Here is a 72,089-nt window from a genome sequence, read left to right as displayed (position 1 = left end):
GGTAACATCACACAGTCTATTTGCTAGCTACCATCACCTACATGGTATCATCACACTGTCTATCAGGTAGCTACCATGGTAACATCACACTGTCTATCAGCTAGCTACCATGGTAACATCACACTGTCTATCAACTAGCTACCATGGTAACATCACACAGTCTATCAACTATCTACCATGGTATCATCACATTGTCTATCAGCTAGCTACCATGGTAACATCACACTGTCTATCAGGTATCTATCATGGTAACATCACACTGTCTATCAGCTAACTACCATGGTAACATCACACTGTCTATTAGCTATCTACCATGGAAACATCACACTGTCTATCAGCTAGCTACCATGGTAACATCACACTGTCTATCAGCTAGCTACCATGGTAACATCACACTGTCTATCAACTATCTACCATGGAAACATCACACTGTCTATCAGCTAGCTACCATGGTAACATCACACTGTCTATCAACTAGCTACCATGGTAACATCACACAGTCTATCAACTATCTACCATGGTATCATCACATTGTCTATCAGCTAGCTACCATGGTAACATCACACTGTCTATCAGGTATCTATCATGGTAACATCACACTGTCTATCAGCTAACTACCATGGTAACATCACACTGTCTATTAGCTATCTACCATGGAAACATCACACTGTCTATCAGCTAGCTACCATGGTAACATCACACTGTCTATCAGCTAGCTACCATGGTAACATCACACTGTCTATCAACTATCTACCATGGTAACATCACACTGTCTATCAGCTAGCTACCATGGTAACATCACACTGTCTATCAACTAGCTACCATGGTAACATCACACGGTCTATTAGCTAGCTACCATGGTAACATCACAATGTCTATCAGCTAGCTACCATGGTAACATCACATTGTCTATCAACTATCTACCATGGTAACATCACAATGTCTATCAGCTAGCTACCATGGTAACATCACACTGTCTATCAGCTATCTACCATGGTAACATCACACTGTTTTTCATCTAGCTACCATGGTAACATCAGCTACCATGGTAACATCACACTGTCTATCAGCTAGCTACCATGGTAACATCACACTGTCTATCAACTAGCTACCATGGTAACATCACACTGTCTATCAGCTAGCTACCATGGTAACATCACATTGTCTATCAGCTATGGTAACATCACACTGTCTATCAGCTAGCTACCATGGTAACATCACACTGTCTATCAGCTAGCTACCATGGTAACATCACACTGTCTATCAGCTAGCTACCATGGTAACATCACACTGTCTATCAGCTATCTACCATGGTAACATCACACTGTCTATTAGCTAGCTACCATGGAAACATCAGCTAGCTACCATGGTAACATCACACTGTCTATCAACTAGCTACCATGGTAACATCACACAGTCTATTTGTCTATCAGCTAGCTACCATGGTAACATCACACTGTCTACCATGGTAACATCACACTGTCTATCAGCTAGCTACCATGGTAACATCACACTGTCTATCAGCTAGCTACCATGGTATCATCACACTGTCTATCAGCTAGCTACCATGGTAACATCACACTGTCTATCAGCTAGCTACCATGGTAACATCACACTGTCTATCAGCTATCTACCATGGTAACATCACACTGTCTATCAGCTATCTACCATGGAAACATCACACTGTCTATCAGCTAACTACCATGGTAACATCACACTGTCTATCAGCTATCTACCATGGTAACATCACACTGTCTATCAGCTAGCTACCATGGTAACATCACACTGTCTATCAGCTAGCTACCATGGTAACATCACACTGTCTATCAGCTAGCTACCATGGTAACATCACACTGTCTATCAACTAGCTACCATGGTAACATCACACAGTCTATCAACTATCTACCATGGTATCATCACACTGTCTATCAGCTAGCTACCATGGTAACATCACACTGTCTATATCTACATGGTAACATCACACTGTCTATCAGCTATCTACCATGGTAACATCACACTGTCTATCAGCTAGCTACCATGGAAACATCACACTGCTAGCTACCATGGTAACATCACACTGTCTATCAGCTAGCTACCATGGTAACATCACACTGTCTATCAACTATCTACCATGGTAACATCACACTGTATCAGCTAGCTACCATGGTAACATCACACTGTCTATCAACTAGCTACCATGGTAACATCACACTGTCTATCAACTAGCTACCATGGTAACATCACACTGTCTATCAGCTAGCTACCATGGTAACTCACCATCAACTATCTAATGGTAACATCACACTGTCTATCAGCTAGCTACCATGGTAACATCACACTGTCTATCAGCTATCTACCATGGTAACATCACATTGTCTATCACTATCTACCATGGTATCATCATGTCTAGCTAGCTACCATGGTAACATCACACTGTCTATCAGCTACTACCATGGTAACATCACACTGTCTATCAGGTATCTATCATGGTAACATCACACTGTCTATCAGCTAACTACCATGGTAACATCACACTGTCTATTAGCTATCTACCATGGAAACATCACACTGTCTATCAGCTAGCTACCATGGTAACATCACACTGTCTATCAGCTAGCTACCATGGTAACATCACACTGTCTATCAACTATCTACCATGGTAACATCACACTGTCTATCAGCTAGCTACCATGGTAACATCACACTGTCTATCAACTAGCTACCATGGTAACATCACACGGTCTATTAGCTAGCTACCATGGTAACATCACAATGTCTATCAGCTAGCTACCATGGTAACATCACATTGTCTATCAACTATCTACCATGGTAACATCACAATGTCTATCAGCTAGCTACCATGGTAACATCACACTGTCTCTCAGCTATCTACCATGGTAACATCACACTGTTTTTCATCTAGCTACCATGGTAACATCACGCTGTCTTTCAGCTAGCTACCATGGTAACATCACACTGTCTATCAGCTAGCTACCATGGTAACATCACACTGTCTATCAACTATCTACCATGGTAACATCACACTGTCTATCAGCTAGCTACCATGGTAACATCACACTGTCTATCAACTATCTACCATGGTAACATCACACTGTCTATCAGCTAGCTACCATGGTAACATCACACTGTCTATCAACTAGCTACCATGGTAACATCACACGGTCTATTAGCTAGCTACCATGGTAACATCACATTGTCTATCAACTATCTACCATGGTAACATCACAATGTCTATCAGCTAGCTACCATGGTAACATCACACTGTCTATCAACTATCTACCATGGTAACATCACACTGTCTATCAGCTAGCTACCATGGTAACATCACACTGTCTCTCAGCTATCTACCATGGTAACATCACACTGTTTTTCATCTAGCTACCATGGTAACATCACACTGTCTTTCAGCTAGCTACCATGGTAACATCACACTGTCTATCAGCTAGCTACCATGGTAACATCACACTGTCTATCAACTATCTACCATGGTAACATCACACTGTCTATCAGCTAGCTACCATGGTAACATCACACTGTCTATCAACTATCTACCATGGTAACATCACACTGTCTATCAGCCAGCTACCATGGTAACATCACACTGTCTATCAACTAGCTACCATGGTAACATCACACGGTCTATTAGCTAGCTACCATGGTAACATCACATTGTCTATCAACTATCTACCATGGTAACATCACAATGTCTATCAGCTAGCTACCATGGTAACATCACACTGTCTATCAACTATCTACCATGGTAACATCACACTGTCTATCAGCTAGCTACCATGGTAACATCACACTGTCTATCAACTAGCTACCATGGTAACATCACACAGTCTATTTGCTAGCTACCTTCACCTACATGGTATCATCACACTGTCTATCAGCTAGCTACCATGGTAACATCACACTGTCTATCAACTATCTACCATGGTATCATCACATTGTCTATCAGCTAGCTACCATGGTAACATCACACTGTCTATCAGGTATCTATCATGGTAACGTCACACTGTATATCAGCTAACTACCATGGTAACATCACACTGTCTATTAGCTATCTACCATGGAAACATCACACTGTCTATCAGCTAACTACCATGGTAACATCACACTGTCTATTAGCTATCTACCATGGAAACATCACACTGTTTATCAGCTAGCTACCATGGTAACATCACACTGTCTATCAGATAGCTACCATGGTAACATCACACTGTCTATCAGCTAGCTACCATGGTAACATCACACTGTCTATCAACTAGCTACCATGGTAACATCACACAGTCTATCAACTATCTACCATGGTATCATCACATTGTCTATCAGCTAGCTACCATGGTAACATCACACTGTCTATCAGGTATCTATCATGGTAACATCACACTGTCTATCAGCTAACTACCATGGTAACATCACACTGTCTATTAGCTATCTACCATGGAAACATCACACTGTCTATCAGCTAGCTACCATGGTAACATCACACTGTCTATCAGCTAGCTGCCATGGTAACATCACACTGTCTATCAACTATCTACCATGGTAACATCACACTGTCTATCAGCTAGCTACCATGGTAACATCACACTGTCTATCAACTAGCTACCATGGTAACATCACACGGTCTATTAGCTAGCTACCATGGTAACATCACAATGTCTATCAGCTAGCTACCATGGTAACATCACATTGTCTATCAACTATCTACCATGGTAACATCACAATGTCTATCAGCTAGCTACCATGGTAACATCACACTGTCTCTCAGCTATCTACCATGGTAACATCACACTGTTTTTCATCTAGCTACCATGGTAACATCACACTGTCTATCAACTAGCTACCATGGTAACATCACACTGTCTATCAGCTATCTACCATGGTAACATCACACTGTCTATCAGCTATCTACCATGGTAACATCACACTGTCTATCAGCTAGCTACCATGTTAACATCACACTGTCTATCAGCTATCTACCATGGTAACATCACACTGTCTATCAGCTAGCTACCATGTTAACATCACACTGTCTCTCAGCTAGCTACCATGGTAACATCACACTGTCTATCAGCTATCTACCATGGTAACATCACATTGTCTCTCAGCTAGCTACCATGGTAACATCACACTGTCTATCAACTAGCTACCATGGTAACATCACACTGTCTATCAGCTATCTACCATGGTAACATCACACTGTCTATCAGCTATCTACCATGGTAACATCACACTGTCTATCAGCTAGCTACCATGTTAACATCACGCTGTCTATCAGCTATCTACCATGGTAACATCACACTGTCTATCAGCTAGCTACCATGTTAACATCACACTGTCTCTCAGCTAGCTACCATGGTAACATCACATTGTCTCTCAGCTAGCTACCATGGTAACATCACACTGTCTATCAGCTAGCTACCATGGTAACATCACACTGTCTATCAGCTATCTACCATGGTAACATCACACGGTCTATTAGCTAGCTACCATGGTAACATCACAATGTCTATCAGCTAGCTACCATGGTATCATCACATTGTCTATCAGCTAGCTACCATGGTAACATCACACTGTCTATCAGGTATCTATCATGGTAACATCACACTGTCTATCAGCTAACTACCATGGTAACATCACACTGTCTATTAGCTATCTACCATGTAAACATCACACTGTCTATCAGCTAGCTACCATGGTAACATCACACTGTCTATCAACTATCTACCATGGAAACATCACACTGTCTATCAGCTAGCTACCATGGTAACATCACACTGTCTATCAACTAGCTACCATGGTAACATCACACAGTCTATCAACTATCTACCATGGTATCATCACATTGTCTATCAGCTAGCTACCATGGTAACATCACACTGTCTATCAGGTATCTATCATGGTAACATCACACTGTCTATCAGCTAACTACCATGGTAACATCACACTGTCTATTAGCTATCTACCATGGAAACATCACACTGTCTATCAGCTAGCTACCATGGTAACATCACACTGTCTATCAGCTAGCTACCATGGTAACATCACACTGTCTATCAACTATCTACCATGGTAACATCACACTGTCTATCAGCTAGCTACCATGGTAACATCACACTGTCTATCAACTAGCTACCATGGTAACATCACACGGTCTATTAGCTAGCTACCATGGTAACATCACAATGTCTATCAGCTAGCTACCATGGTAACATCACATTGTCTATCAACTATCTACCATGGTAACATCACAATGTCTATCAGCTAGCTACCATGGTAACATCACACTGTCTCTCAGCTATCTACCATGGTAACATCACACTGTTTTTCATCTAGCTACCATGGTAACATCACGCTGTCTTTCAGCTAGCTACCATGGTAACATCACACTGTCTATCAGCTAGCTACCATGGTAACATCACACTGTCTATCAACTATCTACCATGGTAACATCACACTGTCTATCAGCTAGCTACCATGGTAACATCACACTGTCTATCAACTATCTACCATGGTAACATCACACTGTCTATCAGCTAGCTACCATGGTAACATCACACTGTCTATCAACTAGCTACCATGGTAACATCACACGGTCTATTAGCTAGCTACCATGGTAACATCACATTGTCTATCAACTATCTACCATGGTAACATCACAATGTCTATCAGCTAGCTACCATGGTAACATCACACTGTCTATCAACTATCTACCATGGTAACATCACACTGTCTATCAGCTAGCTACCATGGTAACATCACACTGTCTCTCAGCTATCTACCATGGTAACATCACACTGTTTTTCATCTAGCTACCATGGTAACATCACGCTGTCTTTCAGCTAGCTACCATGGTAACATCACACTGTCTATCAGCTAGCTACCATGGTAACATCACACTGTCTATCAACTATCTACCATGGTAACATCACACTGTCTATCAGCTAGCTACCATGGTAACATCACACTGTCTATCAACTATCTACCATGGTAACATCACACTGTCTATCAGCTAGCTACCATGGTAACATCACACTGTCTATCAACTAGCTACCATGGTAACATCACACTGTCTATCAGCTAGCTACCATGGTAACTCACATTGTCTATCAACTATCTACCATGGTAACATCACAATGTCTATCAGCTAGCTACCATGGTAACATCACACTGTCTATCAACTATCTACCATGGTAACATCACACTGTCTATCAGCATACCATGGTAACATCACACTGTCTATCAACTAGCTACCATGGTAACATCACACAGTCTATCAGTAGCTACCATGGTATCATCACTATCAGCTAGCTACCATGGTAACATCATCTATCAGCTATCTATCATGGTAACATCACACTGTCTATCAGCTAACTACCATGGTAACATCACACTGTCTATCAGCTATCTACCATGGTAACATCACACTGTCTATCAGCTATCTACCATGGTAACATCACACTGTCTATCAGCTAACTACCATGGTAACATCACACTGTCTATTAGCTATCTACCATGGAAACATCACACTGTTTATCAGCTAGCTACCATGGTAACATCACACTGTCTATCAGATAGCTACCATGGTAACATCACACTGTCTATCAGCTAGCTACCATGGTAACATCACACTGTCTATCAACTAGCTACCATGGTAACATCACACAGTCTATCAACTATCTACCATGGTATCATCACATTGTCTATCAGCTAGCTACCATGGTAACATCACACTGTCTATCAGGTATCTATCATGGTAACATCACACTGTCTATCAGCTAACTACCATGGTAACATCACACTGTCTATTAGCTATCTACCATGGAAACATCACACTGTCTATCAGCTAGCTACCATGGTAACATCACACTGTCTATCAGCTAGCTGCCATGGTAACATCACACTGTCTATCAACTATCTACCATGGTAACATCACACTGTCTATCAGCTAGCTACCATGGTAACATCACACTGTCTATCAACTAGCTACCATGGTAACATCACACGGTCTATTAGCTAGCTACCATGGTAACATCACAATGTCTATCAGCTAGCTACCATGGTAACATCACATTGTCTATCAACTATCTACCATGGTAACATCACAATGTCTATCAGCTAGCTACCATGGTAACATCACACTGTCTCTCAGCTATCTACCATGGTAACATCACACTGTTTTTCATCTAGCTACCATGGTAACATCACACTGTCTATCAACTAGCTACCATGGTAACATCACACTGTCTATCAGCTATCTACCATGGTAACATCACACTGTCTATCAGCTATCTACCATGGTAACATCACACTGTCTATCAGCTAGCTACCATGTTAACATCACGCTGTCTATCAGCTATCTACCATGGTAACATCACACTGTCTATCAGCTAGCTACCATGTTAACATCACACTGTCTCTCAGCTAGCTACCATGGTAACATCACACTGTCTATCAGCTATCTACCATGGTAACATCACATTGTCTAAGCTAGCTACCATGGTAACATCACACTGTCTATCAACTAGCTACCATGGTAACATCACACTGTCTATCAGCTATCTACCATGGTAACATCACACTGTCTATCAGCTATCTACCATGGTAACATCACACTGTCTATCAGCTAGCTACCATGTTAACATCACGCTGTCTATCAGCTATCTACCATGGTAACATCACACTGTCTATCAGCTAGCTACCATGTTAACATCACACTGTCTCTCAGCTAGCTACCATGGTAACATCACATTGTCTCTCAGCTAGCTACCATGGTAACATCACACTGTCTATCAGCTAGCTACCATGTTAACATCACACTGTCTATCAGCTATCTACCATGGTAACATCACACGGTCTATTAGCTAGCTACCATGGTAACATCACAATGTCTATCAGCTAGCTACCATGGTATCATCACATTGTCTATCAGCTAGCTACCATGGTAACATCACACTGTCTATCAGGTATCTATCATGGTAACATCACACTGTCTATCAGCTAACTACCATGGTAACATCACACTGTCTATTAGCTATCTACCATGTAAACATCACACTGTCTATCAGCTAGCTACCATGGTAACATCACACTGTCTATCAGCTAGCTACCATGGTAACATCACACTGTCTATCAACTATCTACCATGGTAACATCACACTGTCTATCAGCTAGCTACCATGGTAACATCACACTGTCTATCAACTAGCTACCATGGTAACATCACACGGTCTATTAGCTAGCTACCATGGTAACATCACAATGTCTATCAGCTAGCTACCATGGTAACATCACATTGTCTATCAACTATCTACCATGGTAACATCACAATGTCTATCAGCTAGCTACCATGGTAACATCACACTGTCTCTCAGCTATCTACCATGGTAACATCACACTGTTTTTCATCTAGCTACCATGGTAACATCACGCTGTCTTTCAGCTAGCTACCATGGTAACATCACACTGTCTATCAGCTAGCTACCATGGTAACATCACACTGTCTATCAACTATCTACCATGGTAACATCACACTGTCTATCAGCTAGCTACCATGGTAACATCACACTGTCTATCAACTATCTACCATGGTAACATCACACTGTCTATCAGCTAGCTACCATGGTAACATCACACTGTCTATCAACTAGCTACCATGGTAACATCACACGGTCTATTAGCTAGCTACCATGGTAACATCACATTGTCTATCAACTATCTACCATGGTAACATCACAATGTCTATCAGCTAGCTACCATGGTAACATCACACTGTCTATCAACTATCTACCATGGTAACATCACACTGTCTATCAGCTAGCTACCATGGTAACATCACACTGTCTCTCAGCTATCTACCATGGTAACATCACACTGTCTATCAGCTAGCTACCATGGTAACATCACACTGTCTATCAGCTAGCTACCATGGTAACATCACACTGTCTATCAACTATCTACCATGGTAACATCACACTGTCTATCAGCTAGCTACCATGGTAACATCACACTGTCTATCAACTAGCTACCATGGTAACATCACACAGTCTATTTGCTAGCTACCATCACCTACATGGTATCATCACACTGTCTATCAGCTAGCTACCATGGTAACATCACACTGTCTATCAACTATCTACCATGGTATCATCACATTGTCTATCAGCTAGCTACCATGGTAACATCACACTGTCTATCAGGTATCTATCATGGTAACATCACACTGTATATCAGCTAACTACCATGGTAACATCACACTGTCTATTAGCTATCTACCATGGAAACATCACACTGTCTATCAGCTAACTACCATGGTAACATCACACTGTCTATTAGCTATCTACCATGGTAAACATCACACTGTCTATCAGCTAGCTACCATGGTAACATCACACTGTCTATCAGATAGCTACCATGGTAACATCACACTGTCTATCAGCTAGCTACCATGGTAACATCACACTGTCTATCAACTAGCTACCATGGTAACATCACACAGTCTATCAACTATCTACCATGGTATCATCACATTGTCTATCAGCTAGCTACCATGGTAACATCACACTGTCTATCAGGTATCTATCATGGTAACATCACACTGTCTATCAGCTAACTACCATGGTAACATCACACTGTCTATTAGCTATCTACCATGGAAACATCACACTGTCTATCAGCTAGCTACCATGGTAACATCACACTGTCTATCAGCTAGCTGCCATGGTAACATCACACTGTCTATCAACTATCTACCATGGTAACATCACACTGTCTATCAGCTAGCTACCATGGTAACATCACACTGTCTATCAACAAGCTACCATGGTAACATCACACGGTCTATTAGCTAGCTACCATGGTAACATCACAATGTCTATCAGCTAGCTACCATGGTAACATCACATTGTCTATCAACTATCTACCATGGTAACATCACAATGTCTATCAGCTAGCTACCATGGTAACATCACACTGTCTCTCAGCTATCTACCATGGTAACATCACACTGTTTTTCATCTAGCTACCATGGTAACATCACACTGTCTTTCAGCTAGCTACCATGGTAACATCACACTGTCTATCAGCTATCTACCATGGTAACATCACACTGTCTATCAGCTATCTACCATGGTAACATCACACTGTCTATCAGCTAGCTACCATGTTAACATCACGCTGTCTATCAGCTATCTACCATGGTAACATCACACTGTCTATCAGCTAGCTACCATGTTAACATCACACTGTCTCTCAGCTAGCTACCATGGTAACATCACACTGTCTATCAGCTATCTACCATGGTAACATCACATTGTCTCTCAGCTAGCTACCATGGTAACATCACACTGTCTATCAACTAGCTACCATGGTAACATCACACTGTCTATCAGCTATCTACCATGGTAACATCACACTGTCTATCAGCTATCTACCATGGTAACATCACACTGTCTATCAGCTAGCTACCATGTTAACATCACGCTGTCTATCAGCTATCTACCATGGTAACATCACACTGTCTATCAACTATCTACCATGGTATCATCACATTGTCTATCAGCTAGCTACCATGGTAACATCACACTGTCTATCAGGTATCTATCATGGTATCATCACACTGTCTATCAGCTAGCTACCATGGTAACATCACACTGTCTATCAACTATCTACCATGGTATCATCACATTGTCTATCAGCTAGCTACCATGGTAACATCACACTGTCTATCAGGTATCTATCATGGTAACATCACACTGTCTATCAGCTAGCTACCATGGTAACATCACACTGTCTATCAACTATCTACCATGGTATCATCACATTGTCTATCAGCTAGCTACCATGGTAACATCACACTGTCTATCAGGTATCTATCATGGTAACATCACACTGTCTATCAGCTAACTACCATGGTAACATCACACTGTCTATTAGCTATCTACCATGGAAACATCACACTGTCTATCAGCTAACTACCATGGTAACATCACACTGTCTATTAGCTATCTACCATGGAAACATCACACTGTTTATCAGCTAGCTACCATGGTAACATCACACTGTCTATCAGATAGCTACCATGGTAACATCACACTGTCTATCAGCTAGCTACCATGGTAACATCACACTGTCTATCAGCTATCTACCATGGTAACATCACACTGTCTATCAGCTAGCTACCATGTTAACATCACGCTGTCTATCAGCTATCTACCATGGTAACATCACACTGTCTATCAGCTAGCTACCATGTTAACATCACACTGTCTCTCAGCTAGCTACCATGGTAACATCACACTGTCTATCAGCTATCTACCATGGTAACATCACATTGTCTATCAGCTAGCTACCATGGTAACATCACACTGTCTATCAACTAGCTACCATGGTAACATCACACTGTCTATCAGCTATCTATCATGTCTATCAACTAGCTACCATGGTAACATCACACTGTCTATCAGCTAGCTACCATGGTAACATCACACTGTCTATCAGCTATCTACCATGGTAACATCACACTGTCTATCAGCTAGCTACCATGGTAACATCACACTGTCTATCAACTATCTACCATGGTAACATCACACTGTCTATCAGCTAGCTACCATGGTAACATCACACTGTCTATCAACTAGCTACCATGGTAACATCACACAGTCTATTTGCAGCTACCTACCATGGTATCATCACACTGTCTATCAGCTAGCTACCATGGTAACATCACACTGTCTATCAACTATCTACCATGGTATCATCACACACGGTCTATCAGCTAGCTACCATGGTAACATCACACTGTCTATCAGGTATCTATCATGGTAACATCACACTGTATATCAGCTAACTACCATGGTAACATCACACTGTCTATTAGCTATCTACCATGGAAACATCACACTGTCTATCAGCTAACTACCATGGTAACATCACACTGTCTATTAGCTATCTACCATGGAAACATCACACTGTTTATCAGCTAGCTACCATGGTAACATCACACTGTCTATCAGATAGCTACCATGGTAACATCACACTGTCTATCAGCTAGCTACCATGGTAACATCACACTGTCTATCAACTAGCTACCATGGTAACATCACACAGTCTATCAACTATCTACCATGGTATCATCACATTGTCTATCAGCTAGCTACCATGGTAACATCACACTGTCTATCAGGTATCTATCATGGTAACATCACACTGTCTATCAGCTAACTACCATGGTAACATCACACTGTCTATTAGCTATCTACCATGGAAACATCACACTGTCTATCAGCTAGCTACCATGGTAACATCACACTGTCTATCAGCTATCTACCATGGTAACATCACACTGTCTATCAACTATCTACCATGGTAACATCACACTGTCTATCAGCTAGCTACCATGGTAACATCACACTGTCTATCAACTAGCTACCATGGTAACATCACACGGTCTATCAGCTAGCTACCATGGTAACATCACACTGTCTATCAGCTATCTACCATGGTAACATCACATTGTCTATCAACTATCTACCATGGTAACATCACACTGTCTATCAGCTAGCTACCATGGTAACATCACACTGTCTATCAGCTATCTACCATGGTAACATCACACTGTCTATCAACTACCATGGTAACATCACACTGTCTATCAGCTAGCTACCATGGTAACATCACACTGTCTATCAGCTATCTACCATGGTAACATCACACTGTCTATCAGCTATCTACCATGGTAACATCACACTGTCTATCAGCTAGCTACCATGGTAACATCACACTGTCTATCAGCTATCTACCATGGTAACATCACACTGTCTATCAGCTAGCTACCATGTTAACATCACACTGTCTCTCAGCTAGCTACCATGGTAACATCACACTGTCTATCAGCTATCTACCATGGTAACATCACATTGTCTATCAGCTAGCTACCATGGTAACATCACACTGTCTATCAGCTAGCTACCATGGTAACATCACACTGTCTATCAGCTATCTACCATGGTAACATCACACTGTCTATCAGCTATCTACCATGGTAACATCACACTGTCTATCAGCTAGCTACCATGGTAACATCACACTGTCTATCAGCTATCTACCATGGTAACATCACACTGTCTATCAGCTAGCTACCATGTTAACATCACACTGTCTATCAGCTAGCTACCATGGTAACATCACATTGTCTATCAGCTAGCTACCATGGTAACATCACACTGTCTATCAGCTAGCTACCATGTTAACATCACACTGTCTATCAGCTATCTACCATGGTAACATCACACTGTCTATCAGCTAGCTACCATGGTAACATCACACTGTCTATCAGCTAGCTACCATGGTATCATCACATTGTCTATCAGCTAGCTACCATGGTAACATCACACTGTCTATCAGGTATCTATCATGGTAACATCACACTGTCTATCAGCTACCATGGTAACATCACACTGTCTATTAGCTATCTACCATGTAAACATCACACTGTCATCATCACACTGTCTATCAGCTAGCTACCATGGTAACATCACACTGTCTATCAACTATCTACCATGGTAACATCACACTGTCTATCAGCTATCTACCATGGTAACATCACACTGTCTATCAGCTAGCTACCATGGTAACATCACACTGTCTATCAGCTAGCTACCATGGTAACATCACACTGTCTATCAGCTAGCTACCATGGTAACATCACACTGTCTATCAACTATCTACCATGGTAACATCACAATGTCTATCAGCTAGCTACCATGGTAACATCACACTGTCTATCAGCTATCTACCATGGTAACATCACACTGTCTAGCTACCATGGTAACATCACTAGCTAGCTACCATGGTAACATCACACTGTCTATCAGCTAGCTACCATGGTAACATCACACTGTCTATCAACTATCTACCATGGTAACATCACACTGTCTATCAGCTATCTACCATGGTAACATCACACTGTCTATCAACTATCTACCATGGTAACATCACACTGTCTATCAGCTAGCTACCATGGTAACATCACACTGTCTATCAACTATCTACCATGGTAACATCACACTGTCTATCAGCTAGCTACCATGGTAACATCACACTATCAACTATCTACCATGGTAACATCACGCTGTCTTTCAGCTAGCTACCATGGTAACATCACACTGTCTATCAACTATCTACCATGGTAACATCACACTGTCTATCAGCTAGCTACCATGGTAACATCACACTGTCTATCAGCTAGCTACCATGGTATCATCACACTGTCTATCAGCTAGCTACCATGGTAACATCACACTGTCTATCAGCTAGCTACCATGGTAACATCACACTGTCTATCAACTATCTACCATGGTAACATCACACTGTCTATCAGCTAGCTACCATGGTAACATCACACTGTCTATCAACTAGCTACCATGGTAACATCACACTGTCTATTTGCACCTACCTACTGGTATCATCACACTGTCTATCAGCTAGCTACCATGGTAACATCACACTGTCTATCAACTATCTACCATGGTATCATCACATTGTCTATCAGCTAGCTACCATGGTAACATCACACTGTCTATCAGGTATCTATCATGGTAACATCACACTGTCTATCAGCTAACTACCATGGTAACATCACACTGTCTATTAGCTATCTACCATGGAAACATCACACTGTCTATCAGCTAACTACCATGGTAACATCACACTGTCTATTAGCTATCTACCATGGAAACATCACACTGTTTATCAGCTAGCTACCATGGTAACATCACACTGTCTATCAGCTAGCTACCATGGTAACATCACACTGTCTATCAACTAGCTACCATGGTAACATCACACTGTCTATCAACTATCTACCATGGTATCATCACATTGTCATCAGCTAGCTACCATGGTAACATCACACTGTCTATCAGGTATCTATCATGGTAACATCACACTGTCTATCAGCTAACTACCATGGTAACATCACACTGTCTATCAGCTATCTACCATGGAAACATCACACTGTCTATCAGCTAGCTACCATGGTAACATCACACTGTCTATCAGCTAGCTACCATGGTAACATCACACTGTCTATCAGCTATCTACCATGCTACACTGTCTATCAGCTATGGTAACATCACACTGTCTATCAACTAGCTACCATGGTAACATCACACTGTCTATTAGCTAGCTACCATGGTAACATCACACTGTCTATCAGCTAGCTACCATGGTAACATCACACTGTCTATCAACTATCTACCATGGTAACATCACACTGTCTATCAGCTATCTACCATGGTAACATCACACTGTCTATCAGCTATCTACCATGGTAACATCACACTGTCTATCAGCTAGCTACCATGGTAACATCACACTGTCTATCAACTATCTACCATGGTAACATCACACTGTCTATCAGCTAGCTACCATGGTAACATCACACTGTCTATCAACTAGCTACCATGGTAACATCACACTGTCTATCAGCTATCTACCATGGTAACATCACACTGTCTATCAGCTATCTACCATGGTAACATCACACTGTCTATCAGCTAGCTACCATGGTAACATCACACTGTCTATCAGCTATCTACCATGGTAACATCACACTGTCTATCAACTATCTACCATGGTATCATCACATTGTCTATCAGCTAGCTACCATGGTAACATCACACTGTCTATCAGGTATCTATCATGGTATCATCACACTGTCTATCAGCTAGCTACCATGGTAACATCACACTGTCTATCAACTATCTACCATGGTATCATCACATTGTCTATCAGCTAGCTACCATGGTAACATCACACTGTCTATCAGGTATCTATCATGGTAACATCACACTGTCTATCAGCTAACTACCATGGTAACATCACACTGTCTATTAGCTATCTACCATGGAAACATCACACTGTCTATCAGCTAGCTACCATGGTAACATCACACTGTCTATCAGCTATCTACCATGGTAACATCACACTGTTTATCAGCTAGCTACCATGGTAACATCACACTGTCTATCAGATAGCTACCATGGTAACATCACACTGTCTATCAGCTAGCTACCATGGTAACATCACACTGTCTATCAGCTATCTACCATGGTAACATCACACTGTCTATCAGCTAGCTACCATGTTAACATCACACTGTCTATCAGCTATCTACCATGGTAACATCACACTGTCTATCAGCTAGCTACCATGTTAACATCACACTGTCTCTCAGCTAGCTACCATGGTAACATCACACTGTCTATCAGCTATCTACCATGGTAACATCACATTGTCTATCAGCTATCTACCATGGTAACATCACACTGTCTATCAGCTAGCTACCATGGTAACATCACACTGTCTATCAGCTATCTACCATGGTAACATCACACTGTCTATCAGCTAGCTACCATGGTAACATCACACTGTCTATCAGCTAGCTACCATGGTAACATCACACTGTCTATCAACTATCTACCATGGTAACATCACACTCACTAGCTAGCTACCATGGTAACATCACACTGTCTATCAGGTATCTATCATGGTATCATCACACATCAGCTAGGGTAACATCACACTGTCTATCAGCTAGCTACCATGGTATCATCACACTGTCTATCAGCTAGCTACCATGGTAACATCACACTGTCTATCAGGTATCTATCATGGTAACATCACACTGTCTATCAGCTAACTACCATGGTAACATCACACTGTCTATTAGCTATCTACCATGGAAACATCACACTGTCTATCAGCTAACTACCATGGTAACATCACACTGTCTATTAGCTATCTACCATGGAAACATCACACTGTCTATCAGCTAGCTACCATGGTAACATCACACTGTCTATCAGATAGCTACCATGGTAACATCACACTGTCTATCAGCTAGCTACCATGGTAACATCACACTGTCTATCAACTAGCTACCATGGTAACATCACACAGTCTATCAACTATCTACCATGGTATCATCACATTGTCTATCAGCTAGCTACCATGGTAACATCACACTGTCTATCAGGTATCTATCATGGTAACATCACACTGTCTATCAGCTAACTACCATGGTAACATCACACTGTCTATTAGCTATCTACCATGGAAACATCACACTGTCTATCAGCTAGCTACCATGGTAACATCACACTGTCTATCAGCTATCTACCATGGTAACATCACACTGTCTATCAACTATCTACCATGGTATCATCACATTGTCTATCAGCTAGCTACCATGGTAACATCACACTGTCTATCAGCTAGCTACCATGGTAACATCACACTGTCTATCAACTATCTACCATGGTATCATCACATTGTCTATCAGCTAGCTACCATGGTAACATCACACTGTCTATCAGGTATCTATCATGGTAACATCACACTGTATATCAGCTAACTACCATGGTAACATCACACTGTCTATTAGCTATCTACCATGGAAACATCACACTGTCTATCAGCTAACTACCATGGTAACATCACACTGTCTATTAGCTATCTACCATGGAAACATCACACTGTTTATCAGCTAGCTACCATGGTAACATCACACTGTCTATCAGATAGCTACCATGGTAACATCACACTGTCTATCAGCTAGCTACCATGGTAACATCACACTGTCTATCAGCTATCTACCATGGTAACATCACACTGTCTATCAGCTAGCTACCATGTTAACATCACGCTGTCTATCAGCTATCTACCATGGTAACATCACACTGTCTATCAGCTAGCTACCATGTTAACATCACACTGTCTCTCAGCTAGCTACCATGGTAACATCACACTGTCTATCAGCTATCTACCATGGTAACATCACATTGTCTCTCAGCTAGCTACCATGGTAACATCACACTGTCTATCAACTAGCTACCATGGTAACATCACACTGTCTATCAGCTATCTACCATGGTAACATCACACTGTCTATCAGCTACCATGGTAACATCACACTACCATGGTAACATCATGTTAACATCACACTGTCTATCAGCTATCTACCATGGTAACATCACACTGTCTATCAACTATCTACCATGGTATCATCACATTGTCTATCAGCTAGCTACCATGGTAACATCACACTGTCTATCAGGTATCTATCATGGTATCATCACACTGTCTATCAGCTATCTACCATGGTAACATCACACTGTCTATCAACTATCTACCATGGTAACATCACACTGTCTATCAGCTAGCTACCATGGTAACATCACACTGTCTATCAGGTATCTATCATGGTATCATCACACTGTCTATCAGCTAGCTACCATGGTAACATCACACTGTCTATCAACTATCTACCATGGTATCATCACATTGTCTATCAGCTAGCTACCATGGTAACATCACACTGTCTATCAGGTATCTATCATGGTAACATCACACTGTATATCAGCTAACTACCATGGTAACATCACACTGTCTATTAGCTATCTACCATGGAAACATCACACTGTCTATCAGCTAACTACCATGGTAACATCACACTGTCTATTAGCTATCTACCATGGAAACATCACACTGTTTATCAGCTAGCTACCATGGTAACATCACACTGTCTATCAGATAGCTACCATGGTAACATCACACTGTCTATCAGCTAGCTACCATGGTAACATCACACTGTCTATCAACTAGCTACCATGGTAACATCACACAGTCTATCAACTATCTACCATGGTATCATCACATTGTCTATCAGCTAGCTACCATGGTAACATCACACTGTCTATCAGGTATCTATCATGGTAACATCACACTGTCTATCAGCTAACTACCATGGTAACATCACACTGTCTATTAGCTATCTACCATGGAAACATCACACTGTCTATCAGCTAGCTACCATGGTAACATCACACTGTCTATCAGCTAGCTGCCATGGTAACATCACACTGTCTATCAACTATCTACCATGGTAACATCACACTGTCTATCAGCTAGCTACCATGGTAACATCACACTGTCTATCAACTAGCTACCATGGTAACATCACACGGTCTATTAGCTAGCTACCATGGTAACATCACAATGTCTATCAGCTAGCTACCATGGTAACATCACATTGTCTATCAACTATCTACCATGGTAACATCACAATGTCTATCAGCTAGCTACCATGGTAACATCACACTGTCTCTCAGCTATCTACCATGGTAACATCACACTGTTTTTCATCTAGCTACCATGGTAACATCACACTGTCTTTCAGCTAGCTACCATGGTAACATCACACTGTCTATCAACTAGCTACCATGGTAACATCACACTGTCTATCAGCTATCTACCATGGTAACATCACACTGTCTATCAGCTATCTACCATGGTAACATCACACTGTCTATCAGCTATCTACCATGGTAACATCACACTGTCTATCAGCTAGCTACCATGGTAACATCACACTGTCTATCAGCTAGCTACCATGGTAACATCACACTGTCTATCAGCTATCTACCATGGTAACATCACACTGTCTATCAGCTAGCTACCATGGTAACATCACACTGTCTATCAACTAGCTACCATGGTAACATCACACTGTCTATCAGCTATCTACCATGGTAACATCACACTGTCTATCAGCTATCTACCATGGTAACATCACACTGTCTATCAGCTAGCTACCATGTTAACATCACGCTGTCTATCAGCTATCTACCATGGTAACATCACACTGTCTATCAACTATCTACCATGGTATCATCACACTGTCTATCAGCTAGCTACCATGGTAACATCACACTGTCTATCAGCTATCTACCATGGTAACATCACACTGTCTATCAGCTAGCTACCATGGTAACATCACACTGTCTCACTATCTACCATGGAAACATCACACTGTCTATCAGCTAGCTACCATGGTAACATCACACTGTCTATCAGCTATCTACCATGGAACATCACACTGTTTATCAGCTAGCTACCATGGTAACATCACACTGTCTATCAGATAGCTACCATGGTAACATCACACTGTCTATCAGCTAGCTACCATGGTAACATCACACTGTCTATCAACTAGCTACCATGGTAACATCACACTGTCTATCAACTATCTACCATGGTAACATCACACTGTCTATCAGCTAGCTACCATGGTAACATCACACTGTCTATCAGGTATCTATCATGGTAACATCACACTGTCTATCAGCTAACTACCATGGTAACATCACACTGTCTATTAGCTATCTACCATGGAAACATCACACTGTCTATCAGCTAGCTACCATGGTAACATCACACTGTCTATCAGCTATCTACCATGGTAACATCACACTGTCTATCAACTATCTACCATGGTATCATCACATTGTCTATCAGCTAGCTACCATGGTAACATCACACTGTCTATCAGCTAGCTACCATGGTAACATCACACTGTCTATCAGCTATCTACCATGGTAACATCACACTGTCTATCAGCTAGCTACCATGGTAACATCACACTGTCTATCAGGTATCTATCATGGTAACTCACACTGTATATCAGCTAACTACATGGTAACATCACACTGTCTATCAGCTATCTACCATGGTAACATCACACTGTCTATCAGCTAACTACCATGGTAACATCACACTGTCTATTAGCTATCTACCATGGAAACATCACACTGTTTATCAGCTAGCTACCATGGTAACATCACACTGTCTATCAGATAGCTACCATGGTAACATCACACTGTCTATCAGCTAGCTACCATGGTAACATCACACTGTCTATCAGCTATCTACCATGGTAACATCACACTGTCTATCAGCTGCTACCATGTTAACATCAGCTGTCTATCAGCTATCTACCATGGTAACATCACACTGTCTATCAGCTAGCTACCATGTTAACATCACACTGTCTCTCAGCTAGCTACCATGGTAACATCACACTGTCTATCAGCTATCTACCATGGTAACATCACATTGTCTCTCAGCTAGCTACCATGGTAACATCACACTGTCTATCAACTAGCTACCATGGTAACATCACACTGTCTATCAGCTATCTACCATGGTAACATCACACTGTCTATCAGCTATCTACCATGGTAACATCACACTGTCTATCAGCTAGCTACCATGTTAACATCACACTGTCTATCAGCTATCTACCATGGTAACATCACACTGTCTATCAACTATCTACCATGGTAACATCACACTGTCTATCAGCTAGCTACCATGGTAACATCACACTGTCTATCAGCTAGCTACCATGTTAACATCACACTGTCTATCAGCTATCTACCATGGTAACATCACACTGTCTATCAACTATCTACCATGGTATCATCACATTGTCTATCAGCTAGCTACCATGGTAACATCACACTGTCTATCAGGTATCTACCATGGTAACATCACACTGTCTATCAGCTAGCTACCATGGTAACATCACACTGTCTATCAACTATGGTAACATCACACTGTCTATCAGCTATCTACCATGGTAACATCACACTGTCTGGTATCTATCATGGTAACATCACACTGTATATCAGCTAACTACCATGGTAACATCACACTGTCTATCAGCTATCTACCATGGTAACATCACACTGTCTATCAGCTAACTACCATGGTAACATCACACTGTCTATTAGCTATCTACCATGGAAACATCACACTGTTTATCAGCTAGCTACCATGGTAACATCACACTGTCTATCAGATAGCTACCATGGTAACATCACACTGTCTATCAGCTAGCTACCATGGTAACATCACACTGTCTATCAACTAGCTACCATGGTAACATCACACTGTCTATCAACTATCTACCATGGTAACATCACATTGTCTATCACACTGTCTATCAGCTACTATCATGGTAACATCACACTGTCTATCAGCTATCTACCATGGTAACATCACACTGTCTATCAGCTAGCTACCATGGTAACATCACACTGTCTATCAGCTAGCTACCATGGTAACATCACACTGTCTATCAGCTAGCTACCATGGTAACATCACACTGTCTATCAACTATCTACCATGGTAACATCACACTGTCTATCAGCTAGCTACCATGGTAACATCACACTGTCTATCAGCTATCTACCATGGTAACATCACACTGTCTATCAGCTAGCTACTGGTAACATCACACTGTCATGGTAACATCACACTGTCTATCAGCTAGCTACCATGGTAACATCACACTGTCTATCAACTAGCTACCATGGTAACATCACACTGTCTATCAACTATCTACCATGGTAACTCACATTGTCTATCAGCTAGCTACCATGGTAACATCACACTGTCTATCAGCTATCTACCATGGTAACATCACACTGTCTATCAGCTAGCTACCATGGTAACATCACACTGTCTATTAGCTATCTACCATGGTAACATCACACTGTCTATCAGCTAGCTACCATGGTAACATCACACTGTCTATCAGCTAGCTACCATGGTAACATCACACTGTCTATCAGCTATCTACCATGGTAACATCACACTGTCTATCAGCTAGCTACCATGGTAACATCACACTGTCTATCAACTAGCTACCATGGTAACATCACACTGTCTATCAGCTAGCTACCATGGTAACATCACACTGTCTATCAGCTAGCTACCATGGTAACATCACATTGTCTATCAACTATCTACCATGGTAACATCACACTGTCTATCAGCTAGCTACCATGGTAACATCACACTGTCTCTCAGCTATCTACCATGGTAACATCACACTGTTTTTCATCTAGCTACCATGGTAACATCACACTGTCTTTCAGCTAGCTACCATGGTAACATCACACTGTCTATCAACTAGCTACCATGGTAACATCACACTGTCTATCAGCTATCTACCATGGTAACATCACACTGTCTATCAGCTATCTACCATGGTAACATCACACTGTCTATCAGCTAGCTACCATGGTAACATCACACTGTCTATCAACTAGCTACCATGGTAACATCACACTGTCTATCAGCTATCTACCATGGTAACATCACACTGTCTATCAGCTATCTACCATGGTAACATCACACTGTCTATCAGCTAGCTACCATGTTAACATCACACTGTCTATCAGCTAGCTACCATGGTAACATCACACTGTCTATCAGCTATCTACCATGGAAACATCACACTGTCTATCAGCTATCTACCATGGTAACATCACACTGTCTATCAGCTAGCTACCATGGTAACATCACACTGTCTATCAGCTAGCTACCATGGTAACATCACACTGTCTATCAACTATCTACCATGGTATCATCACATTGTCTATCAGCTAGCTACCATGGTAACATCACACTGTCTATCAGGTATCTATCATGGTATCATCACACTGTCTATCAGCTAGCTACCATGGTAACATCACACTGTCTATTAGCTATCTACCATGGAAACATCACACTGTCTATCAGCTAACTACCATGGTAACATCACACTGTCTATTAGCTATCTACCATGGAAACATCACACTGTTTATCAGCTAGCTACCATGGTAACATCACACTGTCTATCAGATAGCTACCATGGTAACATCACACTGTCTATCAGCTAGCTACCATGGTAACATCACACTGTCTATCAACTAGCTACCATGGTAACATCACACAGTCTATCAACTATCTACCATGGTATCATCACATTGTCTATCAGCTAGCTACCATGGTAACATCACACTGTCTATCAGGTATCTATCATGGTAACATCACACTGTCTATCAGCTAACTACCATGGTAACATCACACTGTCTATTAGCTATCTACCATGGAAACATCACACTGTCTATCAGCTAGCTACCATGTTAACATCACGCTGTCTATCAGCTATCTACCATGGTAACATCACACTGTCTATCAACTATCTACCATGGTATCATCACATTGTCTATCAGCTAGCTACCATGGTAACATCACACTGTCTATCAGCTAGCTACCATGGTAACATCACACTGTCTATCAACTATCTACCATGGTATCATCACATTGTCTATCAGCTAGCTACCATGGTAACATCACACTGTCTATCAGGTATCTATCATGGTAACATCACACTGTATATCAGCTAACTACCATGGTAACATCACACTGTCTATTAGCTATCTACCATGGAAACATCACACTGTCTATCAGCTAACTACCATGGTAACATCACACTGTCTATTAGCTATCTACCATGGAAACATCACACTGTTTATCAGCTAGCTACCATGGTAACATCACACTGTCTATCAGATAGCTACCATGGTAACATCACACTGTCTATCAGCTAGCTACCATGGTAACATCACACTGTCTATCAGCTATCTACCATGGTAACATCACACTGTCTATCAGCTAGCTACCATGTTAACATCACGCTGTCTATCAGCTATCTACCATGGTAACATCACACTGTCTATCAGCTAGCTACCATGTTAACATCACACTGTCTATCAGCTAGCTACCATGGTAACATCACACTGTCTATCAGCTATCTACCATGGTAACATCACATTGTCTCTCAGCTAGCTACCATGGTAACATCACACTGTCTATCAACTAGCTACCATGGTAACATCACACTGTCTATCAGCTATCTACCATGGTAACATCACACTGTCTATCAGCTATCTACCATGGTAACATCACACTGTCTATCAGCTAGCTACCATGTTAACATCACGCTGTCTATCAGCTATCTACCATGGTAACATCACACTGTCTATCAACTATCTACCATGGTATCATCACATTGTCTATCAGCTAGCTACCATGGTAACATCACACTGTCTATCAGGTATCTATCATGGTATCATCACACTGTCTATCAGCTATCTACCATGGTAACATCACACTGTCTATCAACTATCTACCATGGTATCATCACATTGTCTATCAGCTAGCTACCATGGTAACATCACACTGTCTATCAGGTATCTATCATGGTATCATCACACTGTCTATCAGCTAGCTACCATGGTAACATCACACTGTCTATCAACTATCTACCATGGTATCATCACATTGTCTATCAGCTAGCTACCATGGTAACATCACACTGTCTATCAGGTATCTATCATGGTAACATCACACTGTATATCAGCTAACTACCATGGTAACATCACACTGTCTATTAGCTATCTACCATGGAAACATCACACTGTCTATCAGCTAACTACCATGGTAACATCACACTGTCTATTAGCTATCTACCATGGAAACATCACACTGTTTATCAGCTAGCTACCATGGTAACATCACACTGTCTATCAGATAGCTACCATGGTAACATCACACTGTCTATCAGCTAGCTACCATGGTAACATCACACTGTCTATCAACTAGCTACCATGGTAACATCACACAGTCTATCAACTATCTACCATGGTAACATCACACTGTCTATCAGGTAGCTACCATGGTAACATCACACTGTCTATCAGGTATCTATCATGGTAACATCACACTGTCTATCAGCTAACTACCATGGTAACATCACACTGTCTATTAGCTATCTACCATGGAAACATCACACTGTCTATCAGCTAGCTACCATGGTAACATCACACTGTCTATCAGCTAGCTACCATGGTAACATCACACTGTCTATCAACTATCTACCATGGTAACATCACACTGTCTATCAGCTAGCTACCATGGTAACATCACACTGTCTATCAACTAGCTACCATGGTAACATCACACGGTCTATTAGCTAGCTACCATGGTAACATCACAATGTCTATCAGCTAGCTACCATGGTAACATCACATTGTCTATCAACTATCTACCATGGTAACATCACAATGTCTATCAGCTAGCTACCATGGTAACATCACACTGTCTCTCAGCTATCTACCATGGTAACATCACACTGTTTTTCATCTAGCTACCATGGTAACATCACACTGTCTTTCAGCTAGCTACCATGGTAACATCACACTGTCTATCAACTAGCTACCATGGTAACATCACACTGTCTATCAGCTATCTACCATGGTAACATCACACTGTCTATCAGCTATCTACCATGGTAACATCACACTGTCTATCAGCTAGCTACCATGTTAACATCACACTGTCTATCAGCTATCTACCATGGTAACATCACACTGTCTATCAGCTAGCTACCATGTTAACATCACACTGTCTCTCAGCTAGCTACCATGGTAACATCACACTGTCTATCAGCTATCTACCATGGTAACATCACATTGTCTCTCAGCTAGCTACCATGGTAACATCACACTGTCTATCAACTAGCTACCATGGTAACATCACACTGTCTATCAGGTATCTATCATGGTAACATCACACTGTCTATCAGCTAACTACCATGGTAACATCACACTGTCTATTAGCTATCTACCATGGAAACATCACACTGTCTATCAGCTAGCTACCATGGTAACATCACACTGTCTATCAGCTAGCTACCATGGTAACATCACACTGTCTATCAACTATCTACCATGGTAACATCACACTGTCTATCAGCTAGCTACCATGGTAACATCACACTGTCTCTCAGCTAGCTACCATGGTAACATCACACTGTCTATCAGCTATCTACCATGGTAACATCACATTGTCTCTCAGCTAGCTACCATGGTAACATCACACTGTCTATCAGCTAGCTACCATGTTAACATCACACTGTCTATCAGCTATCTACCATGGTAACATCACACTGTCTATCAGCTAGCTACCATGTTAACATCACACTGTCTCTCAGCTATCTACCATGGTAACATCACACTGTTTTTCATCTAGCTACCATGGTAACATCACGCTGTCTTTCAGCTAGCTACCATGGTAACATCACACTGTCTATCAGCTAGCTACCATGGTAACATCACACTGTCTATCAACTATCTACCATGGTAACATCACACTGTCTATCAGCTAGCTACCATGGTAACATCACACTGTCTATCAACTAGCTACCATGGTAACATCACACGGTCTATTAGCTAGCTACCATGGTAACATCACATTGTCTATCAACTATCTACCATGGTAACATCACACTGTCTATCAACTATCTACCATGGTAACATCACACTGTCTATCAGGTAGCTACCATGGTAACATCACACTGTCTATCAACTATCTACCATGGTAACATCACAATGTCTATCAGCTAGCTACCATGGTATCATCACACTGTCTATCAGCTGGCTACCATGGTATCATCACACTGTCTATCAGCTAGCTACCATGGTAACATCACACTGTCTATCAGCTAGCTACCATGGTAACATCACACTGTCTATCAACTATCTACCATGGTAACATCACAATGTCTATCAGCTAGCTACCATGGTATCATCACACTGTCTATCAGCTAGCTACCATGGTATCATCACACTGTCTATCAGTTAGCTACAATGGTAACATCACACTGTCTATCAACTATCTACCATGGTAACATCACACTGTCTATCAGGTAGCTACCATGGTAACATCACACTGTCTATCAGGTAGCTACCATGGTAACATCACACTGTCTATCAACTAGCTACCATGGTAACATCACACAGTCTATTTGCTAGCTACCATCACCTACATGGTATCATCACACTGTCTATCAGCTAGCTACCATGGTAACATCACACTGTCTATCAACTATCTACCATGGTATCATCACATTGTCTATCAGCTAGCTACCATGGTAACATCACACTGTCTATTAGCTATCTACCATGGAAACATCACACTGTCTATCAGCTAGCTACCATGGTAACATCACACTGTCTATCAACTATCTACCATGGTAACATCACACTGTCTATCAGCTAGCTACCATGGTAACATCACACTGTCTATCAACTAGCTACCATGGTAACATCACACAGTCTATCAACTAACCATGGTATCATCACTGTCTATCAGCTAGCTACCATGGTAACATCACACTGTCTATCAGGTATCTATCATGGTAACATCACACTGTCTATCAGCTAACTACCATGGTAACATCACACTGTCTATTAGCTATCTACCATGGAAACATCACACTGTCTATCAACTAGCTACCATGGTAACATCACACTGTCTATCAGCTATCTACCATGGTAACATCACACTGTCTATCAACTAGCTACCATGGTAACATCACACTGTCTATCAGCTATCTACCATGGTAACATCACACTGTCTATCAGCTATCTACCATGGTAACATCACACTGTCTATCAGCTATCTACCATGTTAACATCACGCTGTCTATCAGCTATCTACCATGGTAACATCACACTGTCTATCAGCTAGCTACCATGTTAACATCACACTGTCTCTCAGCTATCTACCATGGTAACATCACACTGTTTTTCATCTAGCTACCATGGTAACATCACGCTGTCTTTCAGCTAGCTACCATGGTAACATCACACTGTCTATCAGCTAGCTACCATGGTAACATCACACTGTCTATCAACTATCTACCATGGTAACATCACACTGTCTATCAGCTAGCTACCATGGTAACATCACACTGTCTATCAACTAGCTACCATGGTAACATCACACGGTCTATTAGCTAGCTACCATGGTAACATCACATTGTCTATCAACTATCTACCATGGTAACATCACAATGTCTATCAGCTAGCTACCATGGTATCATCACACTGTCTATCAGCTAGCTACCATGGTATCATCACACTGTCTATCAGTTAGCTACAATGGTAACATCACACTGTCTATCAACTATCTACCATGGTAACATCACACTGTCTATCAGGTAGCTACCATGGTAACATCACACTGTCTATCAGGTAGCTACCATGGTAACATCACACTGTCTATCAACTAGCTACCATGGTAACATCACACAGTCTATTTGCTAGCTACCATCACCTACATGGTATCATCACACTGTCTATCAGCTAGCTACCATGGTAACATCAAACTGTCTATCAACTATCTACCATGGTATCATCACATTGTCTATCAGCTAGCTACCATGGTAACATCACACTGTCTATTAGCTATCTACCATGGAAACATCACACTGTCTATCAGCTAGCTACCATGGTAACATCACACTGTCTATCAGATAGCTACCATGGTAACATCACACTGTCTATCAGCTAGCTACCATGGTAACATCACACTGTCTATCAACTAGCTACCATGGTAACATCACACAGTCTATCAACTATCTACCATGGTATCATCACATTGTCTATCAGCTAGCTACCATGGTAACATCACACTGTCTATCAGGTATCTATCATGGTAACATCACACTGTCTATCAGCTAACTACCATGGTAACATCACACTGTCTATTAGCTATCTACCATGGAAACATCACACTGTCTATCAGCTAGCTACCATGGTAACATCACACTGTCTATCAGCTAGCTACCATGGTAACATCACACTGTCTATCAACTATCTACCATGGTAACATCACATTGTCTATCAGCTAGCTACCATGGTAACATCACACTGTCTATCAACTAGCTACCATGGTAACATCACACTGTCTATCAGCTATCTACCATGGTAACATCACACTGTCTATCAGCTAGCTACCATGGTAACATCACACTGTCTATCAACTATCTACCATGGTAACATCACATTGTCTATCAGCTAGCTACCATGGTAACATCACACTGTCTATCAACTAGCTACCATGGTAACATCACACTGTCTATCAGCTATCTACCATGGTAACATCACACTGTCTATCAACTATCTACCATGGTAACATCACACTGTCTATCAGCTAGCTACCATGTTAACATCACACTGTCTCTCAGCTAGCTACCATGGTAACATCACACTGTCTATCAGCTATCTACCATGGTAACATCACATTGTCTCTCAGCTAGCTACCATGGTAACATCACACTGTCTATCAGCTAGCTACCATGTTAACATCACACTGTCTATCAGCTATCTACCATGGTAACATCACACTGTCTATCAGCTATCTACCATGGTAACATCACACTGTCTATCAGCTAGCTACCATGGTAACATCACACTGTCTATCAGCTAGCTACCATCACCTACATGGTAACATCACACTGTCTATCAGCTATCTACCATGGTAACATCACACTGTCTCTCAGCTAGCTACCATGGTAACATAACACTGTCTATCAGCTATCTACCATCACCTACATGCTAACATCACACTGTCTATCAGCTATCTACCATGGTAACATCACACTGTCTCTCAGCTATCTACCATGGTAACATCACACTGTCTATCAGCTATCTACCATGGTAACATCACACTGTCTATCAGCTATCTACCATGGTAACATCACACTGTCTATCAGCCAGCTACCATGGTAACATCACACTGTCTATCAGCTAGCTACCATCAGCTACATGGTAACATCACACTGTCTATCAGCTATCTACCATGGTAACATCACACTGTCTATCAGCTATCTACCATGGTAACATCACACTGTCTATCAGCTAGCTACCATGGTAACATCGCACTGTCTATCAGCTAGCTACCATGGTAACATCACACTGTCTATCAGCTATCTACCATCACCTACATGCTAACATCACACTGTCTATCAGCTATCTACCATCACCTACATGGTAACATCACACTGTCTATCAGCTATCTACCATGGTAACATCACACTGTCTATCAGCTAGCTACCATCACCTACATGGGAACATCACACTGTCTATCAGCTAGCTACCATGGTAACATCACACTGTCTCTCAGCTATCTACCATGGTATCATCACACTGTCTATCAGCTATCTACCATCACCTACATGGTAACATCACACTGTCTATCAGCTAGCTACCATGGTAACATCACACTGTCTCTCAGCTATCTACCATGGTATCATCACACTGTCTATCAGCTATCTACCATCACCTACATGGTAACATCACACTGTCGATCAGCTATCTACCATGGTATCATCACACTGTCTATCAGCTATCTACCATCACCTACATGGTAACATCACACTGTCTATCAGCTAGCTACCATGGTAACATCACACTGTCTCTCAGCTATCTACCATGGTATCATCACACTGTCTATCAGCTATCTACCATCACCTACATGGTAACATCACACTGTCTATCAGCTAGCTACCATGGTATCATCACACTGTCTATCAGCTAGCTACCATGGTATCATCACACTGTCTATCAGCTAGCTAACATTACACTAAGATACATTACATCATGATATTTAGAACAAAAATTTTATTTTTCTAGCTCACATCTGTGTCTGTCTGTCTTTCTCTGTCTTTCTCTCTGTCTTTCTCTCTCTGTCTCTCTCTGTCTCTCCCCCCTCTCTCTCTCTCTCTCTCTCTCTCTCTCTCTCTCTATCTGCCTTTCTCTCTCTCTCTCTCTCTCTCTCTCTCTCTCTGCCTTTCTCTCTCTCTCTCTCTCTCTCTCTCTCTCTCTCTCTGCCTTTCTGTCTGTCTGTCTGTCTGTCTGTCTGTCTGTCTGTCTGTCTGTCTGTCTGTCTGTCTGTCTGTCTGTCTGTCTGTCTCTCTCTCTCTCTCTCTCTCTCTCTCTCTATCTGCCTTTCTCTCTCTCTCTCTCTCTCTCTCTCTGCCTTTCTCTCTCCCCCCTCTCTCTCTCTCTCTCTCTCTCTCTCTCTCTCTCTCTATCTGCCTTTCTCTCTCTCTCTCTCTCTCTCTCTCTCTCTCTCTCTCTCTGCCTTTCTCTCTCTCTGTCTGTCTGTCTGTCTGTCTGTCTGTCTGTCTGTCTGTCTCTCTCTGTCTCTCCCCACATCGTCCTCTTTCAGTTTCCTCTTGGATTCTCAGTAGCAGCCAGTGTGAGGGTGGGCAGCGCTCTGGGTGCAGGGAACACAGAACAGGCCAAGCTGTCTGGGAAGGTTGCCTCCATCTGTGCATGTACGTAGCAGCAACTAGCTAGTGATGTTAGCATGGCTCTAATATGGGCCAGATCTTAATGGACCAAGCATGACAGGTCCTGTTTCACTCCACTAACCTGCCATCTACGCATTCTGAGACGTTTCTATTGGTGGGGGTGATCCCTGACCTCTTACCCCTAGGCTGGTCAGCTGACTGCCTGCAGGAGTGGGGTCAGTTCAACTCTAGAGCCAGAATTTCAAAAAAAAAAAAAAAATACTTGTTTTCTTTTTGTCATTATGAGGAAAATGTTTTATTTAATCCATTTTAGAATAAGGCCGTAATGTAACAAAGTGTGGATAAGGTCAAGGGGTCTGAATACTTTCCGAATGCACTGTATATAGAGGGTGACTTTGTTTCTTGAATAATATGAATGATTGTCAGAATGGTTACTAACTCTTTGTCTTTTCTGTCCAGTCATCATCTCGTGTTTTGTCAGTACGTTTGTCTTCGTGACTAAAGACGTGATAGGGTACATCTTTACCACAGAACAGTGAGTACAGACACACACCCACCACACTCATTAACTGTAGAAACCTCGTGTGTGTGTGTGTGTGTGTGTGTGTGTGTGTGTGTGTGTGTGTGTGTGTGTGTGTGTGTGTGTGTGTGTGTGCGTGTGTGTGTGTGCGTGTGTGTGTGTGCGCGTGTGTGTGTGTGTGTGCGTGTGTGTGTGCGCGTGTGTGCGTGTGTGTGCGTGTGTGTGTGTGTGTGTGTCTGTGTCCACATAACTTCCGTAACATCCAGTAATCATGTTATAACCTACTTCACCAACAGCATGACACTGTAGAACCCGTAGATCTCTGTAGTACCTTAGCCTGGAGGCCAGTTTGTTTGGAATGTTAGCACCAACAGGTCTGGGACCACTCTAGTAGAACCCAGTGGCCCCTTAGCCTGGGGGCCAGTTTGTTTGGAATGCTAGCACCAACAGGTCTGGGACCACTCTAGTAGATCCCAGTGGCCCCTTAGCCTGGGGGCCAGTTTGTTTGGAATGCTAGCACCAACAGGTCTGGGACCACTCTAGTAGAACCCAGTGGCCCCTTAGCCTGGGGGCCAGTTTGTTTGGAATGCTAGCACCAACAGGTCTGGGACCACTCTAGTAGAACCCAGTGGCCCCTTAGCCTGGGGGCCAGTTTGTTTGGAATGTTAGCACCAACAGGTCTGGGACCACTCTAGTAGAACCCAGTGGCCCCTTAGCCCTGAAAGAACCTGTCTCTCTGTGTGTTCCAGGGACATTGTGAAGAGGGTGGCTGACATCATGATCCTGTATGGCTTCTTCCATCTGGCAGACACCTTCGTGGTGAGATTACACTGTGTGTGTGTGACAGGGCGTAATGTGTGTGTGACAGGGCGTAATGTGTGTGTGACAGGGCGTAAGGTGTGTGTCGTGACAGGGCGTAATGTGTGTGTCGTGACAGGGCGTGATGTGTGTGTCGTGACAGGGCGTAATGTGTGTGTCGTGACAGGGCGTAATGTGTGTGTCGTGATAGGGCGTAATGTGTGTGTCGTGACAGGGCGTGATGTGTGTGTCGTGACAGGGCGTAATGTGTGTGTGTGACAGGGCGTAATGTGTGTGTCGTGACAGGGCGTAATGTGTGCGTGACAGGGCGTGATGTGTGTGTCGTGACAGGGCGTAATGTGTGTGTGACAGGGCGTGATGTGTGTGTGACAGGGCGTGATGTGTGTGTCGTGACAGGGCGTAATGTGTGTGTCGTGACAGGGCGTAATGTGTGTGTCGTGACAGGGCGTAATGTGTGTGTCGTGACAGGGCGTGATGTGTGTGTCGTGACAGGGCGTAATGTGTGTGTCGTGACAGGGCGTGATGTGTGTGTCGTGACAGGGCGTAATGTGTGTGTCGTGACAGGGCGTGATGTGTGTGTCGTGACAGGGCGTGATGTGTGTGTCGTGACAGGGCGTAATGTGTGTGTCGTGACAGGGCGTAATGTGTGTGTCGTGACAGGGCGTGATGTGTGTGTGACAGGGCGTGATGTGTGTGTGACAGGGCGTGATGTGTGTGTGACAGGGCGTGATGTGTGTGTGACAGGGCGTGATGTGTGTGTGACAGGGCGTGATGTGTGTGTCGTGACAGGGCGTAATGTGTGTGTCGTGACAGGGCGTAATGTGTGTGTCGTGACAGGGCGTGATGTGTGTGTGACAGGGCGTGATGTGTGTGTGACAGGGCGTGATGTGTGTGTCGTGACAGGGCGTGATGTGTGTGTCGTGACAGGGCGTGATGGGCGGTGTCGTGACAGGGCGTAATGGGCGGTGTCGTGACAGGGCGTGATGTGTGTGTCGTGACAGGGCGTAATGGGCGGTGTCGTGACAGGGTGTGATGTGTGTGTCGTGACAGGGCGTAATGGGCGGTGTCGTGACAGGGCGTAATGTGTGTGTCGTGACAGGGCGTGATGTGTGTGTCGTGACAGGGCATAATGTGTTTGTCGTGACAGGGCATAATGTGTGTGTCGTGACAGGGCATAATGTGTGTGTCGTGACAGGGCGTGATGTGTGTGTCGTGACAGGGCATAATGTGTGTGTCGTGACAGGGCGTGATGTGTGTGTGACAGGGCGTAATGTGTGTGTGACAGGGCGTGATGTGTGTGTGACAGGGCGTGATGTGTGTGTCGTGACAGGGCGTAATGTGTGTGTGACAGGGCGTGATGTGTGTGTGACAGGGCGTGATGTGTGTGTCGTGACAGGGCGTAATGTGTGTGTCGTGACAGGGCGTAATGTGTGTGTCGTGACAGGGCGTAATGTGTGTGTCGTGACAGGGCGTGATGTGTGTGTCGTGACAGGGCGTAATGTGTGTGTCGTGACAGGGCGTGATGTGTGTGTCGTGACAGGGCGTAATGTGTGTGTCGTGACAGGGCGTGATGTGTGTGTCGTGACAGGGCGTGATGTGTGTGTCGTGACAGGGCGTAATGTGTGTGTCGTGACAGGGCGTAATGTGTGTGTCGTGACAGGGCGTGATGTGTGTGTGACAGGGCGTGATGTGTGTGTGACAGGGCGTGATGTGTGTGTGACAGGGCGTGATGTGTGTGTGACAGGGCGTGATGTGTGTGTGACAGGGCGTGATGTGTGTGTCGTGACAGGGCGTAATGTGTGTGTCGTGACAGGGCGTAATGTGTGTGTCGTGACAGGGCGTGATGTGTGTGTGACAGGGCGTGATGTGTGTGTGACAGGGCGTGATGTGTGTGTCGTGACAGGGCGTGATGTGTGTGTCGTGACAGGGCGTGATGGGCGGTGTCGTGACAGGGCGTAATGGGCGGTGTCGTGACAGGGCGTGATGTGTGTGTCGTGACAGGGCGTGATGGGTGTGTCGTGACAGGGCGTGATGTGTGTGTCGTGACAGGGCGTAATGGGCGGTGTCGTGACTGGGCGTAATGTGTGTGTCGTGACAGGGCGTGATGTGTGTGTCGTGACAGGGTGAATGTGTTTGTCGTGACAGGGCATAATGTGTGTGTCGTGACAGGGCATAATGTGTGTGTCGTGACAGGGCGTGATGTGTGTGTCGTGACAGGGCATAATGTGTGTGTCGTGACAGGGCGTGATGTGTGTGTGACAGGGCGTAATGTGTGTGTGACAGGGCGTGATGTGTGTGTGACAGGGCGTGATGTGTGTGTCGTGACAGGGCGTAATGTGTGTGTCGTGACAGGGCGTAATGTGTGTGTCGTGATAGGGCGTAATGTGTGTGTCGTGACAGGGCGTGATGTGTGTGTGACAGGGCGTAATGTGTGTGTGACAGGGCGTAATGTGTGTGTCGTGACAGGGCGTAATGTGTGTGTCGTGACAGGGCGTAATGTGTGTGTCGTGACAGGGCGTAATGTGTGTGTCGTGATAGGGCGTAATGTGTGTGTCGTGACAGGGCGTGATGTGTGTGTCGTGACAGGGCGTAATGTGTGTGTCGTGACAGGGCGTAATGTGTGTGTGACAGGGCGTGATGTGTGTGTCGTGACAGGGCGTAATGTGTGTGTCGTGACAGGGCGTAATGTGTGTGTCGTGACAGGGCGTAATGTGTGCGTGACAGGGCGTGATGTGTGTGTCGTGACAGGGCGTGATGTGTGTGTGACAGGGCGTGATGTGTGTGTCGTGACAGGGCGTAATGTGTGTGTCGTGACAGGGCGTAATGTGTGTGTCGTGACAGGGCGTAATGTGTGTGTCGTGACAGGGCGTGATGTGTGTGTGACAGGGCGTAATGTGTGTGTCGTGACAGGCGTAATGTGTGCGTGACAGGGCGTGATGTGTGTGTCGTGACAGGGCGTAATGTGTGTGTCGTGACAGGGCGTAATGTGTGCGTGACAGGGCGTGATGTGTGTGTCGTGACAGGGCGTGATGTGTGTGTGACAGGGCGTGATGTGTGTGTCGTGACAGGGCGTAATGTGTGTGTCGTGACAGGGCGTAATGTGTGTGTCGTGACAGGGCGTGATGTGTGTGTCGTGACAGGGCGTGATGTGTGTGTGTGACAGGGCGTAATGTGTGTGTCGTGACAGGGCGTAATGTGTGTGTGACAGGGCGTGATGTGTGTGTCGTGACAGGGCGTGATGTGTGTGTCGTGACAGGGCGTGATGTGTGTGTCGTGACAGGGCGTAATGTGTGTGTCGTGACAGGGCGTGATGTGTGTGTCGTGACAGGGCATAATGTGTGTGTCGTGACAGGGCGTGATGTGTGTGTGACAGGGCGTGATGTGTGTGTGACAGGGCGTGATGTGTGTGTGACAGGGCGTGATGTGTGTGTCGTGACAGGGCGTGATGTGTGTGTCGTGACAGGGCGTGATGTGTGTGTCGTGACAGGGCGTAATGGGCGGTGTCGTGACAGGGCGTAATGTGTGTGTCGTGACAGGGCGTGATGTGTGTGTCGTGACAGGGCATAATGTGTTTGTCGTGACAGGGCATAATGTGTGTGTCGTGACAGGGCATAATGTGTGTGTCGTGACAGGGCGTAATGTGTGTGTCGTGACAGGGCGTGATGTGTGTGTGACAGGGCGTAATGTGTGTGTGACAGGGCGTGATGTGTGTGTGACAGGGCGTGATGTGTGTGTCGTGACAGGGCGTAATGTGGGTGTCGTGACAGGGCGTAATGTGTGTGTCGTGATAGGGCGTAATGTGTGTGTCGTGACAGGGCGTGATGTGTGTGTGACAGGGCGTAATGTGTGTGTGACAGGGCGTAATGTGTGTGTCGTGACAGGGCGTAATGTGTGTGTCGTGACAGGGCGTAATGTGTGTGTCGTGACAGGGCGTGATGTGTGTGTGACAGGGCGTGATGTGTGTGTGACAGGGCGTGATGTGTGTGTCGTGACAGGGCGTAATGTGTGTGTCGTGACAGGGCGTAATGTGTGTGTCGTGATAGGGCGTAATGTGTGTGTCGTGACAGGGCGTGATGTGTGTGTCGTGACAGGGCGTAATGTGTGTGTGTGACAGGGCGTAATGTGTGTGTCGTGACAGGGCGTAATGTGTGCGTGACAGGGCGTGATGTGTGTGTCGTGACAGGGCGTAATGTGTGTGTCGTGACAGGGCGTAATGTGTGTGTCGTGACAGGGAGTAATGTGTGCGTGACAGGGCGTGATGTGTGTGTCGTGACAGGGCGTGATGTGTGTGTGACAGGGCGTGATGTGTGTGTCGTGACAGGGCGTAATGTGTGTGTCGTGACAGGGCGTAATGTGTGTGTCGTGACAGGGCGTAATGTGTGTGTCGTGACAGGGCGTGATGTGTGTGTCGTGACAGGGCGTAATGTGTGTGTGTGACAGGGCGTAATGTGTGTGTCGTGACAGGGCGTAATGTGTGTGTCGTGACAGGGTGTAATGTGTGTGTCGTGACAGGGCGTAATGTGTGTGTCGTGACAGGGCGTAATGTGTGTGTCGTGACAGGGCGTGATGTGTGTGTCGTGACAGGGCGTAATGTGTGTGTGTGACAGGGCGTAATGTGTGTGTCGTGACAGGGCGTAATGTGTGTGTCGTGACAGGGCATAATGTGTGTGTCGTGACAGGGCGTGATGTGTTTGTCGTGACATGGCGTGATGTGTTTGTCGTGACAGGGCGTAATGTGTTTGTCGTGACAGGGCGTGATGTGTTTGTCGTGACAGGGCGTAATGTGTGTGTCGTGACAGGGCGTGATGTGTTTGTCGTGACAGGGCGTAATGTGTTTGTCGTGACAGGGCGTGATGTGTTTGTCGTGACAGGGCGTGATGTGTGTGTCGTGACAGGGCGTGATGTGTGTGTCGTGACAGGGCGTGATGTGTGTGTCGTGACAGGGCGTGATGTGTTTGTCGTGACAGGGCGTGATGTGTGTGTCGTGACAGGGCGTGATGTGTGTGTCGTGACAGGGCGTGATGTGTGTGTCGTGACAGGGCGTGATGTGTGTGTCGTGACAGGGCGTGATGTGTGTGTCGTGACAGGGCGTAATGTGTTTGTCGTGACAGGGCGTGATGTGTGTGTCGTGACAGGGCATAATGTGTGTGTCGTGACAGGGCATAATGGGCGGTGTCGTGACAGGGCATAATGTGTGTGTCGTGACAGGGCGTGATGTGTGTGTCGTGACAGGGCGTAATGGGCGGTGTCGTGACAGGGCATAATGTGTGTGTCGTGACAGGGCGTAATGTGTGTGTCGTGACAGGGCGTAATGTGTGTGTCGTGACAGGGCGTGATGTGTGTGTCGTGACAGGGCGTAATGTGTGTGTGTGACAGGGCGTAATGTGTGTGTCGTGACAGGGCGTAATGTGTGTGTCGTGACAGGGCGTAATGTGTGTGTCGTGACAGGGCGTAATGTGTGTTTGACAGGGCGTAATGTGTGTGTCGTGACAGGGCGTAATGTGTGTGTCGTGACAGGGCATAATGTGTGTGTCGTGACAGGGATAATGTGTGTGTCGTGACAGGGCGTAATGTGTGTGTCGTGACAGGGATAATGTGTGTGTCGTGACAGGGCGTAATGTGTGTGTCGCGACAGGGATAATGTGTGTGTCGTGACAGGGCGTAATGTGTGTGTCGTGACAGGGATAATGTGTGTGTCGTGACAGGGCGTAATGTGTGTGTCGTGACAGGGATAATGTGTGTGTCGTGACAGGGCATAATGTGTGTGTCGTGACAGGGCGTGATGTGTTTGTCGTGACAGGGCGTAATGTGTGTGTCGTGACAGGGCGTAATGTGTGTTTGACAGGGCGTAATGTGTGTGTCGTGACAGGGCGTAATGTGTGTGTCGTGACAACAGGGCGTAATGTGTTTGTCGTGACAGGGCATAATGTGTGTGTCGTGACAGGGCGTAATGTGTGTGTCGTGACAGGGCATAATGTGTGTGTCGTGACAGGGATAATGTGTGTGTCGTGACAGGGCGTAATTTGTGTGTCGTGACAGGGATAATGTGTGTGTCGTGACAGGGCGTAATGTGTGTGTCGCGACAGGGATAATGTGTGTGTCGTGACAGGGCATAATGTGTGTGTCGTGACAGGGATAATGTGTGTGTCGTGACAGGGCGTAATGTGTGTGTCGTGACAGGGATAATGTGTGTGTCGTGACAGGGCATAATGTGTGTGTCGTGACAGGGCGTGATGTGTTTGTCGTGACAGGGATAATGTGTGTGTCGTGACAGGGCATAATGTGTGTGTCGTGACAGGGCGTGATGTGTTTGTCGTGACAGGGCGTAATGTGTGTGTCGTGACAGGGCGTGAAATGTGTGTCGTGACAGGGCGTGATGTGTGTGTCGTGACAGGGCGTGATGGGCGGGGTCGTGACAGGGCGTAATGTGTGTGTCGTGACAGGGCGTGATGTGTGTGTCGTGACAGGGCCTAATGTGTTTGTCGTGACAGGGCGTAATGTGTGTGTCGTGACAGGGCGTAATGTGTTTGTCGTGACAGGGCGTAATGTGTTTGTCGTGACAGGGCGTAATGTGTGTTTGACAGGGCCTAATGTGTTTGTCGTGACAGGGCGTAATGTGTGTGTCGTGACAGGGCGTAATGTGTGTGTCGTGACAGGGCGTAATGTGTGTGTCGTGACAGGGCGTAATGTGTGTGTCGTGACAGGGCATAATGTGTGTGTCGTGACAGGGCGTAATGTGTTTGTCGTGACAGGGCGTAATGTGTTTGTCGTGACAGGGCGTAATGTGTGTGTCGTGACAGGGCGTAATGTGTGTTTGACAGGGCGTAATGTGTGTGTCGTGACAGGGCGTAATGTGTGTGTCGTGACACGGCGTGATGTCTGTGTCGTGACAGGGCGTAATGTGTGTGTCGTGACAGGGCGTAATGTGTGTTTGACAGGGCGTAATGTGTGTGTCGTGACAGGGCGTGATGTGTTTGTCGTGACAGGGCGTAATGTGTGTGTCGTGACAGGGCGTGATGTGTGTGTCGTGACAGGGCATAATGTGTTTGTCGTGACAGGGCGTAATGTGTGTGTCGTGACAGGGCGTAATGTGTGTGTCGTGACAGGGCGTAATGTGTTTGTCGTGACAGGGCATAATGTGTGTGTCGTGACAGGGCGTAATGTGTGTGTCGTGACAGGGCGTAATGTGTGTGTCGTGACAGGGCGTGATGTGTTTGTCGTGACAGGGCGTGATGTGTGTGTCGTGACAGGGCGCGATGTGTGTGTCGTGACAGGGCGTAATGTGTGTGTCGTGACAGGGCGTGATGTGTTTGTGGTGACAGGGCGTGATGGGCGGTGTCGTGACAGGGCGTGATGTGTTTGTCGTGACAGGACGTAATGTGTGTGTCGTGACAGGGCGTGATGTGTTTGTCGTGACAGGGCGTGATGTGTGTGTCGTGACAGGGCGTGATGTGTGTGTCGTGACAGGGCCTAATGTGTTTGTCGTGACAGGGCGTAATGTGTGTGTCGTGACAGGGCGTAATGTGTGTGTCGTGACAGGGCGTGATGGGCGGTGTCGTGACAGGGCGTGATGTGTTTGTCGTGACAGGGCGTAATGTGTGTGTCGTGACAGGGCGTGATGTGTGTGTCGTGACAGGGCGTAATGTGTGTGTCGTGACAGGGCGTAATGTGTTTGTCGTGACAGGGCGTAATGTGTGTGTCGTGACAGGGCGTGATGTGTGTGTCGTGACAGGGCGTAATGTGTGTGTCGTGACAGGGCGTAATGTGTTTGTCGTGACAGGGCGTAATGTGTGTGTCGTGACAGGGCGTAATGTGTGTTTGACAGGGCGTAATGTGTGTGTCGTGACAGGGCGTGATGTGTTTGTCGTGACAGGGCGTAATGTGTGTGTCGTGACAGGGCGTAATGTGTGTGTCGTGACAGGGCGTGATGTGTGTGTCGTGACAGGGCGTGATGGGCGGTGTCGTGACAGGGCGTGATGTGTGTGTCGTGACAGGGCGTAATGGGCGGTGTCGTGACAGGGCGTGATGTGTGTGTCGTGACAGGGCGTGATGGGCGGTGTCGTGACAGGGCGTGATGTGTGTGTCGTGACAGGGCGTGATGGGCGGTGTCGTGACAGGGCGTAATGTGTGTGTCGTGACAGGGCGTGATGTGTGTGTCGTGACAGGGCGTGATGTGTTTGTCGTGACAGGGCGTAATGGGCGGTGTCGTGCCAGGGCATAATGTGTGTGTCGTGACAGGGCGTAATGGGCGGTGTCGTGACAGGGCGTGATGTGTGTGTCGTGACAGGGCGTGATGGGCGGTGTCGTGACAGGGCGTGATGTGTGTGTCGTGACAGGGCGTGATGTGTGTGTCGTGACAGGGCGTGATGGGCGGTGTCGTGACAGGGCGTGATGTGTGTGTCGTGACAGGGCGTGATGTGTGTGTCGTGACAGGGCGTGATGGGTGGTGTCGTGACAGGGCGTAATGTGTGTGTCGTGACAGGGCGTGATGTGTGTGTCGTGACAGGGCGTGATGGGCGTTGTCGTGACAGGGCGTGATGTGTTTGTCGTGACAGGGCGTGATGTGTTTGTCGTGACAGGGCGTGATGTGTGTGTCGTGACAGGGTGTGATGGGCGTGTCGTGACAGGGCGTGATGTGTGTGTCGTGACAGGGCGTGATGTGTGTGTCGTGACAGGGCGTAATGTGTTTGTCGTGACAGGGCGTGATGTGTTTGTCGTGACCGGGCATGATGTGTGTGTCGTGACAGGGCGTAATGTGTGTGTCGTGACAGGGCGTAATGTGTGTGTCGTGACAGGGCGTGATGTGTGTGTCGTGACAGGGCGTGATGTGTTTGTCGTGACAGGGCGTGATGTGTGTGTCGTGACAGGGCGTGATGTGTGTGTCGTGACAGGGCGTAATGTGGTGTCGTGACAGGGCGTGATGTGTGTGTCGTGACAGGGCGTGATGTGCGGTGTCGTGACAGGGCGTGATGTGTGTGTCGTGACAGGGCGTAATGGCGGTGTCGTGACAGGGCGTGATGTGTGTGTCGTGACAGGGCGTGATGTGTGTGTCGTGACAGGGCGTGATGTGTGTGTCGTGACAGGGCGTAATGTGTGTGTCGTGACAGGGCGTGATGTGTTTGTCGTGACAGGGCGTGATGTGTGTGTCGTGACAGGGCGTGATGTGTGTGTGTGACAGGGCGTGATGTGCGGTGTCGTGACAGGGCGTGATGTGTTTGTCGTGACAGGGCGTGATGGGCGTGTGTCGTGACAGGGCGTGATGTGTGTGTTGACAGGGCGTGATGGGCGGTGTCGTGACAGGGCGTGATGTGTGTGTCGTGACAGGGCGTGATGTGTGTGTCGTGACAGGGCGTAATGTGTTTGTCGTGACAGGGCGTGATGTGTTTGTCGTGACCGGGCATGATGTGTGTGTCGTGACAGGGCGTAATGTGTGTGTCGTGACAGGGCGTAATGTGTGTGTCGTGACAGGGCGTGATGTGTGTGTCGTGACAGGGCGTGATGGGCGGTGTCGTGACAGGGCGTGATGTGTGTGTCGTGACAGGGCGTAATGGGCGGTGTCGTGACAGGGCGTAATGTGTGTGTCGTGACAGGGCGTGATGTGCGGTGTCGTGACAGGGCGTGATGTGTGTGTCGTGACAGGGCGTGATGTGTGTGTCGTGACAGGGCGTAATGTGTGTGTCGTGACAGGGCGTGATGTGTGTGTCGTGACAGGGCGTGATGTGTGTGTCGTGACAGGGCGTGATGTGTGTGTCGTGACAGGGCGTGATGGGCGGTGTCGTGACAGGGCGTGATGTGTGTGTCGTGACAGGGCGTGATGGGCGGTGTCGTGACAGGGCGTGATGTGTGTGTCGTGACAGGGCGTGATGGGCGGTGTCGTGACAGGGCGTGATGTGTGTGTCGTGACAGGGCGTAATGGGCGGTGTCGTGACAGGGCGTGATGTGTGTGTCGTGACAGGGCGTGATGGGCGGTGTCGTGACAGGGCGTGATGTGTGTGTCGTGACAGGGCGTAATGTGTGTGTCGTGACAGGGCGTGATGTGTGTGTCGTGACAGGGCGTGATGTGTGTGTCGTGACAGGGCGTGATGTGTGTGTCGTGACAGGGCGTGATGGGCGGTGTCGTGACAGGGCGTGATGTGTGTGACGTGACAGGGCGTGATGGGCGGTGTCGTGACAGGGCGTGATGTGTGTGACGTGACAGGGCGTGATGGGCGGTGTCGTGACAGGGCGTGATGTGTGTGTCGTGACAGGGCGTGATGTGTGTGTCGTGACAGGGCGTGACAGGGCGTGATGTGTTTGTCGTGACAGGGCATGATGTGTGTGTCGTGACAGGGCGTAATGTGTGTGTCGTGACAGGGAGTAATGTGTGTGTCGTGACAGGGCGTGATGTGTGTGTCGTGACAGGGCGTGATGGGAGGTGTCGTGACAGGGCGTGATGTGTGTGTCGTGACAGGGCGTAATGGGCGGTGTCGTGACAGGGCGTGATGTGTGTGTCGTGACAGGGCGTGATGGGCGGTGTCGTGACAGGGCGTGATGTGTGTGTCGTGACAGGGCGTGATGTGTGTGTCGTGACAGGGCGTAATGTGTGTGTCGTGACAGGGCGTGATGTGTGTGTCGTGACAGGGCGTGATGTGTGTGTCGTGACAGGGCGTGATGTGTGTGTCGTGACAGGGCGTGATGGGCGGTGTCGTGACAGGGCGTGATGTGTGTGACGTGACAGGGCGTGATGGGCGGTGTCGTGACAGGGCGTGATGTGTGTGACGTGACAGGGCGTGATGGGCGGTGTCGTGACAGGGCGTGATGTGTGTGTCGTGACAGGGCGTGATGTGTGTGTCGTGACAGGGCGTAATGTGTTTGTCGTGACAGGGCGTGATGTGTTTGTCGTGACCGGGCATGATGTGTGTGTCGTGACAGGGCGTAATGTGTGTGTCGTGACAGGGAGTAATGTGTGTGTCGTGACAGGGCGTGATGTGTGTGTCGTGACAGGGCGTGATGGGAGGTGTCGTGACAGGGCGTGATGTGTGTGTCGTGACAGGGCGTGATGTGTGTGTCGTGACAGGGCGTAATGGGCGGTGTCGTGACAGGGCGTGATGTGTGTGTCGTGACAGGGCGTGATGGGCGGTGTCGTGACAGGGCGTGATGTGTGTGTCGTGACAGGGCGTAATGGGCGGTGTCGTGACAGGGCGTGATGTGTGTGTCGTGACAGGGCGTGATGGGCGGTGTCGTGACAGGGCGTGATGTGTGTGTCGTGACAGGGCGTGATGTGTGTGTCGTGACAGGGCGTAATGTGTGTGTCGTGACAGGGAGTAATGTGTGTGTCGTGACAGGGCGTGATGTGTGTGTCGTGACAGGGCGTAATGGGCGGTGTCGTGACCGGGCGTGATGTGTGTGTCGTGACAGGGCGTGATGTGTGTGTCGTGACAGGGCGTAATGGGCGGTGTCGTGACAGGGCGTGATGTGTGTGTCGTGACAGGGCGTGATGGGCGGTGTCGTGACAGGGCGTGATGTGTGTGTCGTGACAGGGCGTAATGGGCGGTGTCGTGACAGGGCGTGATGTGTGTGTCGTGACAGGGCGTGATGGGCGGTGTCGTGACAGGGCGTGATGTGTGTGTCGTGACAGGGCGTGATGTGTGTGTCGTGACAGGGCGTAATGTGTGTGTCGTGACAGGGAGTAATGTGTGTGTCGTGACAGGGCGTGATGTGTGTGTCGTGACAGGGCGTAATGGGCGGTGTCGTGACCGGGCGTGATGTGTGTGTCGTGACAGGGCGTGATGTGTGTGTCGTGACAGGGCGTAATGGGCGGTGTCGTGACAGGGCGTGATGTGTGTGTCGTGACAGGGCGTGATGGGCGGTGTCGTGACAGGGCGTGATGTGTGTGACGTGACAGGGCGTAATGGGCGGTGTCGTGACAGGGCGTGATGTGTGTGTCGTGACAGGGCGTGATGGGCGGTGTCGTGACAGGGCGTGATGTGTGTGTCGTGACAGGGCGTGATGTGTGTGTCGTGACAGGGCGTAATGTGTGTGTCGTGACAGGGCGTAATGTGTGTGTCGTGACAGGGCGTGATGTGTGTGTCGTGACAGGGCGTAATGTGTTTGTCGTGACAGGGCGTAATGTGTGTGTCGTGACAGGGCGTGATGTGTGTGTCGTGACAGGGCGTGATGGGCGGTGTCGTGACAGGGCGTGATGTGTGTGTCGTGACAGGGCGTGATGGGCGGTGTCGTGACAGGGCGTGATGTGTGTGTCGTGACAGGGCGTAATGTGTTTGTCGTGACAGGGCGTAATGTGTGTGTCGTGACAGGGCGTGATGTGTGTGTCGTGACAGGGCGTGATGTGTGTGTCGTGACAGGGCGTAATGGGCGGTGTCGTGACAGGGCGTGATGTGTGTGTCGTGACAGGGCTTGATGGGCGGTGTCGTGACAGGGCGTGATGTGTGTGTCGTGACAGGGCATAATGTGTGTGTCGTGACAGGGCGTAATGGGCGGTGTCGTGACAGGGCGTGATGTGTGTGTCGTGACAGGGCTTGATGGGCGGTGTCGTGACAGGGCGTGATGGGCGGTGTCGTGACAGGGCGTAATGTGTGTGTCGTGACAGGGCGTGATGGGCGGTGTCGTGACCGGGCGTAATGGGCGGTGTCGTGACAGGGCGTAATGTGTGTGTCGTGACAGGGCGTGATGGGCGGTGTCGTGACAGGGCGTAATGTGTGTGTCGTGACAGGGCGTGATGGGCGGTGTCGTGACAGGGCGTAATGTATGTGTCGTGACAGGGCGTAATGGGCGGTGTCGTGCGTGGAGCAGGAAAGCAGAAGATCGGAGCGTTGAGTAATCTGGTGGGCTACTACTTCATTGGCTTCCCCATCGGAGTCTCCCTCATGTTCCCTAACAAGATGGGCATCATAGGTGAGTAGAGGATAAATAACAGCATGGTAATATATCAGAGGTGAGTACAGGAGAGACAACATGGTAATATACCCTCTCTCTCTCTTTCTATTCTCTCTCTCTGCCTCCCCTATTCCCCTCTTTTCCCCCTCCCTCTCTCTTTCTATTCTCTCTCTCTGCCTCCCCTATTCCCCCTCTTTTCCCCCTCCCTCTCTCTTTCTATTCTCTCTCTCTGCCTCCCCTCTTCTCCCTCTTTTCCCCCTCCCTCTCTCTTTCTATTCTCTCTCTCTGCCTCCCCTATTCCCCCTCTTTTCCCCCTCCCTCTCTCTTTCTATTCTCTCTCTCTGCCTCCCCTCTTCCCCCTCTTTTCCCCCTCTCTCTCTCTTTCTATTCTCTCTCTCTGCCTCCCCTCTTCTCCCTCTTTTCCCCCTCCCTCTCTCTTTCTATTCTCTCTCTCTGCCTCCCCTATTCCCCCTCTTTTCCCCCTCCCTCTCTCTTTCTATTCTCTCTCTCTGCCTCCCCTATTCCCCCTCTTTTCCCCCTCTCTCTCTCTTTCTATTCTCTCTCTCTGCCTCCCTATTCCCCTCTTTTCCCCCTCCCTCTCTCTTTCTATTCTCTCTCTCTGCCTCCCCTATTCCCCCTCTTTTCCCCCTCCCTCTCTCTTTCTATTCTCTCTCTCTGCCTCCCCTATTCCCCCTCTTTTTCCCCTCCCTCTCTCTTTCTATTCTCTCTCTCTGCCTCCCTCTTCTTTTCCCTCTTTTCCCCCTCCCTCTCTCTATTCCCCCTCTTTTCCCCCTCCCTCTCTCTTTCTATTCTCTCTCTCTGCCTCCCCCTATTCCCCCTCTTTTCCCCCTCTCTCTCTCTTTCTATTCTCTCTCTCTGCCTCCCTATTCCCCTCTTTTCCCCCTCCCTCTCTCTTTCTATTCTCTCTCTCTGCCTCCCCTATTCCCCCTCTTTTCCCCCTCCCTCTCTCTTTCTATTCTCTCTCTCTGCCTCCCCTATTCCCCTCTTTTCCCCCTCCCTCTCTCTTTCTATTCTCTCTCTCCGCCTCCCCTCTTCTCCCTCTTTTCCCCCTCCCTCTCTCTTTCTATTCTCTCTCTCTGCCTCCCCTATTCCCCCTCTTTTCCCCCTCCCTCTCTCTTTCTATTCTCTCTCTCTGCCTCCCCTATTCCCCCTCTTTTCTCCCTCCCTCTCTCTTTCTATTCTCTCTCTCTGCCTCCCCTATTCCCCCTCTTTTCCCCCTCCCTCTCTCTTTCTATTCTCTCTCTCTGCCTCCCCTATTCCCCCTCTTTTCCCCCTCCCTCTCTCTTTCTATTCTCTCTCTCCGCCTCCCCTCTTCTCCCTCTTTTCCCCCTCCCTCTCTCTTTCTATTCTCTCTCTCTGCCTCCCCTATTCCCCCTCTTTTCCCCCTCCCTCTCTCTTTCTATTCTCTCTCTCTGCCTCCCCTATTCCCCCTCTTTTCCCCTCCCTCTCTCTTTCTATTCTCTCTCTCTGCCTCCCCTATTCCCCCTCTTTTCCCCCTCCCTCTCTCTTTCTATTCTCTCTCTCTGCCTCCCTATTCCCCCTCTTTTCCCCCTCCCTCTCTCTTTCTATTCTCTCTCTCTGCCTCCCCTATTCTCCCTCTTTTCCCCCTCTCTATCTCTTTCTATTCTCTCTCTCTGCCTCCCCTCTTCTCCCTCTTTTCCCCCTCCCTCTCTCTTTCTCTCAGGTTTGTGGATAGGCCTGTTCACCTGTGTGTTAATCCAGTCCTTGTTCTTGGTAGTTCTGCTGTGTAAACTGGACTGGAAAAAAGCCAGTCAAGAGGTCAGTCACTATTTATGTCCTGTGTTTTAACCTCACTAGTTGCCTCTAATAGCTGATTTGTTTCGTCAGGCCCTGCTCTCTCTCTCTGTGTGTGTGTGTGTGTGTGTGTGTGTGTGTGTGTGTGTGTGTGTGTGTGTGTGTGTGTGGTGGTGGTGGGGGGGGGGGGTTGGTTTTCTGGTACTCACAAGGATAGTAAAACTTTGAAAATTCGCACAAGTGGGGACATTTCACCAGACCCCACAAGGAACAATGCAATTGTAGTGTTAGGTTAAGGGTTGGGGTTAAGGGTTGGGGTTAAGGGTTGGGGTTAAGGGTTGGGGTCAAGGGTTGGGGTTAAGGGTTTGGGAATCATTTTTTAGGTTCCCAAAAGGATAGTAAAACCAACATGTGTGTGTTGTTAGGCTCTGGTGAGGGCAGGAGTCCAGCTCCCTGAAAGGAAAGAAGAGCAGTTTGGACTGGAGAAGAGAGGTAACATTCCAGCAGTTCCATTTATTCCAAATCCCACGGTTCCATATATTCTAAATCTCACGGTTCCATATATTCTAAATCCCACGGTTCCACATATTCTAAATCTCACGGTTCCATATATTCTAAATCCCACGGTTCCATATATTCTAAATCACACGGTTCCATATATTCTAAATCCCATGGTTCCATTTATTCCAAATCCCACGGTTCCATATATTCCAAATCCCACGGTTCCATATATTCTAAATCCCACGGTTCCACATATTCTAAATCCCACGGTTCCATATATTCTAAATATATTCCAAAATGTATGGTTCCATATATTCTAAATCCCACGGTTCCATATATTCCAAAATGTATGGTTCCATATATTCTAAATCACACGGTTCCATATATTCTAAATCCCATGGTTCCATTTATTCTAAATCCCACGGTTCCATATATTCTAAATCACATGGTTCCATATATTCTAAATCCCATGGTTCCATTTATTCCAAATCCCACGGTTCCATATATTCCAAATCCCACGGTTCCATATATTCTAAATCCCACGGTTCCACATATTCTAAATCCCACGGTTCCATATATTCTAAATCCCACGGTTCCATATATTCCAAAATGTATGGTTCCATATATTCTAAATCACACGGTTCCATATATTCTAAATCCCATGGTTCCATTTATTCTAAATCCCACGGTTCCATATATTCCAAAATGTATGGTTCCATATATTCTAAATCCCACGGTTCCATATATTCCAAAATGTATGGTTCCATATATTCTAAATCCCACGGTTCCATATATTCTAAATCCCACGGTTCCATATATTCCAAAATGTATGGTTCCCTATATTCTAAATCCCACGGTTCCATATATTATGAATCCCACGGTTCCATATATTCTAAATCCCACGGTTCCATATATTCTAAATCCCACGGTTCCACATATTCTAAATCCCACGGTTCCATATATGCTATGCTTTACCATGCTTGTTTTTCTTTACAGCAGCCCTATGTCTTTACATGGTGTGACATTTGACATATAGAGCTCTGAAAGCTTTACCATGCTTGTTTTTCTTTACAGCAGCCCTATGTCTTTACATGGTGTGTAACTTTACATGGTGTGTAACTTTACATGGTGTGTAACTTTACCTTTACATGGTGTGTAACTTTACATGGTGTGTAACTTTACCTTTACATGGTGTGTAACTTTACATGGTGTGTAACTTTACATGGTGTGTAACTTTACATGGTGTGTAACCCTCTAGGCTGGTCGGAGGCGGTCCCACCCAGCGACGAGAGCCCTGGGGAGGGGAAGACGGACGTGGAGGGGCTGGGTGGGGACAGGGGGGAAGGCGGGGGGGAGTTAGAGGCTGAGGCGGGGCCGGTGGTCAGTACGGTGAGGTTGACTGTCAGACAGCTGGTGCTTCGTCGTGGGCTAGTTGTCATCCTCATGTTCCTCATCCTCACCGCTGGAATCATCCTCAGTGAACTGCTCACCAGCCTGCTGCTCGGATAGACTGAGCCAAAGAGATTACAGGAGGTTACCCACAGTACAGGAGGTTACTACAGCCACATATACAGTACAGGAGGTTACCACAGCCACATATACAGTACAGGAGGTTACTACAGCCACATATACAATACAGGAGGTTACCACAGCCACATATACAGTACAGGAGGTTACCCACAGCCACATATACAGTACAGGAGGTTCCTACAGCCACATATACAGTACAGGAGGTTACCACAGCCACATATACAGTACAGGAGGTTACTACAGCCACATATACAATACAGGAGGTTACCACAGCCACATATACAGTACAGGAGGTTACCACAGCCACATATACAGTAGAGGAGGTTACCCACAGCCACATATACAGTACAGGAGGTTACCCATAGCCACATATACAGTACAGGAGATTACCACAGCCACATATACAGTACAGGAGGTTACCCACAGCCACATATACAGTAGAGGAGGTTACTACACCCACATATACAGTACAGGAGGTTACCCACAGCCACATATACAGTACAGGAGGTTACCCACAGCCACATATACAGTACAGGAGGTTCCTACAGCCACATATACAGTAGAGGAGGTTACCACAGCCACATATACAGTACAGGAGGTTACCACAGCCACATATACAGTACAGGAGGTTACTACAGCCACATATACAATACAGGAGGTTACCACAGCCACATATACAGTACAGGAGGTTACCCACAGCCACATATACAGTACAGGAGGTTCCTACAGCCACATATACTGTACAGGAGGTTACTCACAACCACATATACAGGAGGTTACAGTCAACCACATATACAGTACAGGAGGTTACAGTCAACCACATGTACATGAGCCATATGTCATTAAACCAAAGATGGTACTCACACAGCCATACAGGAGTTACTGTATGACCCAAAGGGTTCACTGCTGTGGACATTTAATCATGGACAATAGAAGGGAATGATCACTAACCCAGAAGGCAACATTTGGCACATTATGTCGTCTTAATAATGTAATTTACTGGTTATTAACTGGATAAGAATGTGTATAGCCAGATGACAACCCTGGTGTCTGTTACCATATAGACATATCTTGACAAGATCAGGATGGGAAGGAAACTTCCTACAACCGGTATACAACCTGACCAGTTTTGCCCACTGGGAACAGGTTCAGGGTTGTTCATCCCTTGAAGGTTATTAACACTGTTAGCATTGCAGGGCATGTCGGAATGGCTTCCACTGACTCGAGAAGGTCGTGGAAACAATGCTCTTCATTAGATAAGGAGATATGTGTTCGGTAACAAAGCTCTTTTTTAAGGAGATTTTTTTCTAGTGGCTACTAATAACAACAAGTCTGTTGTGTTTTGAAGTGGAGCTGGTTCCCTATTCTGCTTTTCACGTTCTGTCATCATTAAATTAAATCTGCATAAACTGTGCTGTGCTCTTCTTGTTTCACTGGCATGGGTATACAATGCTGACAATCCCTAGCATGGGTTTATAGGATGCTAGTCCCTAGCATGGGTTTATAGGATGCTAGTTACTAGCATGGGTTTATAGGATGCTAATGTTCTTAGCATGGGTTTATAGGATGCTAGTCCATAGAATGGGTTTATAGGACACAAGTCCCTAGCATGGGTTTATAGGATGCTAGTCCCTAGCATGGGTTTATAGGATGCTAGTCCCTAGCATGGGTTTATAGGATGCTAGTCCCTAGCATGGGTTTATAGGATGCTAGTCCCTAGCATGGGTTTATAGGATGCTAGTCCCTAGAATGGGTTTATAGGACACAAGTCCCTAGCATGGGTTTATAGGATGCTAGTCCCTAGCATGGGTTTATAGGATGCTAGTCCCTAGCATGGGTTTATAGGATGCTAGTCCCTAGCATGGGTTTATAGGATGCTAGTCCCTAGCATGGGTTTATAGGATGCTAGTCCCTAGCATGGGTTTATAGGACACAAGTCCCTAGCATGGGTTTATAGGATGCTAGTCCCTAGCATGGGTTTATAGGATGCTAGTCCCTAGCATGGGTTTATAGGATGCTAATGTTACTAGCATGGGTTTATAGGACACTAGTCCCTAGCAAGGGTTTATAGGACGCTAGGCCCTAGCGTGGCTTTATAGGATGCTAGTCCCTAGCATGGGTTTATAGGATGCTAGTCCCTAGCATGGGTTTATAGGATGCTAATGTTCCTAGCATGGGTTTATAGGATGCTAGTCCCTAGCATGGGTTTATAGGATGCTAGTCCCTAGCATGGGATTATATGATGCTAATGTTACTAGCATGGGTTTATAGGACACTAGTCCCTAGCAAGGGTTTATAGGACGCTAGGCCCTAGCGTGGGTTTATAGGATGCTAGTCCCTAGCATGGGTTTATAGGATGCTAGTCCCTAGCATGGGTTTATAGGATGCTAGTCCCTAGAATGGGTTTATAGGACGCTAGTCCCTAGCATGGGTTTATAGGATGCTAGTCCCTAGCATGGGTTTATAGGATGCTAATGTTCCTAGCATGGGTTTATAGGATGCTAGTCCCTAGCATGGGTTTATAGGATGCTAGTCCCTAGCATGGGATTATATGATGCTAATGTTACTAGCATGGGTTTATAGGACACTAGTCCCTAGCAAGGGTTTATAGGACGCTAGGCCCTAGCGTGGGTTTATAGGATGCTAGTCCCTAGCATGGGTTTATAGGATGCTAGTCCCTAGCATGGGTTTATAGGATGCTAGTCCCTAGAATGGGTTTATAGGACGCTAGTCCCTAGCATGGTTTATAGGACGCTAGTCCCTAGCATGGGTTTATAGGATGCTAATGTTCCTAGCATGGGTTTATAGGATGCTAGTCCCTAGCATGGGTTTATAGGATGCTAGTCCCTAGCATGGGTTTATAGGATGCTAGTCCCTAGCATGGGTGTATAGGACACTAGTCCCTAGCATGGGTTTATAGGATGCTAATGTTCCTAGCATGGGTTTATAGGATGCTAGTCCCTAGCATGGGTTTATAGGACGCTAGTCCCTAGCATGGGTTTATAGGATGCTAGTCCCTAGCATGGGTTTATAGGATGCTAATGTTCCTAGCATGGGTTTATAGGATGCTAGTCCCTAGCATGGGTTTATAGGACGCTAGTCCCTAGCATGGGTTTATAGGACACTAGTTCCTAGCATGGGTTTATAGGACGCTAGTCCCTAGCATGGGTTTATAGGATGCTAGTCTCTAGCATGGGTTTATAGGATGCTAATGTTCCTAGCATGGGTTTATAGGACGCTAGTCACTAGCATGGGTTTACAGGATGCTAATGTTCCTAGCATAGGCATGTGTGTGTTGTGCATTATTATGAACAAAACAAATACAAAACAGAAATATACAAACAAGAGCACATAATCCAAACAGACTGGTGTATTACATATCGAGATACATTTTCAATTTGTAAAAATGTCACACTTACTGACAATTTCAAAATAATATTCAAATTCTGTCTTTAACAAGGCGAAGAGGGGTTTGTACTCCGACAGCTTCATTTTATGGATGAAGAATTTGCCATGAAAGATAAACAAATGAACAACGAAAGTTTTAAATCAGGGTCCATATCATTTGCATAAAAATAAAACAGAATATCAGAGACTCAGATTAATTAACATTCATCTTCTAACTCACTTCAACATGTTCTGACATAAGAACTAAATAAACAGTCCCTAAATAAATGGTGAAGAGTCTCTGGGTCACAACCACAAAATACACATTTGTTATCAACAGCTAATTAGAATCTGTGTATGATAAAGGTCTTTACAGGGTAGATTCTATTAATGAGTTTGTATGATACTTCTGTCACCTTATTAGATACAATATTTACCAGACAACAACGAAACGCTGTTCCTGTTATCTTGTCCTAGGGCTGCATTCCAGTACATTTTAGCAGTGGGAATAGTAACATATTGACATAGTTTCCTTATATAAACAAGTTATAGTTTAAAATGTCAATTTCTTCTAATTGTATTGAGGCTACAAAATCCTCAACAGTTGCACAGGAGTATTGTTATATTCTCCCAAGAGAAGAATAACACCTTTAGGGACAGCTCTAACAGCACCTTTAGGGACAGCTCTAACAACACCTTTAGGGACAGCTCTAACAACACCTTTAGGGACAGCTCTAACAACACCTTTAGGGACAGCACCTTTAGGGACAGCTCTAACAACACCTTTAGGGACAGCTCTAACAGCACCTTTAGGGACAGCTCTAACAACACCTTTAGGGACAGCTCTAACAACACCTTTAGGGACAGCTCTAACAATACCTTTAGGGACAGCTCTAACAGCACCTTTAGGGACAACAACACCTTTCGGGACAACAACACCTTTAGGGACAACACCTTTAGGGACAACACCTTTAGGGACAGCACCTTTAGGGACAGCTCTAACAACACGTTTAGGGACAGCTCTAACAGCACCTTTAGGGACAGCTCTAACAACACCTTTAGGGACAGCTCTAACAGCACCTTTAGGGACAACAACACCTTTAGGGACAGCTCTAACAACACCTTTAGGGACAGCTCTAACAACACCTTTAGGGACAGCTCTACCAACACCTTTCGGGACAACAACACCTTTAGGGACAGCTCTAGCAACACCTTTAGGGACAGCTCTAGCAACACCTTTAGGGACAGCTCTAGCAACACCTTTAGGGACAGCTCTAGCAACACCTTTAGGGACAACACCTTTAGGGACAGCTCTAACAACACCTTTAGGGACAACACCTTTAGGGACAGCTCTAACAACACCTTTAGGGACAGCTCTAACAATACCTTTAGGGACAGCTCTAACAACACCTTTAGGGACAGCTCTAACAACACCTTTAGGGACAGCTCTAGCAACACCTTTAGGGACAGCTCTAACAACACCTTTTAGGGACAGCTCTAACAACACCTTTAGGGACAGCTCTAACAACACCTTTTAGGGACAGCTCTAACAACTCCTTTAGGGACAACACCTTTAGGGACAACAACACATTTAGGGACAGCTCTAACAGCACCTTTAGGGACAGCTGTAACAACACCTTTAGGGACAACACCTTTAGGGACAGCTCTAACAACACCTTTAGGGAAGCTCTAACAGCACCTTTAGGGACAACTCTAACAACACCTTTAGGGACAGCTCTAACAACACCTTTTAGGGACAGCTCTAACAACACCTTTAGGGACAACACCTTTAGGGACAGCTCTAACAACACCTTTAGGGACAGCTCTAACAACACCTTTAGGGACAACACCTTTAGGGACAGCTCTAACAACACCTTTAGGGACAGCTCTAACAACACCTTTAGGGACAGCTCTAACAATACCTTTAGGGACAGCTCTAACAACACCTTTAGGGACAGCTCTAACAACACCTTTAGGGACAACTCTAACAACACCTTTAGGGACAGCTCTAACAACACCTTTAGGGACAGCTCTAGCAACACCTTTAGGGACAGCTCTAACAACACCTTTAGGGACAGTTCTAACAACACCTTTAGGGACAACACCTTTAGGGACAGCTCTAACAACACCTTTAGGGACAGCTCTAACAACACCTTTAGGGACAACACCTTTAGGGACAGCTCTAACAACACCTTTAGGGACAGCTCTACCAACACCTTTAGGGACAACTCTAACAGCACCTTTAGGGACAGCTCTAACAACACCTTTAGGGACAGCTCTAACAACACCTTTAGGGACAACAACACCTTTAGGGACAGCTCTAACAACACATTTAGGGACAGCTCTAACAATACTTTTAGGGACAGCTCTAACAACACCTTTAGGGACAGCTCTACCAACACCTTTAGGGACAGCTCTAACAACACCTTTAGGGACAGCTCTAACAGCACATTTAGGGACAGCTCTAACAGCACCTTTAGGGACAGCTCTAACAACACCTTTAGGGACAGCTCTAACAACACCTTTAGGGATAAACAGGGGGGATATAAACAATGCAGCTATTCCCTCCGCAAGGCTATTAAACAAGCTAAGCGTCAGTACAGAGACAAAGTGGAATCTCAATTCAATGGCTCAGACACAAGAGGCATGTAGGGTCTACAGTCAATCACGGACTACAAGAAGAAACCCAGCCCAGTCACGGACCAGGATGTCTTGCTCCCAGGCAGACTAAATCACTTTTTGCCCGCTTTGAGGACAATACAGTGCCACTGACACGGCCTGCAACGAAAACATGCGGTCTCTCCTTCACTGCAGCCTTTAGGAGTAAGACATTTAAACGTGTTAACCTCGCAAGGCTGCAGGCCCAGACGGCATCCCCAGCCGCGCCCTCAGAGCATGCGACCAGCTGGCCGGTGTGTTTACGGACATATTCAATCAATCCCTATACCAGTCTGCTGTTCTCACATGCTTCAGGGGCCACCATTGTTCCTGTTCCCAAGAAAGCTAAGGTAACTGAGCTAAACGACTACCGCCCCGTAGCACTCACTTCCGTCATCATGAAGTGCTTTGAGGGACAGTCAAGGACCATATCACCTCCACCCTACCTGACACCCTAGACCCACTCCAATTTGCTTACCGCCCAAATAGGTCCACAGACGATGCAATCTCAACCACACTGCACACTGCCCTAACCCACCTGGACAAGAGGAATACCTATGTGAGAATGCTGTTCATCGACTACAGCTCGGCATTCAATACCATAGTACCCTCCAAGCTCACCTTTTATCAAGCTCGAGACCCTGGGTCTCGACCCCGCCCTGTGCAACTGGGTACTGGACTTCCTGACGGGCCGCCCACAGGTGGTGAGGGACAGGCAACAACATCTCCTCCCGCTGATCCTCAACACGGGGCCCCACAGGGTGCAGTTCTGAGCCCTCTCCTGTACTCCCTGTTCACCCACGACTGCGTGGCCATGCACGCCTCAACTCAATCATCAAGTTTGCGGACGACACAACAGTGGTAGGCTTGATTACCAACAACGACGAGACGGCCTACAGGGAGGAGGTGAGGGCCCTTGTGGTGTCAGGAAAATAACCTCACACTCAACGTCAACAAAACTAAGGAGATGATTGTGGACTTCAGGAAACAGCAGAGGAACACCCCCTAACCACATCGATGGATCAGTAGTGGAGAGGGTAGCAAGTTTTAAGTTCCTCGGCATACACATCACAGACAAACTGAATTGGTCCACTCACACTGACAGCGTTGAAGGGACAGCTCTTCAACCTCAGGAGGCTGAAGGAATTTAGGGACAGTCACCAAAAGCACTCACAAACTTCTACAGATGCACAATCGAGAGCATCCTGGCGGGCTGTATCACCGCCTGGTACGGACAACTGCTCCGCCCTCAACCGTAAGGCTCTCAGAGGGTAGTGAGGTCTGCACAACGCATCACCGGGGGCAAACTACCTGCCCTCCAGGACACCTCACCACCCGATGTTACAGGAAGGCCATAAAGATCATCAAGGACATCAACCACCGAACCACTGCCTGTTCACCCCGCTATCATCCAGAAGGCGAGGTCAGTACAGGTGCATCAAAGCTGGGACCGAGAGACTGAAAACAGCTTCTATCTCAAGGCCATCAGACTGTTAAACAGCAATCACTAACATGAGTGGCTGCTGCCAACACACTGTCATTGACACTGACCCAACTCCAGCCACTTTAATAATGGGAATTGATGGGAAATGATGTAAATATATCACTAGCCACTTTAAACAATGCTACCTTATATAATGTTACTTACCCTACATTATTCATCTCATATGCATATGTATATACTGTACTCTAGATCATCGACTGCATTCTTATGTCACTAGCCACTTTAACTATGCCACTTTGTTTACTTTGTCTACATACTCATCTCATATGTATATACTGTACTCTACCATCTACTGTATGCTGCTCTGTACCATCACTCATTCATATATCCTTATGTACATATTCAATCCCCTTACACTGTGTATAAGACAGTAGTTTTGGAATTGTTAGTTAGATTACTTGTTGGTTATCACTGCATTGTCGGAACTAGAAGCACAAGCATTTCGCTACACTTTAACATCTGCTAACCATGTGTATGTGACAAATAAAATTTGATTTGATATTGATTTGGATTTGGGACAGCTCTAACAACACCTTTAGGGACAGCTCTAACAACACCTTTAGGAACAACACCTTTAGGGACAACAACACCTTTAGGGACAACAACACCTTTAGGGACAGCTCTAACAACACCTTTAGGGACAGCTCTAACAACACCTTTAGGGACAACTCTAACAGCACCTTTAGGGACAGCTCTAAAACACCTTTAGGGACAACTCTAACAGCACCTTTAGGGACAGCTCTAACAACACCTTTAGGGACAGCTCTACCAACACCTTTAGGGACAGCTCTAACAACACATTTAGGGACAACAACACCTTTAGGGACAGCTCTAACAACACCTTTAGGGACAGCTCTAGCAACACCTTTAGGGACAGCTCTAACAACACTTTTAGGGACAACAACACCTTTAGGGACAGCTCTAACAACACCTTTAGGGACAGCTCTAACAGCACCTTTAGGGACAGCTCTAACAACACCTTTAGGGACAGCTCTAACAACACCTTTAGGGACAACAACACCTTTAGGGACAGCTCTAACAACACATTTAGGGACAGCTCTAACAATACTTTTAGGGACAGCTCTAACAACACCTTTAGGGACAGCTCTACCAACACCTTTAGGGACAGCTCTAACAACACCTTTAGGGACAGCTCTAACAGCACATTTAGGGACAGCTCTAACAGCACCTTTAGGGACAGCTCTAACAACACCTTTAGGGACAGCTCTAACAACACCTTTAGGGATAAACAGGGGGGATATAAACAATGCAGCTATTCCCTCCGCAAGGCTATTAAACAAGCTAAGCGTCAGTACAGAGACAAAGTGGAATCTCAATTCAATGGCTCAGACACAAGAGGCATGTGGCAGGGTCTACAGTCAATCACGGACTACAAGAAGAAACCCAGCCCAGTCACGGACCAGGATGTCTTGCTCCCAGGCAGACTAAATCACTTTTTGCCCGCTTTGAGGACAATACAGTGCCACTGAGGGCAACGAAAACATGCGGTCTCTCCTTCACTGCAGCTTTAGGGAGTAAGACATTTAAACTGTAACAACCCTTTAAGGCTGCAGGCCCAGACGGCACCCCAGGGCGCCCTCAGAGCATGCTTTAGACAGCTGGCCGGTGTGTTTACGGACATATTCAATCAATCCCTATACCAGTCTGCTGTTCTCACATGCTTCAAGAGGGCCACCATTGTTCCTGTTCCCAAGAAAGCTTTAGGTAACTGAGCTAAACGACTACCGCCCCGTTAGCACTCACTTCCGTCATCATGAAGTGCTTTGAGAGACTAGTCAAGGACCATATCACCTCCACCCTACCTGACACCCTAGACCCACTCCAATTTGCTTACACCCAAATAGGTCCACAGACGATGCAATCTCAACCACACTGCACACTGCCCTAACCCACCTGGACAAGAGGAATACCTATGTGAGAATGCTGTTCATCGACTACAGCTCGGCATTCAATACCATAGTACCCTCCAAGCTTCGAGACCCTGGGTCTCGACCCCGCCCTGTGCAACTGGGTACTGGACTTCCTGACGGGCCGCCCACAGGTGGTGAGGGTAGGCAACAACATCTCCTCCCCGCTGATCCTCAACACGGGGCCCCACAGGGACGTTCTGAGCCCTCTCCTGTACTCCCTGTTCACCCACGACTGCGTTAGGCCATGCACGCCTCCAACTCAATCATCAAGTTTGCGGACACACAACAGTGGTAGGGACAGATTACCAACAACGACGAGACGGCCTACAGGGAGGAGGTGAGGGCCCTCGGAGTGTGGTGTCAGGAAAATAACCTCACACTCAACGTCAACAAAACTAAGGAGATGATTGTGGACTTCAGGAAAACAGCAGAGGGAACACCCCCTATCCACATCGATGGATCAGTAGTGGAGAGGGGTAGCAAGTTTTAAGTTCCTCGGCATACACATCACAGACAAACTGAATTGGTCCACTCACACTGACAGCGTCGTGAAGAACACAGCAGCGCCTCTTCAACCTCAGGAGGCTGAAGGAATTCGGCTTGTCACCAAAAGCACTCTTTCTACAGATGCACAATCGAGAGCATCCTGGCGGGCTGTATCACCGCCTGGTACGGCACTGCTCCGCCCTCAACCGTAAGGCTCTCCAGAGGGTAGTGAGGTCTGCACAACGCATCACCGGGGGCAAACTACCTGCCCTCCAGGACACCTACACACCCGATGTTACAGGAAGGCCATAAAGATCATCAAGGACATCAACCACCCGAACCACTGCCTGTTCACCCCGACTATCATCCAGAAGGCGAGGTCAGTACAGGTGCATCAAAGCTGGGACCGAGAGACTGAAAAACAGCTTCTATCTCAAGGCCATCAGACTGTTAAACAGCAATCACTAACATGAGTGGCTGCTGCCAACACACTGTCATTGACACTGACCCAACTCCAGCCACTTTAATAATGGGAATTGATGGGAAATGATGTAAATATATCACTAGCCACTTTAAACAATGCTACCTTATATAATGTTACTTACCCTACATTATTCATCTCATATGCATATGTATATACTTTAGGGACAGCTAGATCATCGACTGCATTCTTATGTCACTAGCCACTTTAACTATGCCACTTTGTTTACTTTGTCTACATACTCATCTCATATGTATATACTGTACTCGATACCATCTACTGTATGCTGCTCTGTACCATCACTCATTCATATATCCTTATGTACATATTCCTTATCCCCTTACACTGTGTATAAGACAGTAGTTTTGGAATTGTTAGTTAGATTACTTGTTGGTTATCACTGCATTGTCGGAACTAGAAGCACAAGCATTTCGCTACACTCGCATTAACATCTGCTAACCATGTGTATGTGACAAATAAAATTTGATTTGATATTGATTTGGATTTGGGACAGCTCTAACAACACCTTTAGGGACAGCTCTAACAACACCTTTAGGAACAACACCTTTAGGGACAACAACACCTTTAGGGACAACAACACCTTTAGGGACAGCTCTAACAACACCTTTAGGGACAGCTCTAACAACACCTTTAGGGACAACTCTAACAGCACCTTTAGGGACAGCTCTAAAAACACCTTTAGGGACAACTCTAACAGCACCTTTAGGGACAGCTCTAACAACACCTTTAGGGACAGCTCTACCAACACCTTTAGGGACAGCTCTAACAACACATTTAGGGACAACAACACCTTTAGGGACAGCTCTAACAACACCTTTAGGGACAGCTCTAGCAACACCTTTAGGGACAGCTCTAACAACACTTTTAGGGACAACAACACCTTTAGGGACAGCTCTAACAACACCTTTAGGGACAGCTCTAACAGCACCTTTAGGGACAGCTCTAACAACACCTTTAGGGACAGCTCTAACAACACCTTTAGGGACAACAACACCTTTAGGGACAGCTCTAACAACACATTTAGGGACAGCTCTAACAATACTTTTAGGGACAGCTCTAACAACACCTTTAGGGACAGCTCTACCAACACCTTTAGGGACAGCTCTAACAACACCTTTAGGGACAGCTCTAACAGCACATTTAGGGACAGCTCTAACAGCACCTTTAGGGACAGCTCTAAAAACACCTTTAGGGACAACTCTAACAGCACCTTTAGGGACAGCTCTAACAACACCTTTAGGGACAGCTCTACCAACACCTTTAGGGACAGCTCTAACAACACATTTAGGGACAACAACACCTTTAGGGACAAACAACACCTTTAGGGACAGCTCTAACAACACCTTTAGGGACAGCTCTAACAACACTTTTAGGGACACCTTTAGGGACAGCTCTAACAACACCTTTAGGGACAGCTCTAACAGCACCTTTAGGGACAGCTCTAACAACACCTTTAGGGACAGCTCTAACAACACCTTTAGGGACAACAACACCTTTAGGGACAGCTCTAACAACACCTTTAGGGACAGCTCTAACAACACTTTTAGGGACAGCTCTAACAACACCTTTAGGGACAGCTCTAACAACACCTTTAGGGACAGCTCTAACAACACCTTTAGGGACAGCTCTAACAGCACATTTAGGGACAGCTCTAACAGCACCTTTAGGGACAGCTCTAAAAACACCTTTAGGGACAACTCTAACAGCACCTTTAGGGACAGCTCTAACAACACCTTTAGGGACAGCTCTAACAACACCTTTAGGGACAGCTCTAACAACACATTTAGGGACAGCTCTGAACAACACCTTTAGGGACAGCTCTAACAACACCTTTAGGGACAGCTCTAGCAACACCTTTAGGGACAGCTCTAACAACACTTTTAGGGACAACAACACCTTTAGGGACAGCTCTAACAACACCTTTAGGGACAGCTCTAACAACACCTTTAGGGACAGCTCTAAACAACACCTTTAGGGACAGCTCTAACAACACCTTTAGGGACAGCTCTAGCAACACCTTTAGGGACAGCTCTAACAACACTTTTAGGGACAGCTCTAACAACACCTTTAGGGACAGCTCTAACAACACCTTTAGGGACAGCTCTAACAACACCTTTAGGGACAGCTCTAACAACACCTTTAGGGACAGCTCTAACAACACCTTTAGGGACAGCTCTAACAACACCTTTAGGGACAGCACGTTTAGGGACAGCTCTAACAACACCTTTAGGGACAGCTCTAACAACACCTTTAGGGACAGCTCTATCAACACCTTTAGGGACAGCTCTAACAACACCTTTAGGGACAGGGACAGCTCTAACAACACCTTTAGGGACAGCTCTAACAACACCTTTAGGGACAACACCTTTAGGGACAGCTCTAACAACACCTTTAGGGACAGCTCTAACAACACCTTTAGGGACAGCACCTTTAGGGACAGCTCTACCAACACCTTTAGGGACAACTCTAGGGACAGCTCTACCTTTAGGGACAGCTCTAACAACACCTTTAGGGACAGCTCTAACAGCACCTTTAGGGACAGCTCTAACAACACCTTTAGGGACAGCTCTAACAACACCTTTAGGGACAGCTCTAACAACACTTTAGGGACACCTTTAGGGACAACACCTTTAGGGACAGCTCTAACAACACCTTTAGGGACAGCTCTAACAACACCTTTAGGGACAGCTCTAACAACACCTTTAGGGACAGCTCTAACAACACCTTTAGGGACAGCTCTAACAACACCTTTAGGGACAGCTCTAACAACACCTTTAGGGACAGCTCTAACAACACCTTTAGGGACAACACACCTTTAGGGACAACAACACCTTTAGGGACAGCTCTAACAACACCTTTAGGGACAGCTCTAACAACACCTTTAGGGACAGCTCTAACAACACCTTTAGGGACAGCTCTAACAACACCTTTAGGGACAGCTCTAACAACACCTTTAGGGACAGCTCTAACAACACCTTTAGGGACAGCTCTAACAACACCTTTAGGGACAGCTATAACACACCTTTAGGGACAGCTCTAACAACACCTTTAGGGACAGCTCTAACAACACCTTTAGGGACAACAAAACACTTTAGGGACAGCTCTAACAACACCTTTAGGGACAGCTCTAACAACACCTTTAGGGACAGCTCTAACAACACCTTTAGGGACAGCTCTAACAACACCTTTAGGGACAGCTCTAACAACACCTTTAGGGACAGCTCTAACAACACCTTTAGGGACAACAACACCTTTAGGGACAGCTCTAACAACACCTTTAGGGACAGCTCTAACAACACCTTTAGGGACAGCTCTAACAACACCTTTAGGGACAGCTCTAACAACACCTTTAGGGACAGCCAACAAACCTTTAGGGACAGCTCTAACAGCACCTTTAGGGACAGCTCTACCAACACCTTTAGGGACAACTCTAACAACACCTTTAGAGACAGCTCTAACAACACATTTAGGGACAGCTCTAACAACACTTTTAGGGACAGCTCTAACAACACCTTTAGGGACAGCTCTACCAACACCTTTAGGGACAGCTCTAACAACACCTTTAGGGACAGCTCTAACAACACCTTTAGGGACAGCTCTAACAACACCTTTAGGGACAGCTCTAACAACACCTTTAGGGACAACAAAACCTTTAGGGACAGCTCTAACAGCACCTTTAGGGACAGCTCTACCAACACCTTTAGGGACAACTCTAACAACACCTTTAGAGACAGCTCTAACAACACATTTAGGGACAGCTCTAACAACACTTTTAGGGACAGCTCTAACAACACCTTTAGGGACAGCTCTACCAACACCTTTAGGGACAGCTCTAACAACACCTTTAGGGACAGCTCTAACAGCACCTTTAGGGACAGCTCTAACAACACCTTTAGGGACAGCTCTAACAACACCTTTAGGGACAACACCTTTAGGGACAGCTCTAACAACACCTTTAGGGACAGCTCTAACAACACCTTTAGGGACAGCTCTAGCAACACCTTTAGGGACAGCTCTAACAACACCTTTTAGGGACAGCTCTAACAACGCCTTTAGGGACAGCTCTAACAACACCTTTAGGGACAGCTCTAACAACACCTTTAGGGACAACACCCTTTAGGGACAACAACACCTTTAGGGACAGCTCTATCAGCACCTTTAGGGACAGCTGTAACAACACCTTTAGGGACAACAACACCTTTAGGGACAGCTCTAACAACACCTTTAGGGACAGCTCTAACAGCACCTTTAGGGACAACTCTAACAACACCTTTAGGGACAGCTCTAACAACACCTTTAGGGACAGCTCTAACAACACCTTTAGGGACAGCTCTAACAGCACCTTTAGGGACAGCTCTAACAACACCTTTAGGGACAGCTCTAACAACACCTTTAGGGACAACAAAACCTTTAGGGACAGCTCTAACAGCACCTTTAGGGACAGCTCTACCAACACCTTTAGGGACAACTCTAACAACACCTTTAGAGACAGCTCTAACAACACATTTAGGGACAGCTCTAACAACACTTTTAGGGACAGCTCTAACAACACCTTTAGGGACAGCTCTAACAACACCTTTAGGGACAACAACACCTTTAGGGACAGCTCTAACAACACCTTTAGGGACAGCTCTAACAGCACCTTTAGGGACAGCTCTAACAACACCTTTAGGGACAGCTCTACCAACACCTTTAGGGACAGCTCTACCAACACCTTTAGGGACAACACCTTTAGGGACAGCTCTAACAACACCTTTAGGGACAGCTCTAACAACACCTTTAGGGACAGCTCTAGCAACACCTTTAGGGACAGCTCTAACAACACCTTTTAGGGACAGCTCTAACAACACCTTTAGGGACAGCTCTAACAACACCTTTTAGGGACAGCTCTAACAACACCTTTAGGGACAACACCTTTAGGGACAACAACACCTTTAGGGACAGCTCTATCAGCACCTTTAGGGACAGCTGTAACAACACCTTTAGGGACAACAACACCTTTAGGGACAGCTCTAACAACACCTTTAGGGACAGCTCTAACAGCACCTTTAGGGACAACTCTAACAACACCTTTAGGGACAGCTCTAACAACACCTTTAGGGACAGCTCTAACAACACCTTTAGGGACAGCTATAACAGCACCTTTAGGGACAGCTCTAACAACACCTTTAGGGACAGCTCTAACAACACCTTTAGGGACAACAAAACCTTTAGGGACAGCTCTAACAGCACCTTTAGGGACAGCTCTACCAACACCTTTAGGGACAACTCTAACAACACCTTTAGAGACAGCTCTAACAACACATTTAGGGACAGCTCTAACAACACTTTTAGGGACAGCTCTAACAACACCTTTAGGGACAGCTCTACCAACACCTTTAGGGACAGCTCTAACAACACCTTTAGGGACAGCTCTAACAACACCTTTAGGGACAGCTCTAACAACACCTTTAGGGACAGCTCTAACAACACCTTTAGGGACAACAAAACCTTTAGGGACAGCTCTAACAGCACCTTTAGGGACAGCTCTACCAACACCTTTAGGGACAACTCTAACAACACCTTTAGAGACAGCTCTAACAACACATTTAGGGACAGCTCTAACAACACTTTTAGGGACAGCTCTAACAACACCTTTAGGGACAGCTCTACCAACACCTTTAGGGACAGCTCTAACAACACCTTTAGGGACAGCTCTAACAGCACCTTTAGGGACAGCTCTAACAACACCTTTAGGGACAGCTCTACCAACACCTTTAGGGACAGCACCTTAGGGACAGCTCTACCAACACCTTTAGGGACAACACCTTTAGGGACAGCTCTAACAACACCTTTAGGGACAGCTCTAACAACACCTTTAGGGACAGCTCTAGCAACACCTTTAGGGACAGCTCTAACAACACCTTTTAGGGACAGCTCTAACAACGCCTTTAGGGACAGCTCTAACAACACCTTTTAGGGACAGCTCTAACAACACCTTTAGGGACAACACCTTTAGGGACAACAACACCTTTAGGGACAGCTCTATCAGCACCTTTAGGGACAGCTGTAACAACACCTTTAGGGACAACAACACCTTTAGGGACAGCTCTAACAACACCTTTAGGGACAGCTCTAACAGCACCTTTAGGGACAACTCTAACAACACCTTTAGGGACAGCTCTAACAACACCTTTAGGGACAGCTCTAACAACACCTTTAGGGACAGCTCTAACAGCACCTTTAGGGACAGCTCTAACAACACCTTTAGGGACAGCTCTAACAACACCTTTAGGGACAACAAAACCTTTAGGGACAGCTCTAACAGCACCTTTAGGGACAGCTCTACCAACACCTTTAGGGACAACTCTAACAACACCTTTAGAGACAGCTCTAACAACACATTTAGGGACAGCTCTAACAACACTTTTAGGGACAGCTCTAACAACACCTTTAGGGACAGCTCTAACAACACCTTTAGGGACAACAACACCTTTAGGGACAGCTCTAACAACACATTTAGGGACAGCTCTACCAACACCTTTAGGGACAGCTCTAACAACACCTTTAGGGACAGCTCTAACAACACCTTTAGGGACAACAAAACCTTTAGGGACAGCTCTAACAGCACCTTTAGGGACAGCTCTAACAGCACCTTTAGGGACAGCTCTAACAACACCTTTAGGGACAGCTCTAACAACACCTTTAGGGACAGCTCTAACAACACCTTTAGGGACAGCTCTAACAACACCTTTAGGGACAACACTTTTAGGGACAGCTCTAACAACACCTTTAGGGACAGCTCTAACAACACCTTTAGGGACAGCTCTAACAACACCTTTAGGGACAGCTCTAGCAACACCTTTAGGGACAGCTCTAACAACACCTTTTAGGGACAGCTCTAACAACACCTTTAGGGACAGCTCTAACAACACCTTTTAGGGACAGCTCTAACAACACCTTTAGGGACAACACCTTTAGGGACAACAACACCTTTAGGGACAGCTCTAACAGCACCTTTAGGGACAGCTGTAACAACACCTTTAGGGACAACACCACCTTTAGGGACAGCTCTAACAACACCTTTAGGGACAACACCACCTTTAGGGACAGCTCTAACAGCACCTTTAGGGACAACTCTAACAACACCTTTAGGGACAGCTCTAACAACACCTTTAGGGACAGCTCTAACAGCACCTTTAGGGACAGCTCTAACAACACCTTTAGGGACAGCTCTAACAACACCTTTTAGGGACAGCTCTAACAACTCCAACAACACCTTTAGGGACAGCTCTAACAACACATTTAGGGACAACAAAACCTTTAGGGACAGCTCTAACAGCACCTTTAGGGACAGCTCTACCAACACCTTTAGGGACAACTCTAACAGCACCTTTAGGGACAGCTCTAACAACACCTTTAGGGACAGCTCTAACAACACCTTTAGGGACAGCTCTAACAACACATTTAGGGACAGCTCTAACAACACTTTTAGGGACAGCTCTAACAACACCTTTAGGGACAGCTCTACCAACACCTTTAGGGACAACTCTAACAGCACCTTTAGGGACAGCTCTAACAGCACATTTAGGGACAGCTCTAACAACACCTTTAGGAACAACACCTTTAGGGACAACAACACCTTTAGGGACAGCTCTAACAACACCTTTAGGGACAGCTCTAACAACACCTTTAGGGACAGCTCTAACAGCACCTTTAGGGACAGCTCTAACAACACCTTTAGGGACAGCTCTACCAACACCTTTAGGGACAGCACCTTAGGGACAGCTCTACCAACACCTTTAGGGACAACACCTTTAGGGACAGCTCTAACAACACCTTTAGGGACAACACTTTTAGGGACAGCTCTAACAACACCTTTAGGGACAGCTCTAACAACACCTTTAGGGACAGCTCTAACAACACCTTTAGGGACAGCTCTAGCAACACCTTTAGGGACAGCTCTAACAACACCTTTTAGGGACAGCTCTAACAACACCTTTAGGGACAGCTCTAACAACACCTTTTAGGGACAGCTCTAACAACACCTTTAGGGACAACACCTTTAGGGACAACAACACCTTTAGGGACAGCTCTAACAGCACCTTTAGGGACAGCTGTAACAACACCTTTAGGGACAACACCACCTTTAGGGACAGCTCTAACAACACCTTTAGGGACAGCTCTAACAGCACCTTTAGGGACAACTCTAACAACACCTTTAGGGACAGCTCTAACAACACCTTTTAGGGACAGCTCTAACAACTCCAACAACACCTTTAGGGACAGCTCTAACAACACATTTAGGGACAACAAAACCTTTAGGGACAGCTCTAACAGCAGCTTTAGGGACAGCTCTACCAACACCTTTAGGGACAACTCTAACAGCACCTTTAGGGACAGCTCTAACAACACCTTTAGGGACAGCTCTAACAACACCTTTAGGGACAGCTCTAACAACACCTTTAGGGACAGCTCTAACAACACCTTTAGGGACAGCTCTAACAGCACCTTTAGGGACAGCTCTAACAACACCTTTAGGGACAGCTCTAACAACACCTTTTAGGGACAGCTCTAACAACTCCAACAACACCTTTAGGGACAGCTCTAACAACACATTTAGGGACAGCTCTACCAACACCTTTAGGGACAACTCTAACAGCACCTTTAGGGACAGCTCTAACAACACCTTTAGGGACAGCTCTAACAACACCTTTAGGGACAGCTCTAACAACACCTTTAGGGACAGCTCTACCAACACCTTTAGGGACAGCTCTAACAACACCTTTAGGGACAGCTCTAACAGCACCTTTAGGGACAGCTCTAACAGCACCTTTAGGGACAGCTCTAACAACACCTTTAGGAACAACACCTTTAGGGACAACAACACCTTTAGGGACAGCTCTAACAACACCTTTAGGGACAACTCTAACAGCACCTTTAGGGACAGCTCTAAAAACACCTTTAGGGACAACTCTAACAGCACCTTTAGGGACAGCTCTAACAACACCTTTAGGGACAGCTCTAACAACACCTTTAGGGACAGCTCTAACAGCACCTTTAGGGACAGCTCTAACAACACCTTTTGGGACAGCTCTAACAACACCTTTAGGGACAGCTCTAACATCACCTTTAGGGACAGCTCTAACAACACCTTTAGGGACAGCTCTAACAACACCTTTAGGGACAGCTCTAACAACACCTTTAGGGACAGCTCTAACAACACCTTTAGGGACAGCACGTTTAGGGACAGCTCTAACAACACCTTTAGGGACAGCTCTAACAACAACTTTGGCGACAGCTCTATCAACACCTTTAGGGACAGCTCTAACAACACCTTTAGGGACAACACCTTAGGGACAGCTCTACCAACACCTTTAGGGACAGCTCTAACAACACCTTTAGGGACAGCTCTAACAACACCTTTAGGGACAGCTCTAACAACACCTTTAGGGACAGCTCTAACAACACCTTTAGGGACAGCTCTAACAACACCTTTAGGGACAGCTCTAACAACACCTTTAGGGACAGCTCTAGCAACACCTTTAGGGACAGCTCTAACAACACCTTTTAGGGACAGCTCTAACAACACCTTTAGGGACAGCTCTAACAACACCTTTTAGGGACAGCTCTAACAACACCTTTAGGGACAACACCTTTAGGGACAACAACACCTTTAGGGACAGCTCTAACAGCACCTTTAGGGACAGCTGTAACAACACCTTTAGGGACAACACCACCTTTAGGGACAGCTCTAACAACACCTTTAGGGACAGCTCTAACAGCACCTTTAGGGACAACTCTAACAACACCTTTAGGGACAGCTCTAACAACACCTTTTAGGGACAGCTCTAACAACTCCAACAACACCTTTAGGGACAGCTCTAACAACACATTTAGGGACAACAAAACCTTTAGGGACAGCTCTAACAGCACCTTTAGGGACAGCTCTACCAACACCTTTAGGGACAACTCTAACAGCACCTTTAGGGACAGCTCTAACAACACCTTTAGGGACAGCTCTAACAACACCTTTAGGGACAGCTCTAACAACACCTTTAGGGACAGCTCTAACAACACCTTTAGGGACAGCTCTAACAGCACCTTTAGGGACAGCTCTAACAACACCTTTAGGGACAGCTCTAACAGCACCTTTAGGGACAACTCTAACAACACCTTTAGGGACAGCTCTAACAACACCTTTAGGGACAGCTCTAACAACAACTTTTAGGGACAGCTCTAACAACACATTTAGGGACAACAAAACCTTTAGGGACAGCTCTAACAGCACCTTTAGGGACAGCTCTACCAACACCTTTAGGGACAACTCTAACAGCACCTTTAGGGACAGCTCTAACAACACCTTTAGGGACAGCTCTAACAACACCTTTAGGGACAGCTCTAACAACACCTTTAGGGACAGCTCTAACAACACCTTTAGGGACAGCTCTAACAGCACCTTTAGGGACAGCTCTAACAACACCTTTAGGGACAGCTCTAACAACACCTTTTAGGGACAGCTCTAACAACTCCAACAACACCTTTAGGGACAGCTCTAACAACACATTTAGGGACAACAAAACCTTTAGGGACAGCTCTAACAGCACCTTTAGGGACAGCTCTACCAACACCTTTAGGGACAACTCTAACAGCACCTTTAGGGACAGCTCTAACAACACCTTTAGGGACAGCTCTAACAACACCTTTAGGGACAGCTCTAACAACACATTTAGGGACAGCTCTAACAACACTTT

The 72,089-nt window shown here is 45.9% G+C and overlaps 1 protein-coding gene across 1 annotated transcript; it reads left to right on the top strand.

Annotated features, from left to right (window-relative positions):
• Positions 1 to 32,696: 32,696 nt before the first annotated feature.
• LOC135573817 (multidrug and toxin extrusion protein 1-like) lies at positions 32,697 to 52,297 on the top strand. Its single transcript, XM_065024025.1, has 7 exons — positions 32,697 to 32,890; positions 33,326 to 33,401; positions 34,136 to 34,205; positions 46,967 to 47,099; positions 48,787 to 48,881; positions 49,283 to 49,349; positions 50,617 to 52,297. The coding sequence occupies exons 3-7, from the start codon at positions 34,164 to 34,166 to the stop codon at positions 50,865 to 50,867; spliced, it is 588 nt and encodes a 195-aa protein (XP_064880097.1). The 5' UTR covers positions 32,697 to 32,890; positions 33,326 to 33,401; positions 34,136 to 34,163; the 3' UTR covers positions 50,868 to 52,297.
• The last annotated feature ends 19,792 nt before the right edge of the window (positions 52,298 to 72,089 follow it).

Source organism: Oncorhynchus nerka, linkage group LG10, assembly GCF_034236695.1.
Source record: "Oncorhynchus nerka isolate Pitt River linkage group LG10, Oner_Uvic_2.0, whole genome shotgun sequence".
Classification (NCBI taxonomy): domain Eukaryota; kingdom Metazoa; phylum Chordata; class Actinopteri; order Salmoniformes; family Salmonidae; genus Oncorhynchus; species Oncorhynchus nerka.
Note: the sequence above shows the minus strand (reverse complement) of the source record. Positions and strands in the feature narration are given on the sequence as shown.

Coding starts and splice junctions, on each gene's coding strand:
- LOC135573817 (XM_065024025.1), top strand. CDS start 34,164: ATGATCCTGTATGGCTTCTTCCATCTGGCAGACACCTTCGTG. Junction 48,882..49,282: donor GGAAAAAAGCCAGTCAAGAG/GTCAGTCACTAT, acceptor GTGTGTTGTTAG/GCTCTGGTGAGGGCAGGAGT. Junction 49,350..50,616: donor GTTTGGACTGGAGAAGAGAG/GTAACATTCCAG, acceptor GTAACCCTCTAG/GCTGGTCGGAGGCGGTCCCA.